The 71196-nt window shown below is 43.1% G+C and overlaps 1 long non-coding RNA gene across 1 annotated transcript; it reads left to right on the top strand.

The window, feature by feature from the left end:
- Positions 1-16152: 16152 nt before the first annotated feature.
- On the top strand, positions 16153-45476 carry LOC116528954. Its single transcript, XR_004259303.1, has 4 exons — positions 16153-18029; positions 26624-26733; positions 39749-39830; positions 45219-45476. It is a non-coding gene; the product is annotated as an uncharacterized LOC116528954 (long non-coding RNA).
- Positions 45477-71196: the final 25720 nt, after the last annotated feature.

Here is a 71196-nt window from a genome sequence, read left to right as displayed (position 1 = left end):
TTCCAAGTGCTTGGGAGTTGATCCTGGATGCCCATAGCAGTCCCACTATGGAGGAGAGGGGCCAGGTCTCCTTCAGACCCAACAGTCTGTTTTGTTCTGGAGAGAGGCCACCGTCTGTGCCTAGTTGGTGAAGAGGTTTGCTGCATACCATCTTTGGGCAGAAGATGAGATGTTTAGTGGATACAAAAAAAGGTCCAGTCATAACCATTTCACAAGACACAGGAAGTCGTGTTGTTGAGAGAGCACTGCCCTTGGCAATAGCCTGGTGCCTGGTTTACAATATCAGTGGATTGGCTCCCCTCTGCAACGTGTGGTGGGAGGTCAGAGCAAGACACCAGGGGCACCCAATGGTTTACAGTAAGAGGGTAATCATCCCCTTGCACAAGGAAGGACCAGGACTCACCATCCCAGAAGAACAAGAGGGAATAGGGTGCAAAATAGGTGCAACCCATATATCCTGTTCCAGGCCCTTCCCCCATGGAGTGGGAAAAGTGAACCATCGTGGGCTCATTTGCCATTTCCAGAGGCACATAATGATGTGCTCCCTGGTGGGTAGGCCCTGAGGCAAGGGCAATAGCAGGTTGCCTCCAATCCCAGGCTGGTGCAAAGCCATGTCAGGAATGGGGCCCTGTCCCTCCTGAATGAGGGAGGGAATCCATGGAGGTCTGGCAGCAGCCTCTGTCAAAGACTGTGCTTCAGCTCTCACATAGGTGCAGGGTAAAGCACCGAATGGAGCTCTGTGCTCAAGGGGCTAACAGTTAGTGTGCTCCTCTGTTGGAGGCATACATGCCATCTGGCCACAGTCTGCATCTGAGAGTTCCCAGACCTCCGTCTCTGGAAGGTATCATTTAGCCAACCTGCCATGAGGTACTGGGCATACACCAGCACTGGGACCCCCTCTGCAATATCCTCCACATGTTGCAAGGCACAATATGCAGTACAGAGTCATTGCTCCATGACACTATCATCCACCTTCAGCACCCTGCCATAACTGGGACCAGAATCCTAAAGGCACATGTTCATGTCCTTGCCCTTGCCACAGGCCCCACCTAAACCCCTCAGGGTAACCAGCTATGTCCAATTCACAAGGCTGTACCTGCACAAGATCCCTTCCCCCATCCTTGTGTTTTGCTGCAACTTTAGCTTATTCAAAGGCCTCTTCCTCCCTTGTGGACCTATCCCAGTGGAGTCCTTTTTTGACTAAGAGGTATGGGGACCTAAGAAGTTGGGCCAAATGGGGAATAAAAGAATGCCCATACCATAGAAGGCCTAGGAAGGTTTGCAGCTGCTTTGGTGTGGTATGACATGGGTAGAACTGCAGCCTATCCATAATGGCAGATGGAATGACTTCAGTCTTATCCAACAAGATGCCGCTCAAGTATTTGACTGACAAGCCTAGACCCTGGACTTTGTCTGCACCAACCCAATTGAGACAGCAGAGTTTGAGCTGTAGTTTGGAAACTGGAGAAAGACTCAGAAGTTAAATATCCCTGTGGCAGGTGGCAAAGGTCCATTATTCTTCTTTCCAGGTGAATGTAAATTGGCCTTGACTCTCTGGGGCAATAGGAATGCTTAAGAAGGCATTGGCTAAATCGATAGCAAAATGGCACGTGCCAAGTGCCTCTCCTACCCTCATCGATTGGTAGGGAGATGATGCAAACACTCCCTGCCGATGAGGAGTTCCTACTCCACACTGGGAGGAGGAACAGCTGCCTACACTCTGGGGGGACCACCTTATTTATTTCCCAGTAATCCACTACCATTCTCCATGTCCATCAGGCTTCCACACAAGCCATACAGGGCTGTTGCATGGGCTGTACACTGGCCTTGTAAGTCCTACCCGGGCCAGCTCCTCATCAGTCCTGTGATTTCATCATGTCCCCCAAGGTGGGTCATATTGCTTCAGGGCTACCTCTTGCCATGGGACTGGCAACTGGACTGGTGCCCATTTCAAGTTCTCCTGATCACATGCTTTACCACGCCAACTTTTAGTTGGAGTTCTGTTGAGATTCACTCAGAGTGGCTGGCAAAATATTCAAGAAAATATTAGGGAAGTTATAAGATTATAGTCTCAAACCTTTTGGAAGGCTGAAAGGCTTTTATTAACTTATGGAATGGGCTGAAGGCAGCCAGTTCTTACATTACAGCTCTAGGTTATAGAGTGAAGATTAAGGATAACAAAAGCTTCCCCAGTTAAGTCTGTTTACCGCACATCCCTTTGTCCCTATTCTAATTTGTTTACTCATGTAAACTTTGTGCTGGGTGATCCTCTCAGGGGGAGGTGGAAGGGGAATACCTGTTAATGGTGTTTACTCTGGGCCACGGAGCCAAAGGCAGCTTTCATCATTCGTAAAACCACTCTTTCAACCATGTTAATTATCCACAAACATGTTGACTTAGAACCTCTGTTATTAAATCTATACTGAATAAATGCTAGGAGGAACAGGGAGTGGTGGTCAGATAACTGCAATCACCTTCCGAAAGCAGCTGACCATACCTAGCCCAACTCTTACACTGTACTCTGGTGTGTGAGAGTGTATTTATTCATCCATTGCTGAGTCAGAGTCTGCAGGACAGATCTCTGCAGGTGGTGATCAATGTCTGGGTTCCCCAGCAGTTGTTTGGGGGCTCAGGCCTGGTAAGATATCATTCCCAAGATGTATTCTGGGATGGGAGCTATGTATACCAAATAGGGTTTTAGTGACAGTCTCTCAACTGGTGATAGTAGTTCAACCTGTCTGACTTTCATGACCCCTCCTACCCCATAACCACCTATTGCTGTCACAGCCCCTTGGAACACGTGAATGGTACAATATGTGATAGTCCATTCTCACATTGCTATAAATAAATAATTGGGTAATACATAAGGAAAAGAGGTTTAACTGGCTCATGGTTCTGCAAGCAGTATGGGAAGCATAGAGGCTTCTGCTTCTGCGGAGGCCTCAGGAAACTTCCAGTCATGGTGGAAGACAAATGGGGAGTGAGATGTCTCACATGGCAGGAGCAGGAGCAAGAGGAGGGACAGGTGCCACACACTTTTAAACAACTAGATCTCACGAGAACTCATGATCGCAAGGACAGTACAAACAGGATGGTGCTAAGCCATTCATGAGAAATCCACTCCCATGATCCAATAACCTCCCCCCAGGCCCCACCTACCACAATGGGGATTACATTTCAACATGAGATTTGGTGGGGACATAGATCCCAACTATGTCACCATATATGAGAATGCATCTGGCTTCAGTATCCACGAGGCATGCACAGTCTGTTATTCTTAGGTGACCAATATGTAGTTCTACATGTGGCCTCTTGTCCCTGGACACCCTGATCATCATTGCTTTTATTGGGATTCTGGGCCCTTCATCTACATCCCAGTTAAAGAGGTTGGTGCCTGCCATCTCTCTGCAGGAGGGGCAGTGGGATGTACCTGAGGCTCCTTAGTAGGGCTGTTCCAGATTGAGCTTCTGCCCTAGTCCAACCAGAACAGCATTAAGCTTTTTATCCATTTTCATGGTAGGTGTCCCTGCCACTAACAGGTCATGCCAAATTTGTTGGTGGGTCACCCTCATGGGCTCCATGGCTGTCTCCTTTCTTTTCATTCCAGCAGTGTGTACTCTTCACCCATGCATCAAGCCTGCTCCATATTCTCCAAGTCAGCGTCTGCTTGGGCCACCAGAAGCAGTGGTTCTCCTACCAAGGGGCTGAGGATAGACACCAGTGCACTGTACCGTTGGCTGGGTGCCAACTATAAGATGGTGTCTTTCAAGCAAGCACCGAAAAGCTCATCATCAGGACCTTGGTAATGCCCAGCATAGGTAGCATGCTTCATCCCTAATTCCTGGAGGATGTCCTGCAATTCTTCCACAGTCCGTCATTACCAAGGAGATGTGGGGACATCTCCTTCACATGGCAAGGCTTCCTTGTAGCCTACAACCACCCAGCTGAGGGGCATGGCCTGATCCCCATTACCAGCATCACAGAGGTGCTGCATCGAGGCCCAGGGTTCTATAATGGATGCCGTTTCACTCAAGGAGAGTACAACACCCTCTGTACCCATGTCCCAGAGACAGAGAAGCCAGTCCACAGTCAATTATCTCCCCTTCTGCCTGAACCTATTTTCCAGCTCCACGAATTCCACAGCTGTGTGGTCCCACATGTGGTCTTCCAGGTAGAAGCAAGTCTTTCATGACTACCTGCTATGGGCACACTCGGTCTGCTTTTATCTTGGTGGTGACCAGCAGACGCACAGAGGGAATGGGAACCTCTAAAAGCTCATTCCAGTTTTCACTCTCCTCCCCACTAGACCACGGGGTCTCAGGACTTAGGGCCTCAGGAGGATTTAGTCACGATAGCTTTGACTCATTGATGTGGCAGCTGGTGACCATTCAAATGGACTATCTGACAATCTGGGGCATCCATCTTGTGCCTGCAGGCAGGACAGTAAGATCTCCAATGTTTCAGCCTGAGCTAATCTGGCATCTCTTTCTAATTGCAGTTCACCCTGTAACTGACAAACACTTGCCTGCAACATGAGCTTGGCTTCAGTGGCTACTCAGAGGAGAAGTCAGCCAATTGCAGCTGCCACCACCCGGGCATCTGACCTTTGCTCAGTCAGATCCATCTCCTGCAACAAGTCTTCTAGATCCTTTAGCATTTTGGGTGCATCCCTGTACTCGCATGTTGCACCCCATCCATCAAGAATAGTGGCTTTTTGGCCCCACACATGTGGACAGCCAGCTCATAATTTCCCCTTCCCTGAACCCATCATCTTGGTGCTCAGAGGATTTTCTCCACCCTTCTGGATAGCTCACCAATTGTTGTGCTAAATCCCTATCGACTCCAGTGGGGATGGTATCACGTTCAAGAGGCCAAAGAGACCCAGAGACAGCAACTGAGATATGGGGTTAGTGGGGTTTACATACAGGGGAGAGAGTCCAGTGGTGGCCGGCTGGGCAGGAGAACTGCTGGTCCAGTGGTGGTGGGCTGGACAGAAGAATCACACAGCCTAGTGGCAGCGGGCTGGGCAAGAGAACTGCATGGCCCAGAGGCAGTAGGCTGGGTAGGAGAAACACAACCACTTGCAAAAAGTGTGCAGTTTATATAGCATTTTCACTTAGCACCCTTCCCCTAACAGCCTCCACCTTGCAGTCTTCATCCAACCCGAAACCCAGAGCCTGGTTCCCCTGTACAGCCCATGTTCCACAGGATGGGCTGGGGAATCAGATGTTCCTCATAGATAAGGAATGAATGCCCTCAAGCGCACATTCAGGTATGTCAGCCATGCAGTGTCATTCTCATGGTATGCACAAGGCATTGCTGTCAGGGTCATTCACCACACGTGTCTGGCCACATTATAGGTGTTTTGGCAATACTTCCTGACTGAATAAAAATGAAAAAAAAATAGATGGATAGAATATTTCTGAAAGCCCAGGCATATATAATATTATCTCAAATGCCTCAGGTTTAGTGATTCTCTAAAATCCCATGCCTAGAAATGGATCCATTTCCCAGCATGCATGGCACAAATAGGCATTCTTCTCTCTTCTGCTCTTGTCAATGAATCAACAAATATTTATCAAGGATCAACCACATGTCTAGCACTATTCTTGTGCAGGAAATAACACAAAGTTCTCCCTGCCTTTGAGGAGCTTATAGTGTATTTTTTATTTTTAATTGACAAAAAACAATTGTTCATATTTATGGGATAAAATATGATGATGTGATATTTTGATCGATGTATACATTATATTAGAAAGATTCAATCACGCCAATTAATATATCCCTTTTCTCACCAACTTATTTTTTGTGGTGAGAAGGTTGAAAATCTATTCTTTTAGCAATTTTGAAACATGTAATACATTACTATTAACTGTGGTCACCATGCAGTGAAATAGATCACTAGAACTTGTTACTCCAGCCTGAGACTTTATGCCCTTTGATCAACATCTTTTTCCATTTCTACCCCTCTCCCCCAGCCTCTGGTAGTCATCTTTCTATTCTCTCTTCTCATTTTCATGGAATATCTTTTTCTATCCCTTCACTTTAAGTTTATTTGTGTCCTTAGAGGTGAAGTGAGTTTTTCTAGGCAGCATATAATTGGGTCTTAAATTTTTATCCATTCAGCCACTCAATATCTTTTGATTGCAGAATTTAATCCATTTACATTCAAAGTAGTTATTGACATGAGAACTTATGATTGCCGTTTTGTTAAATTTTGTTCTGGTTAATTTGTAGAGCTTTTATTTTTCTCTTACTGTCTTCCTTTGTGATTTGATGATTTTCTGTAGTGGTAAGCCTTAAATTCTTTTTATCTTTTGTGTATTTACTAAAGGTTTTTGCTTTGTGGTTACCGTGAGACTTACATAAAACATCTTATGCTAATTATAGGCTATTTTAAACTGATAATAACTTTGATCACTTGCACAAATTTTACACTTTTACTTCCTCCTAATTTGTTCTTGGTCACACATTTTGTATCTTTTATAATTTGTGTCCCTTAAGAAATTACTATAGCTATAGTTGTTTTTAATAGTTTTACCTTTTAACCTTCATCCTAGAGATATAATTTGTTTTCAGACAACAATCACAGTATGAGTGTTCTGAGTTTAACTATATATTTACTTTTACCAATGAGTTTTATATTTTTATATGCTTTTATGTTGCTACTTAGCAACCCTCCCTGCTTTTTAAGTCTGAGAAAGTGATTATCTCCTTTTCATTTTTTAGGAGTAGGATTTCCAAGTATAGTATTCTTGGTTGACAGGTTTATTTTCCTTTTTAATCTTTCAGCTTTTTGAATATATCATCCCATTACCTTCTGGCCTACAGGATTTCTGCTGAAAATCCTCAGAGAGTCTTATTAGAGTCCCCTTATATGTAACTGTCACTTTTCTTTTGCAGTTTTTAGTATTCTCTCTTTGTCTTTAATGTTTGACAATTCTATTGTAAAGTATCTTGCTGTGAGTCCCTTTGGACTCATCCTGTTAGGTGTATGTGGAGTTTACTGGATTTAGGTTTTAATTTCCTTCCTCAGAAGTGGGAAGTCTTTGCCATTATTTTTTTTGAATATGTGTTCTGTCCCTTTCTCTTTGTCTTCATCTTCTGATACTCTGATGATATATTTATTATTCCACTTGATGATGTCCCACAGTCCCTTAGGCTGTCTTTACTTGTTTTCATTCTTTATTCTCCTCATATTGTTTGATTTTCTTTAATCCATCTTTATGTTCACTACTCCTTTTTTCTGTTTGATCTAGTCATTGTTAAAGCATTCTATGGAATTTTATTTTTGAGTTCAGTTATTCTTCAGCTTGATGTTTTAGATTTATGTTTGTTTCCTTTTTTTTTTTTTTTTTTTTACATTTTCTACATCTCTGTTGAAGCTGTCAGTTTTTCCAAGCATCTTTCTCTTTACCTTGGTGAACATCTTTACCATTGCCCTTTTGAATTTCCTGTCAGGTAAATCACATATCTCTATTCCATTGAGTCAGTTTCTGATGATTTATCTTGTTCTTTTATTTGGAACATGTTTTCTTCATTTTCCAGTTTTTTCATTTTCCTTCACTCTCTGTGTTGGTTTCTGTACATTAGATTAAAAAAAAACTGCCTTCCCCAATCTTGTTATACCGCTGTGTGGGACATGCTCCTGCCCAGTTAGACTGGCCAGACATTCCAGGTGCCTCTAAACTATTTGTGTTTGTCCAGCCTACTGTTTTTGTTCTTATTGGTCTCCAAGAAATTAAAGCATCAGTTGGGTGTAGTGGCACACACTTGTAATCTAGCTACTTAAGGGGCTTAGACAGGAGGATCACCTGAGCCTGCGAGGTTGAGGCTGCAGTGAGCCATGATCATGCCACTGCACTGCAGCTTGGGCAGCAGCAGAAGACTCTGTCTCAAAAGTGTCAAGTCACGCTATTGTCTTAAGAGAGGTGGGATAGAAGCCAGTCCCTTGGTATGTAGATGGAAACATTTGGGTGTTAGATGTGTGTTCCAGTTCCTTCTTTCTTTACAGAGAAGCTAAGAGCTAGAGTTTATCTTCACTCATTCTGCTCTACATCAAGGAAAAGGTCTGAAACACATGGCTGTACTGTTCATCAGAGTACTGACTTTGAAACTGCGGAGATGGCTGCTGAACATTTACAAGTTTAAAAGTCACCTTTTTTGTTTTCAGTGATCTAGGAGACTCAGGAGTGCAGTCTGTCAACTCCCATAGTGAGGAGATTTAAGAGCTAGTCCTTCAGGTGAAAGTTGTAAAAGTTGGGGCATGCAGAAACTACTTCCAGGGAGAGTCTGCAGATTTGAATTTATTTCTGGAGCAAGCCAGGGAAGAAGGCGTGGGGAGTTCCCACTCTCCTGTTTGAGCAAGCAGAAGTTTCACACCTTCCTAGCAAGGGGAGACTTCTGGTCCGGGGTTATCACTGAAGCGAGCCAGCGAGGAAGGTGCAGGGAGTGCTCTTTCTCTTTCAGGAATGGAGACGTCTCCCAGCATTCTCCTAGTGAAAGATTCCAAGACTTTATCTCTAGAGCAAGCCAGGGAAGATGGCACAGGGAGTGCTGTCTTTTCATTCTTGCCAGCATAGTTCTTCAACCTCTTCTATGGAGAGATAACAGGGCTGGAATTATTGTCAGGCCTCCGTGTGCAAGCCTGGACCCAGAAAGTGTGAAGTCCTGCCGGCCTCAGCTGATTGACCCCCACCCCCTGCCTGCTTTCACCATTATCCCTGATCACCCAGCGAAGCTTCCCCGAACATTAAGCTTCTCTCCCCACCCTGCCATCTTAACTGTGAATATGATAATGTGAATACTCCTCACCCCACCCTGCCATCTTAACTGTTCTTGCTCTGTGAATATCCCTCTGCCCACTCTACCATCTTAACACTCTTAAACCTTACCCCACCTGCCATTGTAACTGAACTTATGGTAATGTATACACCTTGTCCCTACCCCTACCACTGTAACTAATCTCATTCTATAACACCACTGCCCACCCCAAACCTATAAAACCAACTGCTATCCCACCACCCTTTGCTGACACCGTTTTCGGCCTCAGCCCAACTGCACCCAGTTGAATAAACAGCCATGTTGCTCACACAAAGCATGTTTGGAAGATATCTTTATTAAATGCATTTAATATTCGGTACTATTAGACACAAATAACAATTATCCCTGGAGCAAGCTGGGGAAAAAAAGTGCAGAAAGTGCTCACTCTCCTGTTCAAGCAAGAAGTCTCAGATCCTCTTTGCAGTGGGAACATTCTGGTCTGTATTTATTGACGAAGCAAGCCAGGGAAGAAGCCTTCGGGAATGCTCACTTTCCCTCTTAGGCATGGAGAGGTCCACCATCCTCTCTTTAATAGAGATTGTAGAGATTTACAATTTATTTTTTTGAAGACAGACAATAGATACTCAAACAAATCCATGATTCTATGAGAAAATTAAAAGAGTTTAGCTTGACACACAATGACCGGGTTTAACCAAACTCAGGCCTGGCTGCTTGCCACTCGCTTGGAAGCCAAAAACGAGAAGCAAGATGGGGTGGAAGGAAAGCATTTTTATCCAAATGCTAGCTATTGAGAAGAATGACTGGACGTAGGTCTCAAAGAACTATCTCAGGTTTCTAGGCTGAGTGAAGGGGTTGAGAAGGGAAACTTGGTATAGGAAACCTGTGTGAGTGGGGCAGGATGGAGGTCAGCATATCTTGCTCCAGTGTCTATCTTGAGACGTCCACCTGGAATATGGGCTGGCATCATTTTGACAATGGTCGGGTTGTAGATTAACCACCTTGAGGCAATTTCTAGGTGGGGAGACTTCCGAAACTGGGTCTCTATGCCTGGTTTATTTCAAGATTAGCCCCTGGAGCTTCTGAGCAAGTGCCTCATTAGACAAGCACATATGGTGCAGGGAGTGTCTGGAATAGAAAGATGAAGAAAGCGTTTTCTTAAGATTAAGAAGAGAGAAAATAAAACTTCAAAATACATTTTGTGGTTAAGATACTGGGTTACATAGAGTGTGAAGAGGGTATGCTACTTTTGTCACTTTATACTTCTAGCTATAGCAATGGAGGCTTAGTGGGGGAGGGTAGATGACCTGTCTTAGATTCATTTGCAAACCAATGGTCCAGGCTCAGCATGATTTCAAATCATACGCAGCAGAGGATGTGGCGGGTCTGGATAGAGCTGTAGGGTTTATTTATTTCTGTTTTCTGATTTTTTAATTTTTTTTGAGATGGGGTCTCACTCTGTCGCCCAGCCTGGAGTGCAGTGGCGCAATCTCATCTCACTGAAGCCTCTACCTCCCGGGTTCGGGCGATTCTTCTGCCTCAGCCTCCTGAGTAGCAGGGACTACAGGCACTCGCCACTACGCCCAGCTAATTTTTGTATTTTTGGTAGAGATGGGGTTTTACCAAATTGGTCAGGCTGGTCTCGAACTCCTGACCTCATGGTCCACCCACCTTGGCCTCCCAAAGTGCTGGGATTACAGGCGTGAGCCACTGGGGTTATTTTTTAATTAAAAATATTTTTTTTTGAGACAGGGCTTTGCTCTGGAGTGCAGTGGTGCAGTTATGGTTCACTGCAGCCTTGACTTCCTGGACTCAAGTGATCCTCCTCTATCAGCCTCCCAAGTAGCTAGAACTACACGCAAGCAGCACCACACTTGGTTAATTTTTAACTTTTTTTTATAGAGATGAGATCTTGCTATGTTGCCAAAGCTGGTCTCAAACTCCTGGCCTCAAGCAATCCTCCTACCTTGGTCTCCCAAAGTGCTGGGATAACAGGAATGAGCCACTGAGCTCAGCCAGTTTTATGCCTTAAGAGGCTTCCTGTGTTAGTGTCTTGGTTCAAGTGGTGAGGGGTAACGGTTAGCAACTTGTCATGACTTGATTGGGAATGAAATAATATAGTAACTATATGGTAATCAATGTAATCAAGAACAGTTTCCTCAAAAATACCTGGCTGGAGTAGCAACTGGGTGCTTCTCCCATGCTGATTCTGGTGTAGGAAAGTTTAAATCTTTCCCCTGAAGTTTCAGCAATTTGAGCCTATGAAACAAATTGATAACAGATGAAAGAAAAAAGGCATACAAATTTATTGACATGCATATGGGCAAGAGAAATATGAGGCTCAAAGGTGGGGGTTGATGATTGAAGTTTTTATAACATCCTGAGGTTACAGAAAAAAAATAGGGGCTTGGAGCATGCCAAGACAGGTTACAAGAGGGAGAGAAGAGAAAAAGGCTAGCATGAGACCGCTAGCCTGGCTAGTGAGGATGATCTTGTTATGCAAATGAACCTCATAGGTAGCAACCCTGAAAGAATAGATAAATAGTGGCCTGTAATAACAGTTTCTCTGTCAGACTTTCAAAGGTGTCAGACTTTGAGTCAGTCTCTCTCTCTCTCTCTCTCTCTCTCATTCTCTCTCTCTCTCTCTCTCTCATTCTCTCTCTCTCCCTCCCAACCCCATCAGTTAATCTTTCCTAGATTTGGACAAGGGGTTGCCTCAGAAAAGGCCTGTTTGCAGCTCCTAGTTACTTCACTTTATTTCCTCCACAGATGCAAATCTCCCTTTCCCCCCTAGAAGGAGGAAATTGCAGGGCTATTCTTGTGCTTGCAGCCTCTCTGAATAGCCATATCAAATTATGCCAAAGAAGTATATTTGGCTGGGCTCAATGGCTTATGCCCGTAATCCCAGCACTTTGGGAGGCTGAGGCAGGTGGATCACTTAAGTTCAGGAGTTTGAGACCAGCCTGGGCAACATGGTGAAACCCCGTATCTACTAAAAATACAAAATTAGGGTGGTGTGGTGGCAGGCGCCTGTAATCCCAGCTACTCGGGAGGCTGAGGCAAGAGAATCGCTTGAACTCAGGAGGCAGAGGTTGCAGTGAGTCAAGAGCTCATCACTGCACTCCAGCCTGGCAGACAGCATGTGAGACTCTGTCTCAAAAAAAAACAAGAAGTATATTTTGGGGTAAAATATATTTTGTTTCCCTCACTGGTCACTTAGTAGAAGCTGTTTGGCATATTATCTTGAGAAGAATTCCCCAATGAGAATTCCAATTTCAGAACGAGTTAGAAGCAAGCTAAAGCAAAGAAGCAAAGTGAGTGATTATTCTCTTGACACCCTAGGAATCAAAAAAGAGTATGTTCTGTGACATATCATGCTTGTGTTTTCTGAGGACACACGGACTTAATCTAACTTCTTTTTTGACCTGATCCAAGCCATCAGCCAACGAGAAAGGTGATTGAATGGTGATGTCTTCCATGAGTCCAGTAATAAGTATGCTCATGCCCACCTGTGATGGTGCTTAGTCCTATCCAGGCCCAAATCCACAATGGGGCATAACTTTTCAGTAACTGCCCAAGGCTTAGGAAATTAACTATTATGCCAAGATGTCCAAAACACAGCATGAGCCTGTAGTGGATGGTACGGCCTTAGTGGCTTACAGACGCAGTGTAGTTTAAAAAGACTGCTGGACTACTTGATATTATAATCCCCAGAGTCTAGGTTAGTTGGAATACTCACAAACTGCATGAACTTGAGAAGGTCAGTTTCTTTCCTAAGCATCAGTTTCTCCATTTATTAAAAAAAATCAGCCCAATAATTCCTGTTCTTCCTACTTCACAGGGATTTTATGACACTCAAATGAACTCATGCTTGGAAGAGAATTTCACTTGGTTCTAGACAAGAACAAGCTATCATCATTAGTTTGCTGGTGACAGGGAAAGCTGCTATTTCCTTTCCCTACCTTATTTTTTCTTTTCTTTTCTTTTTTTTTGACAGAGGTAGTCATTTATGCACCAGAAAGAACAGTTAAATTTCTAGGCTGTGTGCTCCTCTTAGTGAAATGATTTAGAGCCATGTGTAAATAGCACATAAATTTATTATGACTTGGGTCCAAACCGGGGAATGTGTCTGTATATACACACACACACAATCACCTCTGAACAGCTAACAGTGAAAAATATTGCAGCCTTGTAAAAACCAAAGCCACCTTCTTCCCAACTCCTGACAGCTAAAATGTCCTTAAAATAAATGGAAAGGAAAGTTAACTCTACACACCAGTGCTATGGAGTTTTTATAAATCAGGCAAATTTTGAGTCTTGCAGGTAACGTCAGACCTGACGTTTACACTCCTGGTATTTCAAGCCTAATTACTTGCTGCTGAATCGCCCAGGTGGCTCTCCAGGCACAAGGATGCGGAACCGCTATTTATTTATTCTAAAGAAACAAACAAACAAAAAGTTGACCGTTGGGCCAAGTTAATCAAAAAGTTTTTAATAGAGTCATTGAAGGACCAGGGCAAATGCTTGGAGCCATAAGCAGGTGGCGCAAATCATTTTTAGTCTTGTTAGAGAATGCGCAGCGGGCTGCTGCAGGGAGATGATTTCCTGCCTAATTAATCTGCATGTTGCCACCCTGGAATTTATTCATTTTGGGGCATGAATCCCATCTGTAAGGCCAGTTGTTAGAACTGGTGAGAAAAGACTTTCTTTTTTCCTTATTTATTAGAGGAGAGAAGGGGGGAGAGGGAGAGAGAGAGAGAGAGCAGAGAGAGCCCATGTAGTTATATTTCAACTCGAAGCAAATCAAATACTCCTCTGAGTCTTCAGTATTTGAAAGCAGCCAAATGGCTGATGCAGGGTGGCCTGTTCTTTTTGTATTTATGAAGGAATTTATATGTATGTGTGTGTATACATATCACATTTCCTCCATAAATGTATATATCACAAAACCACATATATATTGCATTATATATATAAATATAGATACATATATAACTTTATATATATTACATTATATATGTAAATATATATACATATACATAGATATATATATAAAACTTTTTTGGTTTTAGTAGCAACATCTTAATTGGACAGAGCAGCCAGTCACTTAGGGTGATGTAAGATGTTTTGAGGCACCGATTGATTAGCCAATCAGGCATGCTGCACTAGTCTAAATAGCGTCTTTGTGAAACTTAAAAAATGCACCCCTTGCTCAAGACATTTTACTTCTGTTTGTTTGGAAATTGTCATACTATATTGAATATGTTAGAATAAGACGCTTTACTGCCACCTGCCAGAAAGCTGTCATCATACGAACTTCAATCTACAGTGTCTTCAATGCAAAGACCACCTCTTTAGATGCGTTGCTCTTGCGTACCACATGGCCTAAACAATTGTACATGTTGGCACCACCATCGATGCAGCATTTAGCAAGCTGCTGGGGAAGACTGGCTGCTCATATGGTCCCTGCCCTCAGGCAGCTCAGTCTAGCTATGACAGACATTAGTCAAAATAATCATCCAAATACATGTACGATGACAAAATCGGGAAGTGCTTTGAAGAAAAATTTCGGGGTGCTACGGGACTTCTTTAATGTGATGATAAATGTGTATCTAGTGTTTAAAATAGTTCTTGGCAACACAGTAATGCTCAACTGATAATCACAAGGATGAAGAATTCGCAAATTACAACAATCCACAAAACAGAAGTGTGTGGCAATAAAGCTTTCTTTGTAGAACTGATTTTAATATCTGATTGGGAAACCTACCAAGCAGACAATGTCAAACAGTGATGTTTGGGTAATTCAGTTCAATCTAGTGACTTCTAGTCAAGTTCAATCCCCCTGTCCTTCTAAGCTCTGTCTGTGGTCAGTGTAAGTCTTCAGAGAGAGACAGCTGGGTCACAGGCCACCCGTGGATGCTCCTTTCCTCACCCTTCCAGGCAGCCTATTCAAACTGGGATGTCAACATCCCTGCTTATGTGGGCCTCTTTCCGAATGCTGAAAGCCCCGTTGGTCCCCTCCAAGCCACTTTTAAGGTAGGGCCCATCACAACCAAGGGCAGCCAGCTGCTGATCCTATGTGTGGGGTGGGTCTTCGGCGCTTCCCCTCGCAAGCTGCAGCCAGAGGCCAGATGGCACATCGGGCATCTTTTCTGATGCTCAGAAGGTCTGGTGCTTGGCTTAATTGTCTACAGTCACCATCTTGAAATTCACAATCATTTTGTCTTTGCACTTGTCTTTTGTGAAATAGTGCACGCACCTGAGCAGAGCAAGGTGTGCAAAATGCATGTCGCCATTTCTTCCTGTCCCATTTGCACATAGCATTTGAGTTAATTCCTCGTATTGACCAACCACTTAAGTGAAAATGGTGACACAGAAAGAGAAAGAGAGCACAACCCATAGTTTCTTTTGTCTTCAGTCCTTCCTTAACTCATCAGTAAGCCAAAGGTAGAGAATGTCAGTAGAATGTGCGAATGTCACAAAGGGAGATAAAGACAGCATCTCCCCTGTTCTGGAAAGGACAGAATGTGTATGCACGTACAAGCTATGAAATACAAATTGTGTAATGCCAGGGCTTCTGCATATGAGTTAAATGCTTTTAAATTTGCATTTAAAGCTGGCATTGCACGATTTAAAGTAGAACGGTAAAATTCGGGCTAATAATTTTACATTCTAATTTTTCTTTACTCAGAACAACATTAAGTAGCAAATAAAAAACTCCATGACAAGTTGAGAGAGAGACAGACTGCAGAAGAAAGTGAAAAGCTTTGAATTTTAGCACTTTGCCCTGCTTTCTGAACAAGAAGCCTTACATTTCATTGCACTATGTCCTGCAAATGATGTAGCTGGCCTCGCTCAAGCTCCACACGCTGCACAGAGCTCCTTCGCTGCTTTTCCCACCCCCGGCAAAAAGCTAGGAGGTGGGGAGGGAGGGCAAAAGGTACACAGCTTTGTGCACTTAATTTTCTTTTTCCTAAAACTCCAACCCTTTTTTATTTTCCCAGCACGTGTTTCTAGCTTTTCCAAGGGCAAAGCATTGACAGCCAGGTTTAATTGTCTCTCTACACTTCTGGGAAAATGGCTGTGGCATCTAGCTGGGAGCTGTGTCTTCTGAACGTAGTAAGAGACTGGTCTTAGCTTTTGGGTTGGCCTGTCTCCATGGCTATTCATTACAGTTCACACTTAGTTGGGACTTTTGGGAGAGAGGGAGAAGCCAGAGCCAGCAAGAACAGAGGGGAGACAGGCAGGGTCAGGGCACCGTGCTTCCACATCTCTCCTGATGTGGACTGTAGAAGCTTCGTAAGCACCTGCTGCATAGGGCCTGGCTCTGTTGGGCCTCAGAAAACAGAACCCAAAAAGGAAGGTCTCAGCAGCAGCCCCAGAAGCAAAAGTTTCTCTCTGGCCTTCTCCTTCCCTCTTCTGAGTCCCATTCTCTCCCAAGACCAGCCATTGAGACTAGAATCCCTCTTCCCCAAGGCAGGTTGCAGAAACCGGAACCCCTTTTCCAAAGCCAGCCATAAAATCTAAATATATTATCTGTGAAATCTGACCATAAAGAATGTATCTGACCTACCTGGTTTGACTGTAGGTCACAAGACCCCCATTCCAGAGAGGGCCTGCCCTATACCCAGAAGGAAGTGATGCTTCAGAGAGGCCAAGAAGAATCTAGACAGACAGGCCTTGCTGGATTTTCTGACTCAGTCTATTAACATTAAATCATCCCCCCTTTTGTCAAATCAGACTTCTACCTGGCTGCCCACACTTCGTTAAGCTAAAACATAAAAACAGATAGCTCCTCCCCGCCTTCGGGTCTTCATCCTGAAGCCTCCGTGGATACACGTTGAATGAATTAGGATGCTTTCTCTCCTATTACTCGGTTGGCCTCATGTCAGTGATTTTTCAGTGAACCGCAGTTCCCTCGTCGGTGGGCTGCCATGTGGGACAGGCAGGGAAGCACAGTGGACTCCAGGAAGGAAGAGGCAAGGCCCTTTGGGGAAGGAGCATCACTCAGTGGCAGATACAGGAAGCCCCACAGCCAGGATTTTTGGTCCTCTGCTCCACAGCGCACAGGCTTCAGAATCCTTCCTGAGGATTCTCCATTACCACCACACTTTTTAATTTTAGGAAATCAGCATGTTTTATTCATTAAAAAGATAAAATATCTTTGCGCCAGGAACGCCCCAGAGGAGAGCAGTGCTCAGGGTGGCTAATGGATTTCTTTATAATGCAATTTAATGCAACAAGGCAACTAATGTATTTATGGTTGGGAGAGTTTTCTGCTCCGATTCGGGATGAGGGGCTGACAGCCTTAGACTGGGGATACTGCAGAATCCACACCCAGTCCCTGGCCTCACAGAGGCAGCTACTTTTTGCCTGAGCTACAGCCCTGAGGCTGAGCCATTACCCTGAGTGACCCATCCCCAGGAGACCAAGAGGCAGCAGGGCTGGGCCACTCTCTAGCCATCACCTCTCAGGCCCAGGAGGGAGACCCTGCAGGTAACCAAACAAGGGTTGAATTATCCTCCGTGAAAAAGTCAACCTCTTGAGCATGAAAAAGCCCCAGCTCTGGTATTAGAAACCAACTGAAGCAGGGATGGGTAAGCCTTCTGTGAGGAGGGAATTCTTTTTGTTTTCTAGAATCTGAGATTCCTGAGAAGACCGTGGAGGGGAGGCTCCTCTTCTGAGAGTCAGGTGGTGACCTAGGAGCCTGTGAAGCCGAGGACCTTCTCACTGGGAGCTCTGACTAATCAAGAACAGCCAGGGCAACAGCCACATCTGTGGCCAGCAGAAATCTTTCTGATGCCCCCTGGCTTAAAGAAAAGAGACACTGTGGGATTACAGCTATCCTATAAAAAAAGCAAAATTCATCTTTTTCACATTCACCTGTGGGGCAGAAAATAGACACTGAGGGCTGAAAGCCCTTCCTCCATGGGTCGGCCAGGATGGCATCTGGTGTCTCAAAGGCCAGAGGCAGGTGAGGTAGTGGAGGCTGAGAGAGGCTTTGGAGGAGGAGGGCTCCACTGTTGGCAGCTGCTTCTCCTCCTCGGATTTTCCCCCTCTTCTCTCTGTTTTGATCTACTAGTACTTCTGCGTTTCTGTTTCTCCTCCTAGCCTGGCTTTTCTAGCCTTGGAGAGGCACTCAAAGAAGGCTCAGAGCAGGTGAGCAAAAGGCAAGAGACAGGAGAGGAAGCCAGGCAGTGAGGTCATCAGGAGGCCACGTTGTGGAGCAGAGGTCAGAGCACTTTGACGTCAGTGTTTCTGGTATGGGAGTCCTACCTCTGCCAGAGCATACAGACGCAAAACACATTTTCTGAAATCGTTCTTTCCTCTGAAGCTTTCTGGTTTGGTTGAGAACAAACAAACGAACAGGCTCCTAGAAGAGAAAATAATTTCACCTTCTATAGTTTTTTGTTTTTGCTTACCTTTTAGAAAACAATTCCAACTTTTATTTTAGATTCAGGGGTCCATGTGCAGGTTTGTTACAAGGGTACACTGCATGATACTGAGGTTTGGGATATGATTGATCCCATCACTCAGGTAGTGAGTATAGTACCCAATAGTTTGTTTTCTAACCCTTTCTCCTCTCCCTCCCTCCCACCTCTAGTAGTCCCCAGTATCCATTTTTGCCATCTTTATGTTCATGAGTACCCCATGTTTAGCTCCTACTTGTAAGTGAGAACATGCAATATCTGGCTTTCTGTTTTTGCGTTAGGTTGGTGGCCTTCAGCTGCTCCCATTGGGTTTCTTAGGTTTTCTTCTAGGATTCGTATAGGACATGATTTTGTTCTTTTTATGGCTGCATAGCATTCCGTGGCGTATATGTACCAATTCTTTATCCAATTCACCATTGACGGACGCCTAGGTTAATTCCATGCCTTTGTTATTATGAAAAGTGCTGCAATGAACATACAAGCGCATGTGTGTTTTTGGAAGAAAGATTTATTTTCTTTTGGATATATAACTAGTAATGAGATTTTTGGGTCAAATGGTAGTTCTATTTTATGTTTTTTGAAAATCTTCAAGCTGTCTTGCACAGTGGCTGAACCAATTTGCTTTCCCACAGCAGTGTCTGTGGTCCCCTTCTCTGCAGCCTCACCAGCGTCTGTTGTTCTTTCGACTTTTTAATAACAGCCATTCTGACTGGTGTGAAATGATACGTCCTTGTGGTTTTGATTCACACTTCTCTGATTGTTAGTGCTACTGAATATTTTTTTTCATATGTTTGTTGGCTGCCTGTATGTCTTCTTTGGAGAAGTGTCTGCTCATGTCTTTTGCCCTTTTTTAATGGGGTTTTTGTTTTTTGTTTGTTCAACTGTTTAAGTTTCTTATAGATTCTGAATATTAGATCTTTGTTGGATGCATAGTTTGCAAATATTTTCTTGCATCCTGTGGGTTATCTGTCTTTAGTTTAATTAGGTCCCACTTGTTAACTCTTTGTCGACTTAGTCTACATTATTCCCAAGGTCAATTTCCAAAATGGGGTTGCCCAGGTTTTCTTCTAGGATTCTTACAGTTTGAGGTCTCACATTTGAATCTTTAGTCCATCTTGAGTTACTTTTTGTATATAGTGAAAGGTGGAGGTCTGGTTTCATTCTTTTGCATATGGCTAGCCAGCTATCCCAGCACCATTTATTGAATAGTGAGTCCTTCTCACATTGCTTATTTCTGTCAACTTTGTCAAAGATCAGATGGTGATAGGTGTATGGCTTTATTTCTGGGTTCTCTATTCTGTTTCACTGGTTTTTGTAGCAGTATGATGCTGTTTTGGTTACTATCGCCTTATAATATAGTTGGAAGTTGGATAATGGAAAGCCTCCAGCTTTTTTCTTTTAGCTTAGGATTGCTTTAGCTATTCAGGTTCTTTTTTGGTTCCATATGAAGGTATAGTTTTTCTAGTTCTGTGAAAAATGATGTTGATAGTTTGATAGGAATAACATTGAATCTGTAGGTTGCTTTGGGCAACCATAAAAGTATGGCCATTTTAACAATATGGATTCTTTGGGCAACCATAAAAGTATGGCCATTTTAACAATATGGATTCTTCCAACCCATGAGCATGGAGCATTTTTCCATTTGTTTGTGTCATCTCTGATTTCTTTCAGCAGTGTTTTATAGTTCTTCTCATAGAGATCTTTAATCTCCTTGGTTAAATATATTCCTGGGTATTTTTTTATGTGTATGGCTATTGTAAATGGGATTGCATTCTTGATTTGGCTCTCAGCTTGAACATTATTAATGTATAGAAATGATACTGACTTTTTTTACATTAATTTTGTATCCTAAAACTTTACTGAATTTGTTTATCAGTTCCAGGAGGCTTCTGACAGAGTCTTTAGAAATTTCTAGGTATGGACTCATATCATCAAACTTTTTTCTTTCTCTGAGTGCTCGCTCAGAGTCCTTGCTCTGGCTAGGACTTCCTGTCTTTGCTTTATCCTTTGCACAGTTTTCTGCTTTTTATTCTCTACCTTATCTTCTTTTTTAAGTGTAGATGGTCGTTGGGGCTGGAAAAGTAGACTTGGGAGCCAAGGTAGTGGCTAAGTTGCATAAATAAAAGACACAGACATCTAATGAAGTAAATCTACAAAGACAATAGAAAACTGAGGATGATAATACTGGTTGCTATTGATTCAGTATCCAACATATTCAAGGAGCTTTCTATATATCACTTCATTTAGTCCTCTCAATAATTTAGACCTCATTAGGGATCAAGAAGAAATCAAGTGTCTAAATAGAGAGAGAGAAAAAAAAGGAGAAACCAAAGAGAAATAAGAGAAATCAATATGTGTGATATAAGACGGTGAATGGCTAGAACATGTGCCACTTCTCTCTTTTTCAGGCCGGTGACAGGCATATTAATCAATCACAGTGTCCTGGATGTAACTTGAATTTTTCTCTCCATATAACACTCCAAGCAACCATTAGTAACTGGAAGAAACAAGTGCTCAATTTTAAATGTATTGGCAATGGTTAGTGTTATAAGAAAATCAGACAGAGTTCTAAAAGGGGATTGGTTGGGAGATGCCAGCTGCTTCAGAGGGGCCATGCTGAAAAGCACTGATTGTCCAGGAGCACCCTAGTGGTACCTGCAATGAGGGTAGTTTCTGTCGAGGGGTGGTGGTGGGATCCATGCTGCAAGAGGTTAAGAAGGTGATGGAAGGAGAAGTAGAGGCTGTGGGTACAGGTCACCTGTTCCTTGAATTTGCAAGCACCAAGTTCAAAAGTTGTTTGGACAGATAGTAGGATCCAGCAACACAGAGGAACTGGGTATTCATAACAGAGGCCATAAGGAGAGAGAAGCTGAGAAGCCTAGAGGCCACAAATGTGAAAATGCTTCGAAGACTATGGAGTGCTTTACAAACACGCAGAAAAGAACATGAAATAGTAAAACATTTGACTCTCATGTTTTCCTAATTAAAAAGAATAGGAGGATAAACAATTTTCTCCAAATGTTATACACATCAGGTACTTAGCCTCCATTGAACTGATAGGATCAATGGCATTAAGCAGTCAGGATGTGGGTTGGGATACATGTTCCAAAGGCCTGTTTCTCATTGTCTCAGTTGTCATTTTTATATTTTAGGAACAGATCTAGCTGTGAGTAATTGGAAAGCGTAGGTTGTCTTATAACCACAGTTCCATCACTGTGCCTCTCAACTTGACCATGAAGTCCACACAGGCCCCTCTCCGCCTTGGCTCCTGCAGAGCTCAGCTTCGATGGGCTCCCAAATTGCTGCAACCACCTCTTCCCTGTCCTGCTGCTAAATGACATCCACCCACCCACCTACCCGAGGCATTTGTTCACAAACACTATCACTACAAAATATTTCTACTAAATGCTCACAAAACGAACAAAATCCATCTGCTATTACTTTCAGAAAATCGTGCCACAAAACAGGCCTCCCACATCACTCTCTGTGGCTGTGTTACACTTTGTAGTTAACATGAGCCTCATGGACTCATGGACAGCCATGGACAGGAGGGGAGAAATTGTTTTAACGTCCAACCAACGTGGATGACGTTTTCCTTGAGACATGCTCCAAGAGTTTCCACGACATTTTTCCTACCCAGGCTCTGTGCTGAATAACAAAAGCTACAATTTATTGAGCAGCTAATTCGAGCCAAGTACTTTGCAAAAGTTGTTTCTCATCCTTCTAAGTTTAGCATGGGGGGATCCTGTGGTAGACACAGAATGATGTCACTCAGGTTTTGTTTACCAGCAGTAGGGGTGCAGCCAGCAAATGACCTCAAGCTGTGAACTCCTTTAGGATCTTCCTCCGCTGCAGAGAACTGCCTTGCTAGAGGTTATGTCTTTCTCAGGGCAGCCTGCATCCACGTAAATGCCCAGCCATTTTAGCCCAAAGTGGAACATTCATTCCATCAGGCACTTCCCATGCTCCAAAGAGGTCAAGGCTTTGTTTGGTCTTCATCAAAGTTCAGCTTCTTCCTCTGCCCAGTCTTCCTCCGCCCTCCTTTTTTTCACAGGTGCTGATCGCTAGTAAACATCTTGTACTGCAAACTCAGTGTTAGCTTTGAATTCTGTTTCCCAGTCTATGAAAAGGAGATAGCACCTCCTATGGTTATTAAAAAGGTAAAACAAGATCATGCAGAGTAGAGTGCTTTCTGCCATGTCTGGCATACAGAACATGGTCAGTAAATGTTTGGCCATGTCAAAAGTCACACAGCTAGAAACTGTTGGATCCAGGACTCCAGCCCATCTGCCTAACCCTACCTCTTGGCCCCAAAATTGGTTTAGAACTTTCTCATGATACTTCTCTTATAATGCTTTGTTTCATGGTTATTTGCCTGTTATTATATCCCTGCCATCTAGCTGCTAAGTTCTTGGAACAGAGATTATGCTATATCCATCCGTGACCCCAAGGCCTAGCAGGGGCCTTATACATGGGGTGGTGCTCCATTGTTGTTTACTGATGGAATGGCTGTATGCCTGACTAAACTGCCAACTCTTTTAAACTTCCTGTGGGGCTTGGAAAACGAATTAGATCATTTCGGATGCCCAGGTTTTACTTGGCATTTCTAGGTTTCCCAGTCTTCTCTCTACCTATTTTATGGGAATCTCTAAACTAATAAACCTAAACACCAATCTGAACAGGACAAGGAAGTGACTGTGTTGGACCAGGTTGCAGGGTTTTGAGTGAGAGGCTAGAGCTGGAATCTCATCAGGGAGCTGCCCTGGGCACAGCCCAGACTCTTCTAAAGCTGCTGGCCGGGCAGGGGGCACTGAGCTGGTCCTGCTGTTGCTCTCAGCGTGGGCCCCTGCTCTGGGGTGAGGGGTAGGCAGAGAAGCCTCCCTACCCTGGCAACTTCTGTCTATCAAAAGAGGCTTCCTGGTGGGTTTTCTCACTCGCTTTCATGAGCCAAGTACTTGGATGTAAGACTAAAAGGATTTGTCCAAATTCTGAAAACTTGGATTGTAATAGTTTCTACAGCACGCTCTGGCAGAATAATCTGAAACAGTCTTTCTTAGTAGAAAGTAACACCAGCATATCATGAAACAAGTCCGCTTGGGTGAGCCAATCTCCTTTCTGATCTCCTCAGGATCCTTCCTTGCCACAAGAAGAGCTGGGAATTCACTGTAAGGCAGGCCTAGTCCAAATTTGGACTATATAAAACTGTTTTTCCTTTGTATACCTCCTCCACTCCTTTCCACTATGAGGCAGATTTTAAACAGGAGAATTATTTGATGTTTAATTCCTTCCAGCAGAATCAAACTTTTAAAGAGGAATGCAGAGACGGCAATGATCGATGTAAAAGTTTTAATGATGAAATTTTAGACCCTATGACACTGTCCCATCTCTCAGCACCTGCCTACACTGTGTGTTAAAGTCAGGTCTTGCTTACAGTGTCTCTGCCATGCTATCTGCCAAGGGCTGTGGCAGTGTGAGATACTGTATGTTTAAATAAAGGTATTATTATAATCTAGGTTCTACTGGGCCAAAACATCACATGATTTGATGATATAGTTGGAGGATACAGAGCCGGAGAAATTAAGGCATACACTAAGAAGAAATGGAGAAAAATATTTTTTTCAAATGAGAATTGAAATAAGATGGAACTAATGAGGCAGAAAGCAGTTTGGACTGGCAAGAACTCTCAGGCTAGTTAGCATACCTCCTCAGGGAGGTGGAAGGTAAGACAGAGATGCTGGATGGACTTGGCCCCAATGCTTCTTTTTAGTTTTATTTTTTAAAGCATTTTCCCCCTAATTATAAGTAGTACATGCCTATTGTAGAAATTTCATAGAAGAGACAGTTACAGAGATGAAAGTTAAAAGCCATATCAGAAGACTCTACTGCCTAGTCAGTCATTCTTGACATTCTGGAATGTTCTCGAATGGCCTTTAGAAATTATACACATATGTATTAACATGTTTTCCCAGAAACATTTTGGTTTAATAGACTGTCCATGTTAGTATGTAAATAATAGTAAATTTCGTATCTACTATCTTTTGACTTCCAGGCCTGTTTTAACAATGTGACATGATGTGTCCTTCTAAACATGGACAATATTAATGATGACACATGAGTCTGCATTTGTATGGTGGCTGTATCTAGCATAGTTGCTAAAATCTTTCCTAATTCTAATAGTCCATATGGACATTTTCAAGGATTTTTTACATCAAGAAATCGTATTACTTGTGCATAATGACAATGTTATCTCTTCCTTTTTAGTCCATTTACCTCCAATTTCCTTTTCCTTGATTTACTCTGTTGGATAAGATCTCCTGTAGAACAATGTTGAATAGAACCTGGGACAAAGGACAGGGTATCCTGTAACGCTTCTAATATTTTAAAAGTGTAAAATTGAAGACTTATTCATAATAAAAACTGTTCACCAACTATAAATGAAAAATATTTTTCAAAACTTGATGACAAGCATCCACCAAAAATCTAATGAGAATATTCTACTTTCGACACATATTGCCCCTGTCTAGGAGGATAAATGCATGTTAATAATTGAATATGCATGTGAATGCATAGGAAGCCTAGAAATCAAAAGGTAATGAATAAATATCATGCACATATTATATTATGAATATACTATTATGCACGTATTAAAATGGGCATCCTTCTAAATCAAAGCCTTTCTGGAAAAAATGTGACATATTTACGTAATTTCTTTAAGGTCATTAGGGAACATTCTAACATGTTAAAAATGGTTGACTCAAGACACTGGAATTTATATTTATAAAAGACAAACAAGTTTTAAGACAAAAATAATTTGTAGGGGTAAAGATAAAGCATGAAATAATGATAAAAAGAAAAATTCACTAGGAAGATAAGGCATATTTTTAAAAAACAGTTTCATAATGTCTGTTTCTGGTGGATGAATTTAATATAATTTTATTTATTTTGAATATTTATATTTTTAGAAGTACGTATTCAATTGTTATTCTTTTAGTGGTTACCCTTGAATTTTTTAGCCTACATACTTGATTTAAGAAATCTAACATTAAATCAACACATCTACCCTCTGTGGAACAATACCAGGGCCTTAGAATGTTTTAATACTGGTGACTCTCACTCATGATCTATGTCATTATCTAAAATTTTGGTTCTGTTTTTAAATGCCCTAAAATTAGTCATTTTATTATGCATAGAGTTTTAGTTTTGTTTTTCCTTCTTTTCTACAGTTGATACTTATTTGGACTTCCCCTGGTGTTTACCGATTTATTTGTTCCACAGTGTTTTATGTGTTCCACTTCTGTTTTCTAGGTTCAATTTATTTCTAAATAAATAACTCTTCAGTAGTTCTTTTGGCAATGATTTGTGAGTGATAAACTCTCTTTGCTTTATGTTGCCCTCACTCTTGAATCGTGATTTCTCTAGGTATACAATTCCTTGTTGACAATTATATTCCTGCTTACCTTGAGGATAGCATTCCACTGTATCTAGGCTCTGTTTTTTCTGATGAGACATCAGTCCATTTATTGTTTTTTTTTTTTTTTAGATATCTGCTTTCCCGATCTTCCAAATTCTTAAAATTTCTGTATCACTTTTCATCTCTTCTTCAGTGCTGTAAACATGATTCTTAATGGCAATGTCTTTAATTTTACGAATATGCATAATTTACTCAATTGTCTCCTTAACTGAACATTTATATCTGTTTGCTTTTAAAAATTAACTATTAATGCTGGGATTGACATTGAGTATACATATATTTTTCCATACATTGCATATTAAGATACATGCAATACAAAGTAATGACTTAGGAGGAAGGGAAGTTATTAACAGGAAAATAATAAAACAAAGTACAGGGTAAGCACAGAAAAATTAATTCTACCTTTTCCTTAAAGTAAGCTATGAACATAAGGTGCCCAAGGGGAGATGAAAATATGGTTTAAATATGTTTTACATTGTCTATAAAATAAAATTGAATGAATTACTCAAGAGAAGCAAACTTGTTTCCTAACACTATTATGGGTGAAGAAGAGACCCATGGCATGATACTGACATGCAGTTCAGTCATGGTGATTCTAAGAGGGGTTGGAACAATGTATTTCACATATACAACTTCCTAAGAGTCTGACTTCTTCTATGGGTAATGTTTGAAATATCTTCTACAGGGTCTTAATCTGCAGACTGTGAAACTTCTGGAATTGTCTGCCAAGTTTGTATGTTGCATTTTGGGGTACAGAGATTTGAGGCTGTTGCTGTTCTTCCTGTCTGATTTTGTATAGGGATCCACTCCAGCTCCAGCTCCAAAAACAGCTCTTGATGGCATATCCCTGGTAACTTCCAGAGGCCCATTGGTGGGCATAACACACGAGTTGGCTCAACTATTGTACGGTGAAGCTTGTTTATGCTCTGTCTCTTTCTAGATCTGCACAGGAAGCACACAGCTCTGGTTACCACTGGAAGCCGTCTTGCCCCCACAAGCCAGCCTTAAGATGCTGCTGATGCTGGGATTGCAGAATGGAGTAACAGAGAAGTAAGTTGTTGATGACACCATTCACTGCTGATTGTAGCATGTCTGGAGTCTGCTGTACATCTAGATTTCAGTTATTTCCAGATATTTTAATGGAACTTAAGCCAATGTGAATCATGTTTTCCTGACTTGCATCAGAAAGTATTGTCACTGATACAGAGATGCATAACTTGACTTTGAAGAATCTGTGACTAAAAGGATGTAAGAGTCAGCTATAAAAATGGATGACAGACTAGGTGTGGTGGCTCATGCTTGTAATCTTAATGCTTTTGGAGGCTGAGGTGGGAGGATCGCTGGAGCCCCAGAGTTCAAGGTTACAGTGAATTATGATCGTGCCACTGGCCCTCCAGCCTGGACCACAGAGCAAGACCCTGTCTCTAAAAAGAAAAAGAAAAGAAAGAAAGAAAAAGGAAAAAAGAAAGAAAAGGATGACAAGTCTTAAGAATTGTCACATTCATAATGTTTTCTAAGCACTAGGCAGTGGTCTTAGTACTCTATGTACATTAATTTATCATCATAAGAACTCAGTAAAATTGGTCTTATCATCCCTGTCATTATCTAATTATCATTTCCATTTACAGAAGTAGAAAGTGAGTCATGAAGGTTAAGTAACTTGGCTAAGTTCGCTCAGCTGCTGAGGTCAAGCAGCCTGGCCCCAGAGCCTGGGTGCTTAACCACTGCCTCTCGGTGAAGTGCACCTACCTCCTGCAGAGGTCACGTGTCTTCCAACCTGGGGTTTTGTGTAAACATAGGACAACATAGAGGTCATGATTTCAATCCTTGGCAAGAATCTAGAGGACAGCTATTCTGAGTTGCCAAGAAGTTGGCAGATGTACGACTTCAATAGTCAGTGGGGAAGGGAGGACAGCATACGGGTTAAGAGAGCAGGAACTGGTATTCGGCCTGAGTTGAGTCTGGATTTGCTGCTTACCAGCATTATGCTCTAATCTGTGGGAGTTTTATTTTCTGCAGCTATAAAGTGGGGGATAGTAATCTTTAGCTCGCAACGTTATAAGGCTTAAATAAGATAGTGGGCACAGACAGTGGTCTTCCTGCTGAGAGACCACGACTTAGAATGGCTGGTCTCTGGCCTCTGTATGAGTGTGGGGAAGCCTGGTGGTCAGTCTGCACGGCACGGTATCAAGGCACAGTGCCTGATTGGGAGAGTGGAATAAACAGTAGATGCTTTATTAGTATAAGGCACCTAGAATAGGCAAATTCATACAGACTCAAAGTAGAATAGGGGTTACCAGGTGCTGGGGGAAGAGGGAAAGGGAGTTTGTGTTTAACGGATACGGTGTTTCTGTTTGGGGGGATGGATGGGGTGATGGTTGCACAACAGTGTGAATGTATTTAATGCCACCCAAGTATACACTTAAAAAATAAAATCGCCGGGCGTGGTGGCTCACACCTGTAATCCCAGCACTAAAGGAGGCCGAGGCGGACAGATCACGAGATCAGGAGTTCGAGACCAGCCTGGCCAATGTGGTGAAACCTTGTCTCTACTAAAAACACAAAAATTAGCCAGGTGTGGTGAGGTACATCTGTAATCGCAGCTACTCGGGAGACTGAAGCATGAGAATCACTTGAACCCAGGAGGCAGAGGTTGCAGTGAGCCAAGATTGCGCCACTGCACTCCAGCCTGGGAAAGAGTGAAACTCCATCTCAAAAACAAATAAATAAAAAATAAACTGATAAATTTTATGCTATGCATATTTTACCACAATAAAAGCATGAGAAAGGAAAAGCAAGAGCTCATGATAGTTATTGGTTAAGTGACAGTAGGGATGATGGTGACTGGTTGGGAACACCATGAACAGAAACTCTGGTATGAAAATTTAAAACCCATAAAAGTAATTAGATTATATTTTTAGAGCGCTTTTTATACGTCATATCTATCTGATCATAATCATTAGTCTGCATAATTTTTAAAAAGTCAAAAAAAATCATGAGGTAGAAAGGCTAGCAAAAGGTCATTTTTTCATTGCCTTGCTGTTTGGAAACAGTATATTTCAACCCCTGCCATGGGCTTGCTCTGTGGTGAAAGGGCTGTGACCCGCACATACTACCAGGAGGCACGGAGCTCATAATGTGTGTCCCCTCAGCCCCATAGATGGAGGTGAGACTTTCCTCGGGGGCCCCGTTCAGTTCCAATAGTCCTTACTGAGCATGCTGTTAAGACTCAGCCTTAAAAATAAGAAGTATCTAATAAAAAAAAAAGTGCATGACCTCCTGTGACTAAAAGAAGGAAAAAAATCCAGCTCTAAACTTTTAAAAGAAAGTGCATCTTTATAATAACAATAAAATCCTCCCAATCAAGACTTTAAGAGGCAGACTGCATCCCTATCTTTGCCTGGGGCCCATAACTATCCTTAGCTAATCTTTCTCTGACAGATAAAGAGCTGCTATATCTGTTCTTATAGCTCAATTTTAAACTTTATTCAGAGAAGTGGGGAGAGGAAGCCCTGGATGAGAATAAAGAATGAGTGTTTGAGAGTGGGCAAGGGGAAGAGAAAGATGGGATTACTTATTTGCAGAATAGATGCTTGTAGAAAAAGCAAATCTAAGATCCAAAGCCTTGTGGTTCGTTCAGGGATACTTTAGACAATCTTTGAGACTGCAGGGTCACATCGAGGTCAGTTAGCTACAGAATTCCATATTTACTCCAGTCCAGCCTTGCCGGAGGTGTACCACCAGGGAGGGTTATTCTGACAGATCGAATGGGTGCCCAGATGGCCCCCTTCTGAATGAGGAGAGAACAAGAGGAGCTTTTCAAATGCTGTGGCAAGTGCAAAGGTGACAAACAGGAAGAGTTTGTGAGAATTCTGTGTCCCCGCCAATCATCCCCATGGAAAGCTATGAAATCTTCCGTGCAAGATATCTCTGAAAATTAGAAAGATATTTATCAGCTCAAGATGGTTTCCATTTAACTCTGTACTAGAGATAGATCATTCTAAAGGGCCATTTGAATCCTACGGTGCTGTATCTTCATGAAATTGATATTCTTAGTCAATATGGACCTTGTTAGACGCCTGGGGTGGGGGTGTCCGCCCAGCTCACACAGACACCTTTCTCCGTGACCTTTACTGGTAGATGGGCAGAGGCAGCCATGTTTGTACTATTTGGTTGCATCCTCCTGGCTATAGCTGATTGGATCCTGACCCAAGAAAAGCTGGTTAAATTCCTCCTCCCAGGGGGTTAAGGGTGTCTAGATTGGTATAGCTTGTTTGCCAGAAGTAAAATAAACTCAGAATCCTTGAAGATACCATCACTCGTCATCTCTGTGGAAAAGTGAAAAAAGTGTTCTGTTCAGAGACAAGGAGCTAAGAGTATTGGTGGTTCCTGTCATCTTTTTGGTCCTCGGTTCTAGTTCTTTTTAAAGATCTGGCTGTACTTGGGGTCTATGAGCTGTGTCAATCCTTCCAGCAAATTATTTTTATGTCTTAAACTAGTCAGAGTTGGTTTCTATTACACGCATCTAAAAAGAATGTAAGTATTTTCGACTCAAATGTGGGGCATGAGATCTGTGCCCATACAGAAGACAATTAGTCTGATGATTACAGAATGTATCACCTCTGAGTCTGCCATCCCATAGGTAGCTTATTATGTGAGAGATGTCCCAACCTCCAACCGTGGAGTCCACCTCCTATTGTCTTCAGATCCCATCTAGATGTCTGGGGAAATCACCAAAGGATCCCAAACTAGGAATTATCTTAATTATTCTTTTCTCAACCTCTCTCCCAAGCATCCAATCCCTCCTCAAAACCTTTTGGTTCTACCTCCAAAATTGATCCTAAATGGATTCACTTCTCTTTACTTTCAGAGTGGCTACCCTAAGCCATCAGTCCATTTAGTTTGGTTTACTGCAATGGCTTCTGAGCTAGCCTCTGGCCTCCTTGTATCTACTTTGTTCTCTCTCCCCTCCCAATACATTATCTACATGGCAGCTAGATTGATCTCTTTGAAATGTAAATTAGATCATGTCACCTTCCTACCTGAAACATCCTGTATCAGTTAGGATGCAGGCTGAGTTGATATAACAAAGAAACCTAAAATGCAACAGCTTAGGCAAAGGAAAGCAGATGATTCAGGGCAGGCAGGTGGTCAAGTTGTATACAGCCATGAAGGGACTCAGATTCCTTCTGTTTTGGTGCTCACCATATCATAAGGTGCTAGTCTATGCTACTGACTCTCCAAAGTCAAAGCTGGCTCTGTAGTCAGATGCATGCAGCAAGCACCAAGAGGAGGAAAAGAGTGTAGAGCAGATGCCCAAACATTAATTGACCTTCTAATTGTGTGGGCATTTGCTTGCTAAAACTCAAAAATTCTAGAATGGAAAAAAAAGGAGAGACTGGATGGGTGGGGGCAGGGAGAGACAACAAGTAGTCTTTCCACGCTCCTAATGGTTGCCCATCCTTGCACAATGAAGTCTAAACAGTTCATGATGGCCCCTAAGGGCATCTGGCCTCCTCTCTGTCCTACTGCTGCTCTTTTCTTTGCTCATAGAGTGGCACAACGACTCTCTTCTTTCTGCTCCTGGAACACGCCAAGCCTGCTCTTGACCTGGGGTATTTGCACTTGCTGTGCCTTCTGCCTAGAAAGCTCTGAAGTCATGTCAGCCCACATCTAGCTCCTTCTCATTTTTCAGATTTCAGCTCAAAGATACCTTCCTTCGAGGACTTCCCTGCTCTTTCTGTCTGCCTTATCCAGGCTCCCGAGGCTTACCCTTCCCCATCACTTTCTGTCATTGTTTTTTGTTTTGTTGACTTTGTATCATTTTTAAAATTATCTGAATTTACCTTGAGTGTTTGTTTGTATGTTTGCTTATTTATCTGTTACCCCACCCCTCACCTTAGAATTTGAGCTTCCAGAGAGCAAGGACTTTGTTTGTCCTCTTTACCACCCTAGACCAGCACAGGGGACAGTTCCTGGCTCACGGTACAGACTCAAGTGTTGGCTAAGTGAATCAGTGGTCAGCTTGGATCTGGCACCAGCATTCCTAGCTAGAAGCTCTTCTCTTAAATTTTGGGAATAATCTTCCATCCCTATCTTCTAGCAAGATAAGAAGAGGTGTCTTATCTTGCTAGAGACATGGTCCCCCTTTGATGGGTCCTGGTTCCTTGTTCTGGGGCCAAGTCAGTGTCATTTGTTTTATAACCTCATCACCCACAGGGCCAATTCAATCTGCTTTCCATTCCTGAGATGGCCATAAAACCTGCCTGCTGCTTACATTCCTGGAAACTTGGGGAATAACTCAGTTACGTGAAATAAGGGAATAATTTTTTATAACTGATTTAATCATGTGCAGGATGACTTTCAAGCTGACTTTGATTAATGGATCTTCCAAACAACACCATCTCCTGGCCTCCACGCAGCCCTCTGCTACCTCACCCCCCGTGCACTTGGAGGAAGGTGAAGGATGTAGTATTTATAACAAGCAAGTCTGAGCATTAGAACTCCCAGAGAGTTACACAGGATGAGAACCTGGCCCAATAATAATAATCCTAAACATTATTTATATGTCATTTCTCTGCCAAAGTCATCTAGGTACCTCCCACAAGGACCATGCAGGAAAAATTCCACTGTCAGCATGTGCCAAAAGTCTTAATAAGGAAGGTTCAGGGGTTTTAATTAAAAAGGGCTCATTCAGTGGCCTTTCCCCAGTCAGAATAAAGTCTGTTCCCAACATGTGTGCTATGGCAGTCAATCCTGGGAAGATGATCTTGCCATCTTTAGGTCCATTTATCTAAGGAAGGCAGACTCCCAAGACTATCCTGAGACATTGCTCTGCCCAAAATGAAATTCCATCCTCAAGAGCCGGCTTTGCTGAAACATTGTCAGCCTCCGTGGAGGGAGGGTACCAAAGGTCCTGAAGTCCTGAACACATGGAGAAAGCCATCCGAGGGCTGCCCCTTCTCAAACAGTGCTTAATGTAGTATTAAGCAAAGATTTCTCTGGGTCATGAATAAGTGTGGCTGTCAGTATAACTGCCACTGTTGAGTTAAAGAAAAATTGGAACATCAGAAAGAGCATTTTAAAAAACTCCAGTAATCATTTTACCCATTACTTTACAAATAGGTTTCTACTTACTGATTCCTATGAGAATCAAAATGCCATAAGGAAAAAAAAAGGAAAGCTCTTCTTTTTAAGTCAAGCTGGAGAATGAGTGTGTCAGAATACCCAGGAGAGATATTCAAGCTTCTTAGATTTGCAGTCTGATGTCTGACAGGACCTGGGTCTACCGGCAAGACATGGCAGGTCCTTTTCAGCTGTTTTCTGATGGGAAGCCGAGCTGCGGAGCCGGGAGAGGAAGCCATGTGAACCTGCAAGTTCTGGTGGATGAGACCATAGGCGTTTGCAGATCCTGCATGTTAAGCTGTTGACCTAGAGACCTGCAAAGTTCCAAGGAGCTCGTTTCCATTCAGAGAAAACAGCTCTGATTGGCAATAGCAGCTAATAAATTCTTACTTGGAGGCAAACATTGACTTCACCTTTGAACCCCAAAGAGCCTCTGGGAAGCTCAGAGCTTTTTAAGGAATTTTACCTTCGAGCCGAGGATTTAGGCCAGATAATGTCAGTGGGAGGATGAAAGGTCTGGATCCTAGCATCCTACAGACAGAGGACTTGAGGAGTGTGGGGTCAGCAACCTGCCGCTCAAATGGGTCCGTGCTCAAGCCAGCTGCTAATCCCATTTAAAGACATTGCTAGCACTGAAGTTTCACATGACCTCATAGATGCCCTCGATGTTAGAATCAGAGGGGCTTGTGACCATTTCCTCTTGTTTTACTGAGGAAGAGGATGAGGATCAGGGAGGTGCCCAAGGTCATGATCTTGTTTACAACACAACTCAAATATTTTCTGGTCAGAAATTTCCAGGACTAGCTTTGGTGATGTGACAGATAAATAGAATCTAACATTTTATAGTGAAAATGATCAGAAGCTCTGAAAACGAGGAGCAGATGCAAGTCCACATGAAGCATGATTAGAATGCGCCTGGCGCACCTGCTGTGGAACACAAGGTGGGAGAGACTCAGGCGGGAGCATTCCTCACCTCCCACTAGGAGCATCTGCCCCAAGGACTGACGCCTGCCTGGCCAAAATGTCTTGACATGAACTTTTAAGCACTGAAGGGAAGGCTGATGGTCCTGCAAGAAATGAGAAGGAATGCCAGTTATAGATTGCAGGCTCATCAGTGAGCGCAGGACTGTCGCCACTCAAGCACCACCACCACCATGGCCAGACATTGAGAAGTAAGAAGGCAGAAATAAAGAGGCAGAAAGAAGGACATGAAAACCCACCTGTCACAGCAATAGGGAAAAGCCTAAAGTTGCCTGCTGAGAACTCTAGCCTTCGTCACTTTGCAGGTTGGTAGTTCTTCCTTTGTGAGAGTTAAACAAACATTGGTTAAATAAAATTTTTTTTGTGTGCATATGTATATCACCAATGAATATGATAATTGAGCAAGCATTTCCTGGGTGTCAATTTTGTCTAAGGCACTATGCTGGAGCAGTGAATATGACACAATCAATCCCAGCCTGGAGAATCTCTAGAAAATGCCATGTGAAAAATGCTGTAGGAGGGGTCTGGGGTGCTGTAGAATGACAATTAACAATGTCTAACTGCAAGAACTGAGCACTGCTTTAAAGAGAGTGACATAGGTATTCAATCTTCTACTTCGTAGGGTGAAAGAGTGGGGCTTTGTGTTCTAAGCCATGAGTCAATAGGCAAATCTTTTTCCTAAAGAGCCAGATAGTAAATATTTCAGGCTTTTCAGATCATAAGATCTGTTTCAACTACTAGAGTAGTGCAAAAGCCACTGTAGCCAATACATTAATGAACGGGTGTGCCTGGGTTCCAATAAAACTTTATTTACAAAAAACAGGTGTCAGGTCAGATTAACCTGAAAGTTACAGTTTGTCAACAGGCATTCTAACCCCTTGGTGAGCCAAATCCCATTTAATGCTGACAACAACCCACTAGGGTATGTACAGATGAAAGAGAACTTAGGCAACTTGCCCAGAGCAATATACCAGGAAAGGGCAGAGGCAGGATTTGAACTCAGGCCACCTGCTTTCAGAGTCAAACCCCCAAGCCCTCATTTAAGATAAGATTACAAATCATCTTCGACATCCCCCAACCCCATTTCTTCCTCCCCTCTCTGTCCCCTCTGTCATTTCTTTGCTTCTGTGTTTTTTGTCCTTTATTTTTCAAAAAGAAATGTGGTTTTTTAACGTCTACAATTTGCCCAGCACAGTGCCGGGTACTTTGAAGAAAAACCAACAGACAATAACACAGAATCCCTGGATTCCCTTGATTTATCATCCCATCAAGGATATAAGGCACGTAGAAAAGAATAAGAAAGTGGTGGGGGAGGCAGGAAGCTTCCTTCCTGCTCTGGGGGTGGCGATGGAGGTGTCCCCGGTGGAGGGGGTTCACCTGTGTGACTCAGCTGGCCACCCAGCATCCAGCGCTCCCCAGAAAAGAGGGGCACTGTGTTTTAACTGGAGAGCCATGAAGAGGAACAGGGCACACAGGGCCAAGCCCCCTTCCTTCCTTTTCCTGTTAGGAGCCAGGCTGCCTGAAGAAGTGCTTGCTTTTGTCTCTCCTGTGATTGGTTGTTGCAAGGGTGGGATCTGTGCTCCGGGGAAGAGCTGTCTCCAGTGCTGCCCATGACAGGGTGACTCAGCTGTAAATTCTGCTAGTCTAATAGCACATTTATCAACAATAAGGATGTTATTTTGGTCTCCACATGCCCTATTCTTTTGTCTTGTGTCTCAATTAGTTTATGACTTGCTGGGGATGCCTGGCATTATCAGCCAGGCCTGTTGAATCCTCTAACAGCTGATACAAAACAGCACATGAGAAGTGCCCTTTGCCTCCCTCTTCCCCTGAAAAAAGGACACAGATTGCTGGTCAGAGTTTGGAGGAGGGAGAAGAGGTCTCTGTGGCCTTGGCGGGAGGTTAGGAGGCTTAGATAGCTTCACTGAGGAAACAGACAAGTCTTCAGGGAGAAATACTGTTCAGAAAGGAAAATCTTTGAGCACATGTTTGTTGCTGTTTGGAATCAGGACCTTGAGGTCCCCACACTTTGAAGAATTTTCCTTGGGGCCTCTTCTCTGGGAAGAAGAAAGTCTGACATGAAGGATAATCTCAAACATCCAGGGTGTGCATTGAATGATGGAAACTTGGAACTGTAGAGATAATTGAGTGTCATTCTACAGCAGTGAATCCCAAATCGGGCTGCCTCCGAATTACCTGGGGGTTTGAAAAAATATGGATATTCAGTTGCCACCCCTGGAGATTCTGATTCAGTAGTTCTGGGGCCACAGTGGTGATATTTTAACAAGCTTCCCAGCTGATTAGGCAGTGAGGTTTGGTATACCTGGCAGGTGTTCACCCAACATTCATTTCAACCCACCCAATGATTGGACTCACTGAAGCGGCGTCGTCTGGAGTAAATACTGGAGGTTCGTTGTCTCACACTGAGGAAATCAAGTACACAGACACACAAGAAGTAGGTTTAGGAGTGAAGGTTCAACAGGCAAAAGAAAGAGAAAGGAGAATAGCTCTCTCCTGTGAGAGAGGGGTGCCTGAGTGGGACTGCTGGCCTGCTGTGGAGTGCACAGGATTTTATAGACTGGCTTGAGGAGGCAGTATCTGATTTACACAGGGCCCAAAGATTGGTTGGACCAGGTGTGACATTTTCATAGCATGCAAGGAAGCTAGACGCCCCACCCTAATCTTCTGTTATGCAAATGGAGTCTTTCCTGGCTGTAGCCATGTTGCCTGCTCCTTACTGTACACATGGATGACAAGGAAAAGAACGATATAGCCGCCATTTTTAACATACCTAGTCCCCAGCTAGCCCCTTACTATTGGCACAGCTGCTGGTATTTATTCACCTGTGCAAGCTTCTAGCTTGTCTTTCTATGTCTGCAGCTTGATTTTTACACACTGCTCTTTGTTGAAAAGAAAATGATTTTGGGGTGGCTTTCTATTAAAAGGAAAACCTTACTTTACATTTTTTTTTTTTGAGACAGAATCTCACTCTGTTGCCCAGGCTGGAGTGCAATGGCACAATCTTGGCTCACTGTAAACTCTGCCTTCTGGGTTCAAGCGATTCTCCTGCCTCAGCCTACCAAGTAGCTGGGATTATAGACATGCACCACCACACTCAGCTAATTTTTGTATTTTTAGTAGAGAAGGGGTTTTGTCATGTTGGCCAGGGTGGTCTTGAACTCCTGACCTCAAGTGATCCACCTGCCTTGGCCTCCCAAAGTGCTGGGATTACAGATGTGAGTCATTCACGGGGCCCAGCCAGTAATAGCTTTTTAAAAAGGCTGTTGTTGGAAGATTCCACAAAGAGACTCATAAACTGTTATATACGATACACAAAGAGGGCTTCATGTCATGTTAGTTACACCAGTGATACCAACGTCCAGTCTGTGTGCACGTGGCCTCTCTCTCTCTCCTTAGACTCTTTCTTTTTTCATTCTTTCACTTTCTTTCCTTCTTCTCTCCCTCCCTCCTTTCCTTTATTATATCTCTTCTCTGTTGTCTCTTTTTTCATTTTTTTTCCTTTCTTCTTCCCTCCCTCCCTTTTTCTCTTTTCCTTTATTCTCTCTCTCTCCTTTCCTCCCTGCTGTTTCTTTTGTGTGTGCGTGTGTGTGTGTGTGTGTGTGTACGTGCAGAAAGAAGAACCTTGGAGACAGAGTTTTGTTTTGAAGAGTATTACTCTCCACATGTATATGTACTATGTTTTGGAGAGTCTTGCCTCTACCGTGAATAACAGGATGTCAAATGCAGCTTCTATTTTGTTCTTTTTGAGTTTTGAGTTTTGGTAAATGACTCAAAGTCTGAGAACAGGAGATGTCCAATCACCCATAGAAGAAATGTCAAGGGATTGTGAGGCAGATTTTGCACCCCTGAGCTTATGGCCCACCTTGGCGTATATAAGAAATCCTTAAAAGATACAAAAATAGAAGGGAGAGGATTTCTTTGAATGGGTTGTCAGGGTACTAGGAGATTCGCTCACCTAAAAGCCAAGGAAAAAATGGCTTCAGGTTACCTCTAAAGGGGCTGACAGGAGTTCTTGGACATTTGGGGTCTCCTGGCATGTTCTGGCTCCTCATGTGTGTCTGAAAATTAGAAGCTAGAGGCTGGCCGGGTAGCTGGCCAGTGGCAGAGTGGAAAGAAGGCTTCTGGGCAAAGAGCTCGCCACTCAGAGTTGTGTTTCCTGAGCACCAGTGTTGACCACACTGAAGAGGTCTGACTGTCAGTCATCTTGAGGGACTCTGGCCAAGATGACCCTTGGATGGCAGCATGCCCCAGCAGAAGTGTGGGGGACAGAGTGGGGGACTACCTGATGCTGGGGATGTTACAATGAGCAACATTGCTTAAGTCAAGGGGAATAGAATATCCTTGCTGTTGGCTCCAGAATCCATGATCTGCCTCTTTCTTCCCTCCCTTCCTCTTTCCCTGCACCCTCCTTTCCTCCCTCCCTCCCTTCCTGCACCCTCCCTCCCTTCCTTCCTTCTTTCCTTCCTTCCCTTTTGAGATAGGGTCTCCAGAATCCATGCTCTGCCTCTTCTCCCTCCCTCCCTTTCTGTTCCTCCCTCCCTCTCTTCCTTCCTTCCTTCTTTTTTTTTTTTTTTTTTTTTGAGATAGGGTCTCCACAATCCATGCTCTGCCTCCTCCCTCCCTCCCTTCTCTCTCCTCCTTCCTTCCTTCCTTCCTTCCTTCCTTCCTTCCTTCCTTCCTCTCTCTCTTTCTTTTCTTTTCTTTTTTTCTTTTTTTTTTCTTTTCTTTCTTTCTCTCCAGATAAGGTCTCACTCTGCTGCCCAGGTTGGAGTGCAGTGGTGCCATCTCAGTTTGCTGCAACCTCTGCCTCCCAGGTTCAAGCGATTTTCATACCTCAGCCTCCAGAGTAGCGAATTTGCTGCCACGCCCGGCTAATTTTTGTGTTTTTAGTAGAGATGAGGCTTCTTTATGTTGGCCAGATGGTCTCAAACTCCTAGCTTCAAGAGACCCATCCAACTCAGCCTCCCACAGTACTGGAATTACAAGCATAAGCCACTGCACCCAGCCATCCTCTGCCACTTTCTAACTGGGCAAGTTACATACCACCTTGTGCTTTAAAACCCCCACCTACACTATACAAGTCTATGTCCAGGGAGCATCAGCCCTAGATTACACCCGTGTATGTCTTTCCAATGTTTCCTTCTAATCCATTCTACTCTGGGCTGAAAACTGAGGGCCTTGAACTAAACCCTGTGAGTTAGAGGGAAGTTAGGAAGAAAGGGGGCTTCCTCCTCACTGCGATGTTCCAGGCTCCTCCTTCTTCCCCCAGCCCTGCCCCAATGAATTCCCAAACTAAAGCAGGCCAGAGCTAGGGGGAAGCAGGAAACATTAAATAAATACAATAGAAATCAAAAGTTGAAATACAGGTAAGAGATTGCGTTGGTCTGGCCTGGAGTTGGCATCTGGGTGACTGGAGGAGCTGTAAGATCTGCTTGGATGTTACTGGAGTGGAGAGAACCAGGGCCACAGGGAGCTCAGGCATTCAATAAATGCAAGCGTAGAGATTGTTTTGAAACTGGCTTTTCTGGCAATTGCTTTTAATTTTGCCCAGAGGTCTTTGAAGCAGAGAAATATCTTTTAACTCTTTTACTTCATGGATTGGGTAAGCAGTGGTATTTCTGGGGGTAGTCACTTCCCCTCCATGACATCCAAATATTGCTAGAAATATTGGAGTTTCTGATTTCTCTAGGAGAAACCTGGGCATTTTCTGGAATGAGGAAAGATGAGACATACTGGCCTCAAGGCAAATTATCTTTGAGGCTGACTTTCAGAATCCTTTTAGTAGCTCTGATTTTTCACAAAAATCTATGGCTAGGTTATTCTGCACGTTATGGGAATCTTTCTGGGTTTTTCTAAGTGTTTGGGCACTTCCTTATTCTTGGGCAATTTTCTAATTTTATTTATTACTATTTTGTTGTGATCATTCCTATTTTTCTAGGAGATCTTCCTGTGGCTTGAAACTTCTAGCTAATATTTAAAGTTGCCCCAGAATCACATGCCTTCCTTTCCTAACTGTTCAGGTATCTTTCATTTTGGCAAATGACAGTTACCAGCTGTGATTAAAATATGGAGCCAATGCTTTAGGACTGACACAGAAGATGGTCTTCCTGCAGGACAGATGGCACCTCCGGCATTACTCAGACCGGCCATCTAGGCCCATGTTGCTTTGGATGTGTGCCTGAGGTCAAGGGTCCAACCAACTTGTGAGTAGGCCCCAGGCCAGTTTACCAGATGGATGAAGATGAAAACAGCCGAAAGACCACGCAGGGCCTAGAGTGAGTCTCTGCACAGGGAGTGGTTGCAGCATTTTACTATCTCCCCAAAGAGGCCCTCGTATTTAATGCAAAAATTACCGTTCACCTTAAGAGTTAGACATTTAAAGAGAAACTTCTGCCCATTAGGACTGACACAGAAGGTGTTCTTCCTGCCGTGTCTTCCTGAAGATGGTCTCACTTCGTTCTCTCACATGGAATCAAGTGAGAAAACTCTGAATCTCAGCCTTCATCTGAATTGACCAAAAAGGCTCTTTGGGGACAGAAAACTGGAAGTTTGAATAGTCTGATAACTTTCTCTGTCCTGGAAAATCCTGAGGTAGAATGTGCCTGCAGAATGTGTGGACCTGGGCCGCTGGGACACTGGAGTGATGGCCCCAGATGGCTCTGTGGACAGATTGGGGTCTGGGGGGTGCGGGCGGGCATCCCAGGGCCAACAGAAGAAATGGGTCTTTAGGACAATGCTTCTTCCTCTTTTAGGGCATTTTCCCCTGTCTCTTCTGCAAAGTGTTTGTGCCATAAATACCCTGTCTTCTGTACAGCTGATCTGGAGTTGTCTCTATGTGTGGCAATTAGGCTGGCTCTAGATCCTGCCAACCCAGTACCATGGGGGCCCTTGCAAGGGACAGGGCTGGGGTAATAAGAACATCGTGTGCCGATCTGCAGATCTAAATTTATTTTTGTTGAACAGGCAACATGTTTACCTGGCCAGGAAAGCTGGACACGCAAGGCTAACGATATGTGCATCCCAGACACCTATATGACTTTCTGGGGAAAACTGTAGGCAGCCTTCAGGGTTTTGTAGATGGGGGAAGAAGGGAAAGGGACCCTGTGCAGACAAGGGAGCTAGCACAGGAACCTACTGATGGCAAAGGAAATGTACCATGAAAGGCACCTATTCTTCCCCATTCCAGGTGGCAGGGAAAGAGGACAAGAAGGAGAGCTGAGGAAACTGATAGCTACGCTTTTCAGACCTCGTTCTGCCTTAGGCTGTGTATCTGAGTTTGAAAGGCGTGACTTCCTCCACCCAGAGAAGGTATCTTATGACAGTGTGAACCATGCAATAGGATAATCAAAGAACCATTTGATAGAAAAGTTGGGAAACAGGTGATCCCCAGCATCACAAGTGTTCCCTTGCTGGGCGTCTGAAAGCGTAAATGTATGGAAAGGTACGTATGCCACATTCAACGCTGCGCTCATAGCCCTGATTCTTTAGATCCTATGCAGAACCTATTGAACAGATCTTACTATTTGCTAGACATTATCCTCAGCACTTTACCATTGTCAGCTCGTTTGGGTCTCATAGCAACCCTATGACATAGGGACTATGATCATTCACATTTTACGAATGAGAGATTAAGTAACTCCCTCAAGATGCAGTTATCCCAGAGCACACAGCTGGTGTGATGCAGGCCGGGATTTGTACCTGGCTCCATAGTCCAAACTCTCAATAATTAGGTTTTGTTTTATACCCCGTGACTATAGCTAATCAGCAATGCCCATGTCTGTAAGCCTTTCTTCCCTACTAGATGAAGAGCTGCTACAGACAAGAATCATGTCTGGTTTAACCTTTGTGCCTCCTAGCGTGTAATGCCTGGTACCCAGTTGGCAGTCAATGAATGTGTTTTCAAACCACAACCCTAGGCACCACTGGCTGTGCCATTATCTCCTCCAGGGCACGAGCTGTAGAATGAACAGCTTCCGTTCTTATTTTGCACCCCAGCTACTGCTCAGATGGTTTGCTGCATTGCTCAAGTTCTGTACCCTTGACTTCTCCCGACTGTTTATTATTGCAGGAAGCAGCTCCGGGCAAACAGCCGGCTGCCAACTAGGTGACCCACCTCTCGGGCCCGTCCGTTCTGGCCACAGATAGCTGCCCATGGCAAGCCGCAGCGCTTCCAAAAGCACCTCCTCCCTCAGGATTTCTCTCCCCTGCCCCTGGGAGGTTGCCTAGCAACCTCCTCCTTCATCCCCCCTCCCTGTGTGCAGCTCCACTCTCATTTTCCTCACCCCATCACCAGCCCTCAAGCTCTCTTCAGTGTCATTAACCCCTGCATCTCTCTGCTTCATCATCCTATTATCAAACTTTGCAGGGACTCCATTTTCACAACAAGCTCAGCCTGACCCAGAAAGCATCCCGTCATTTTCTTGTCTGTTACAGTTTTGTAGGATTCTTCATAGCATCCTTTTAATATTAACCTCAATATCAAACTGCCAAAGAGAGAGGCAAAAACAACATGTAAACGAAAACAAAAAGAAAACAATACAAAACAAATTATGTTTGGAATTTCCTAAGGAGTTTATTCAAGCTTCAGATAATGCTTTCCACCCTAAAAGAGTGTTATATCGTACTGTCATGTGTACCATATGATATGACATAAACGTGGGATGGCATACAATACGATTAATTAACATAATATAATATAATATGATATAATATAGAATAGTATAAAAAAGTAACATGCAACATTTTTGCCTATGCTGGCGCCATGACGTATGTTTCCCCTGTTGCCCTGCTTCAGAGCCTGGAGGAAAGGAAAGCTCCTGATTTTCTTTCTCTCTTGAAGGCCATCCACCTTCAAGTGGCCATCCATACAAGTAGCATGGTGTTGCTGGCACATTTGCCACGGTTTTGCCTGCTGTTGGCTAAGGGCATAGTTATTCCAGACAGGCAACAGGCGATGCATTGCCAACCCCACCTCCTGTACAGAGAAACACAAGTTACCTGAAAAATAGAGAGAGTCACCCCTTTTTAAGATTGGGCCAGGACATCTAGTTGACATCAGCCATGAGTTTTTACTAGCAATTGTGCATCTCTCATTTCTGGCTTTAGGCTGTATTTCATCTACTAAACAGAGAAAAATGCAGGGTGACACCACGGCCATGCTGTCAGGAGGAGTGAGTGTGCAGGGTCCAGGGATTTATTTCACCAAAAACACACAACCTGTGACCCTCTGCTATTTATAGGTCGTAACCGGCAACCCCAGAGTGCCAAGTTGCTATAGAGCAGGACTCAAAGGAACACCAGTACTATAATGGTCCCCAGTGGTGCCTGATATCTAGAATGATCCTCAAACTTAGGAGTCCCTCTGAGGTTTTCCAACCCCGTGGGTCCTCAGGCTGGACCTTGTAATCTGATCAGAGCAGCCTGGGAGGGAGGCATGGATACTTTGAGATAGCACAACTGGTGTGCCTTTGACATTTGTGGAAGTAAGCATATGAAATGGATTTCAGACTCATTTAGGATTATCATGTGCAGTTGTTTAGGTTGCATACCACACAGCCTCTACAATCCAATTGGGGTAGCTCTGGACCTTTTAAAGATCACTGCTCTTCAGTTACAGGGAGTGTCTTTTACTCCTCCACTTCATCCTATCATTTTTTCTTTCAGATCTGTTCTACCTGAACAAACAGCCATTTGTATAACTACATTTGCATCGTATTGGAATTTAAAATCAATTCAGAAACTTTCCAATCTGTATCTCCTCTATTTACTGAGGACTAGTAGAGAAGAGATAAAGCGGGATGGAAGCAGGAGGCACTCACACCTGAGCCCAGCCTCATCTTTCCCTGGCTCAATCTAGACATTCCAGTTCTCTTTCTCTATGGGCACATTGTCCCATGTCTAAATCCAGGTCAGATAGCAGAAGTGTAGGAGCAGGCAGCTGGAGAACCTGAATCCCAGGTCTAAAGAGACCACCACAATTTACTAATAAGAGTCTTTATCCAAACTCCCCCTCCTCATGGTAGTTCATTTCAGTGGACTTGTTATTCTTTCTCTCTCAGGCTCAGAAGACTGTAGTCTGTAAAATTGCTACCATAATCCATGCCAGGAAAGTTGGAGGGCGTGGATATGGGAAATAGTGATTTTTGTATACAAATTTTATATCACATGTTATAGAATTAATTCTTCACTACAGCCGTTCATTCCTGCAGAATTTCTTTCAAGGTGTAAATGTTGAGTTTTGAGAGAAATTTTGCTAAATGCCGTAAGATAAGTGGGGAGAAATGTTTTATCACAGTTGGGGAAGGTAGGTTTAATATTAGTTTTATATTATTATTATATTAATAGTATAACTACTATTTACTGGTGCCTGCTAAATGAAAGGGGCTTAGATAAATGGTTGATATTAATTTTCTCACTTCGTTTTCACAACAACACTATGAAGTAGGTACCCCCTTTCTCATTACACAGATGAGAAAACCGAGGTTCACAGAGGCTAAGTAACCTCTGGTGGCTGGTGGCCATCCAGATGTCAGAGCTCAAATGCTCTTTCCAAGATGGCTTAAAGTTAACTTTAATAATTCATTCTGCTCTGAAGCAAGTCTTTTCCTGAAGCAGAAAAATCCACGTCCAATTTTATTTTCTAGATTAAAAACCTAGAAACACTGCTAATTATGAATATGGGCAGCAGCCACTGGGAATTATACCTCCCTAAACCTTTCAAGTTCCCTGGTTACTATATTGTTTTTTTTCCCCTATAACATTCTTTTTTTCTTTTTTCTTTTTTTTTTTTGAGATGGAGTTTTGCTCTTGTTACCCAGGCTGGAGTGCAATGGCGCGATCTCGGCTCACTGCAACCTCCATCTCCTGGGTTCAAGCAATTCTCCTGCCTCAGCCTCCCGAGTAGCTGGGACTACAGGCGTGCGCCACCATGCCCAGCTAATTTTTGTATTATTAGTAGAGACGGGGTTTCACCATGTTGACCAGGATGGTCTCGATCTCTTGACCTCGTGATCCACCCGTCTCGGCCTCCCAAAGTGCTGGGATTATAGGCGTGAGCCACCGCGCCCGAACAACATTCTTTTTATTTTACTTTTTAAATTGACAAATAATAATTGTCAAATAATTCATGGGATATGTAGTGATATTTTAATACATATAATATATTGATCAAGGTAATTGGCATATCTACCGTCTCAAACATTTATTATTTCTTTGTGTTGGAAACATTCAATATCCATCTTGCTCTTTGAAACAATGTATTATTGTTAACTATTAGTTTTTAACACATCTCATCTTCTTTCTTCTCAGGTTCCACTTAATACACTGCCTTGGTGAACAAATATATCTTTGATGCATTTAAAGATACGCCAGTGAACCCATTTTCCCTCATTTCTCTTTGCAGTTTGCAGAATAAAGAAGGGACAATGTGGTCACCAGGTCAACATTAAGGGAAGGTTTGGCGGCATCATCTGCCACTCTGCTGTTGCTGACTCTGCCACTGGGGACAGCACGTGCTTCCTTCTACGCTGGCCTGAAGTTTGTGACTTCAGGGCCCCAGAGCATTTCTGGAAGGAGTAAAATGAGTACATGGCCTGGGTAGCTACTCCTAAGTAGAGTTGACAGTCAAAGGAATACAAGCTGGGGAAACAATAAAGCAGCCTTCTTGAGTCATCTGTGACAGTTTAAAAAAAATTTTTTTAAATTTTTATTAGAATAGGGAGACATAGAACCACAAAACTCCTACAGAAAATGAGTCTTCTCAGCACCAGTAACCTCACTATAGATCAATCATATTAAAACCTGGTCAGAACCTACATGATCATTCCCCCCACCCCTGGACAGCCCCACACAGTTGTGTGGGTTGAACACTGCACAACTTAAGGAGTGCTACCATGTATATTATAGATATAGAAAACTTGTGTATTTGTTGCAACAAATTCCTGGCAGATAACATCAAAGTATCTTGATGTCGGGGCGCCTTGTTCTAATTCCTACAAAGGTGCCATATGGGCTTGCAGTGACTGTGTTACTCATTCTGGTGAAGAAAGCAGATGGCTCAGTGGTAGAGAAACCTTGAAGTGGAAACAGCAGTAGACAGGAAGTCTGTATAGAGAGATGAAAGAGCACCTGGGTCTGAGGGCTTTTTCACCACCTCCTGACACTGCATAAATTCCTCAACTTCTGAGCCTTGGTTCTTATGTACATCATAAGAATAATGATAATAATACCAACATTACAGGTTTTTTGCTATACGGATGAAAAGTGTGTGTGTTTGTGTGTGTGTGTGTGTGTGTGTGTGTGTGTGTGTGTGTGTGTGTATAGCCTGTCCTATTTTAGGCATTTGATAAATGATAGTTATTATTATTATAAACCAGAAGAGTTCAAGTTGAAACCAGGGTGCCTGGCAACCTGCCACAGCAGCTCTTAGCCCCTAGATAGGAAAACAACTTACAGGTGATGAAATTGGTCAAGAAATCTAATGTAACATCAAGGGGATCTATGATCAATACCCAGAACATTCAATGCTGACATTAAAGGTTTTAATAGAGCATTTATTGTTTGCTATATGAAATTCTATTGAGGTGCTAGAAGAAAATGAATAGAATACAGTAGGATTCTCAGACAGACAAATATCTACTGATTCATTCTTTGACCAGTTGGCTTACTCTGTGATGAGCACTGGGTTAGGAGGTAAGGAGGCACAAGTGAACGTGTTAGTGCACATTAGGCTGAGGTCACAAACAGACCATTTAGGCAACACCTGAACACCATAGAAGACTGTATGTCTCATGTTTCTGTTCTGAGAGGAGGCTCAGGTTGGAGGATCAACTTTTCTCCCACGTTCCTTCTGTCTGTGGCTTCTTCATCCCCAAGACCTCACCAATATTTGCAGCTAGCCAAAGCAAGGGGAGAGAACTTTAAAGAGTAAGTGTAGAGAGCTTTTATGGGCCAGAGCAGGAAGCAGCCCACATTACCTCATCTCCATTGCAGAGGACCTAGCCATGTGGCTAAACCTCACTGCAATAGAGGCTAGGAAATATACTTTAGCTTTGTGCCCAAGGAAGGAGAGAACAAATATTGCTGGGCAGCTAGTGATGACCTCAATGGAGGGACAATTCCAGGTGATGGGACAATGTCATAAGGTGACTGAGAATTGCTGGACATGGAAAAAGATTCTCTGAACAAATTATGATTGGAAATTGGGGAAGAGGGGAAGGTGGTGCTATATTTTGAATAAAGCCACTGGGAAGACTATTGATATGGTTTGGCTGTGTCCCCACCCAAATCTCATCTTGAACGGTAGCTCCCATAACTCCCACATGTCATGGGAGGGACCCGGTAGGAGGTAATTGAATCATGGAGGTGGGTTTCTCGTGGTAGTGAATAAGTCTCATGAGATCTGATGGTTTTACAAAGGGGGGTTCCCCTACACATGCTGTCTTGCCTGCCACCACGTAAGATGTGACTTTGCTCCTCACTCATCTTCCAACGTGATTGTGAGGCCTCCCCAGCCATGTGGAACTGTGAGTCAATTAAATTTCTTTTCTTTATAAGTTATCTAGTCTCGGGTATGTCTTTATTAGAGGCATGAGAACAGACTAATATAACTATGAAGTGAAGAAGCAAAGGATGGCAGCTCCTCAAAGGGAATTGACAGCCACAACAGACTGGCCGGTCTATTTGCATACTGGGTGAAATAATGCTGTTGGCCACTCAGGGAGAGTGCCACCATCAGTGGTGCTGTTTTCTGGCACTCAGGATACCTACCTGAGCCACCTCAGACTGGTCCATACTAAGATCAAGTAGTCCAATCCAGATCCTACTGAATATGCTTCAACAGTGTTCTCTACTGGGGGGACTGGGGACTCACTGATTTTGACAAGGAGCTCTACAGGGGAAATGGATGTGATAAAGGATGTGTATGTAGGGGCACAAGGCCTCTTGATGACCCGTCTCTTAAACTCCCATGGAAAACTGTTGGATCACCTGGATCACCTAGACTTGCACTCTGATCCTTACAATTTATTATCTGCAGATCTGTGAAGGGCAGGATTCTAAGATGGATCCCAAGATTCCGGCTTCCTGGTGTATACACCCTGTATAATCTCCTCTCCTTGAGAGTGAGTGGGGCCCACCATTAATATGATGGGATAGTGGCTCCCTTGATTAGTTTCTGTTAAATGGCAAAGATGCTGGGATAGTCAATCGCATTACCTTACATTAAGTAAGACTCCATCATAGCTGACTGGAGAGTCTCCTGCCGGGTTTGAAGAAATAATCTACCGTGTTATGCGAAAGTCATGTGACTGGGACTCAAGGACAGCCTCTAGGAGCTGAGACTGGTCTTAGCGGACAGCCAGCAAGAAAACTTGCAACTCAAGTTCTAAGACAAAACAGCAACTACAAGGAACTGAATTCCGCTAGCAAGCATGTGAGCTTGCTTGAGAAATCTAAGCCTTATGTGAAGTTGCAGCCTCTGCCTTGATTTTTGAGCAGAGGACCTAGCTAATTCATGCCTGGATTCCTGACTCTTGGACGCTTTGATATAATAAATTACTGTTCTTTTAAATTGCTAAGTGTCTTAATCTGGTTTCTGTTCCTGTAACTAAATACCCAAGACTAGATAAATTATTTTTAAAAAGAGGTTTATTTAGCAGTTTTGGAGGGTAAGAAGTTCCAGATCAGGCAGCTACATCCAGTAGTGGCAGCACACTGAGAGCCAACCTGGCTTTTATAACAGAACCACTCTCATGGTAACCTATTAATCTGTTAACTCATTAATCCACCCATGAGGGCAGAGCAGCATGACCCAAACACCTCTTCATTTTTTTAAATTGTATTTGGGCTCTGGGGCACATGTGCACGTCCTGCATCCTGCAGAATGGTTGCATAGGTACATAAATGCCATGGTGGTTTGCTGTCTCCACACCCCCAGCCCATCGCCTACATCAGGCATTTCTCCCAGTGTTATCCCTCTCCATCCTCTCTGCCCGCCCCCTGCTGTCCCCCCGCTCCCCTCCACCCCGCTACCTAACCCTGTGAGTGTTGTTCCCTTCTCTGTGCCCAAGTGTTTTCATTGTTCATCACCCGCCTATGAGTGAAATCATTTGGTGATGACCCAAACACCTCTTAAACGCCCTATCTCGTACATTAGGGATTATACGTCAACGGAAGTTTTGGTGGGAAGAAACATTCAAACCATAGAGCTAACTTGGAGGTAATTTTTCACACAGCCATAGAAAATGAATAGGGGCTGCTTGGGTAAGTTACTTAACTTTTCTAAGACTCCCATTTTTTGTTTTTTATTAATCTTTTTAAATGGGCATTCCTTATAGATGTATTGAGATAATGCATCTAAAAGTGTTTTATAAATTATCATGTTGTTAACACTGGTAAAAAGGGTTTGTTAATAGCAGGCAGTAACATGATAAATTAACATTGATGGGAAAACAAGGAACTAAGCATTGTTTTTAAAAAGTCTAATTAGTGTTTATTTTTAGAAGTTGTTCTGGTCTTCCTTGCTATTTAATGTTCTATTTGTTTTTCCACCTTAGCAGAGTTAGCCAGGCCCTCTGTCTGGTACGAGATTGAGTGTGATTCTGGGGATGCAAATCAGAATGTTTCTGGAATGAATTGCATTGTGTAGGTTACTTCTATTTAAGAAGTAGCTGCTGGGCGTGGTGGCTCATGCCTGTAATCCCAACACTTTTGGAGGCTGAAGTGAGTGGATCACCTGAGATCAGGAGTTCGAGACCAGCCTGGCCAACATGGAGAAACCCCATCCCTACTAAAAATACAAGAAATTAGCCGGGTGTGGTGGCACATGCCTGTAATCCTAGCTACTCGGCAGGCTGAGGCAGGAGAATTGCTTGAACCTGGGAGGCAGAGGTTGCGGTGAGCCGAGATCATGCCACTGCACTCTAGCCTCAGCAAGAAGAGCAAAACTCCATCTCCCCCCCAAAAAAGAGAGAAGTAGCTGCGAGAAGATTCGAAACATATTTTGCCTCTAGTCACCTCGAGTTTCTAATTTGCCTGCTGCTGGAGCTGCCTTTGCCGTGAAAATAAGAACTGGCCTAATGATGCAAAGACAAAACCAACAGAAACTACCAGTGTCACTGGGACATATTAGTGGAATGGGCTTTTAATTTGTAAAATCCTCCAAGGCTATGTTTATTTGACTGGATGTAAATATAGACACGAAGTAGTTTGGAGAATTTGTTGGGGGGAGGATAGGAAAAAAATATTCTCACTGGGCAGTCAACAGTGTTTTTTAAAAAAATCAAAAAAATTAAAATCCCCATTATTGCTGTTGAAGAATTTATTAAGAATTCAAAATGCCTCAAAAACCTTGGAAAATATTTACAAAACAACTAACAAATGATTGGGAAGTGTGTGCAAGCTACATACACATGCTCTTAGATTACACAAAAAAGGTATTATTAATAAAACCTCATATTTGCACATAGTTTTTTTGGCATTCAAATAACTTTTTTTTTGAGACAGAGTTTTGCTCTTTTTGTCCAGGCTGGAGTGCAGTGGCACAATCTTGGCTCACTGCAACCTCTGCCTCCCAGGTTCAAGCAATTCTCCTGCCTCGGCCTCCTGAGTAGCTGGAATTACAGGTGCATGCCACCACGCCTGGCTAATTTTGTATTTTTATTAGATACAGGGTTTCACCATGTTGGCCAGGCTGGTCTCAAACTCCTGGTCTCAGGTGATCTGCCCACCTCAGCCTCCCAAAGTGCTAGGATTACAGGCATGAGCCATGGTGCCTGGCATCAAATCACTTTAGCACATACACACCTAATAGAATGACTAAACTTTAAAAGACTGATCATACCAAGTGGTGGGGAGGATGTGCAGGAACTGCAACACTATACGCTGCCAGTAGGAATGTCAAATAAGACAACCATTTTGGAAAAACAGCTTGGTGGTTTCCTAAAAAGCTAAATACATGCCTATTACATGATCTAGACATTCTATTCCTAAGTATTTACCCAAGTGAAATGGATAGGTATGTTCACACAAAAATCTGTACACAAATGTTCAAAGCAGCTTTATTTGTAATAACCAAAAACTAAAAGCAACCCAAATGTCCCTCAACAGGTGAATAGGTGAAGAAACTATAGTATACTAATACACTGGAATACTATTCAGGGGTAAAATGGAATAAGCAATTGGTACATATGACAACATGCATGAATCTCAAAATAATTATGTTGAGTGGAAAAAGCCAGTCAAAAAAAGAGTATCTATGATGTGATTTTCTTTAAATTCTAGAAAATGCAAAGTAATCTATGGTGACAGAAAGCAGCTTGATTGTTGCCTAGGCATCAGGGAGTGAACATAGGGGTAGGAGGAACGGGTTACAAAGGGACCAAGGGAAATGTCGGGCCTGATGGATGTGTTCATTGTATTGACTGTGGTGATAATTACACAGGAGTAACTACGTGTCAAAACCTCAAGGCATACTTTAAATATGTCCATTTATTTTATGTTGATTATACCCAATAAATATGTTAAGAAAAATTATTTTCATACACATAATTTAAGTTTTATTCTCATAATAAAATTCTGAAGTGGTTAGGAAAGATGATTTTCATCTTTAGATAGGAAAACTATGGTTCCAATGGGGAGGAAGAAAAACATAAATTACAAAGAATTTAAGTTAGGACTATAGCCTTGTCTCTTCCAGGAATATGTTTGCCATCTGGAGCTGCCTCTGTGGTCTCTAACAATTAAAAAGGATCCAGATCACCTCTACTTGAGTCCATGTCTCTTGGGGGTATTGGTTTCTCTATGGCAGCAGTTCTCAAAGTGTGGTCTGTAAACCTCCTGGGGAATCCCAAGACCTTTCAGAGAGTCCGTTGAGGTCAAAACTATTTTCATAATAATACTAAGAAGATATTTGCCTTTTTCATGTGTTGACACTTGCCCCAGTGGTACGAAGGCAGTAGTAGGTAAGCCTGCTAACTCCTTAGCACCAATCAGGGTAGCGGCACCAAACCATATGATATGGTATGCCTGTGTTCTCACCCAAATCTCATTTTGAATTGTAGTTCCCATAATCCCTAAGTGTTGTGGGAAAGACCCAGTAGGAGGTAATTGAATCACAAGGGCAGTTACCCCCATGCTGTTCTCATGACAGTGAGTGAGTTCTCATGAGATCTGATGGTTTTATGTGGGGCCTTCCCGCTTTGTTCAGCACATCTCTCTCCTGCTCCCATGTGATTAAGGACATGTTTGCTTCCCCCTTCTGCCATGATTTTAAGTTTCCTGAGGCCTCCCCAGCCATGCAGAGCTGTGTGTCAATTAAACCTGTTTCTTCTATAAATTACTCAGTCTCAGGTATTTCTTTACAGCAGCATGAAAATGAACTCATACAATAAATTTGTACCTTGGAGAGTGGGGCACTGCTGTAAAGATACCCCAAAATGGAGAAGCAACTTAGAAAGTGGATAACAGGCAGAAGCTGGAACAGTTTGGAGAGCTCAGTAGAAGACAGGAAGATGTGGGAAAGTTTGGAACTTCCTAGAGACTTGTCAAATGGCTTTGACCAAAATGCTGATAATGACTTGGACAATGAATTCCAGGCTAAGGTGGTCTCAGTTGGAGGTGTCAAACTTTTTGGGAACTATAGTAAAGGTCACTCTTGCTATGCAAAAAGACTGGCAGCATTTTGCCCCTGCCCTAGAGATCTGTGGAATTTTGAACTCGAGAGAGATGAATTAGGTTATCTGGAGGAAGAAATTTCTAAGTGGCAAAGCATTCAAGAGGAAGCAGAGCATAAAAGTTTAGAAAATTTGCAGCCTGATGATGTGATAGAAAAGAAAAACCCATTTTCTGGGGAGAAATTCAAGCCAGCTGCAGAAATTTGCATGAGTATTGAGCTAAATGTTAATTACCAAGACGATGGGGAAAACGTCTCCAGAACATGTCAGAGACCTTCATAGCAGTCCCACCCATCACAGGCCTGCAGGCCTAGGAGGAAAATATAGTTTTGTGGGTCAGGCCCAAGGTCTCCCTGCTGTGTGCCGCCTAAGGACTTGGTACTCTCCATCCCAGGCACTCCAGCTATAGCTAAAAAGGGCTAAGATACAGCTTGGGCCATGGTTTCAGAGGTTGAAGGCCCCAAGCCTTGGTAGCTTCCACATGGTCTTGAGCCTGTGGGTATACAGAAGACAAGAAGTGAGGGTTGGACACCTTTACCTAGATTTCAGAGGCTAGATGGAAATGCCTGGATGTCCAGGCAGAAGTTTGCTGCAGGGGTGGGGCCCTCATGGAGAACCTCTGCTAGGGCAGTGCAGAAGAGAAATGTGGAGTCGAAGCCTCCACACAGAGTCCCCACTGGGGCATTGCCTAGTGGAGCTGTAAGAAGAAGTCCACTATCCTCCAGACCCCAGAATGGTAGATCCACTGACAGCTTGCATAGTGCACCTGGAAAAACTGCAGACATTCAACACCAGCCTATCAAAGCAACTGGGTGTGGGGGCTATACCCTGGAAAACCACAGGGCAGAGCTTCCCAAGCCTGTGGGAGCCTACCTCTGGCATCAGCATGACCCGAATGTGAGACATGGAGTCAAAGGAGATTATTTCAGAGCTTTAAGATTTAATTACTGCCTCATTGGATTTCAGACTTGCACGGGGTCTGTAGCCCCTTCATTTTGGCCAATTTCTTCCATTTGTAATGGGTATATTTATGCAATTCCTATACCCCCATTGTATCTAGAAAGTAACTAACTTGCTTTTGATTTTACAGGCTCATAGATGGAAGGGACTTGCCTTATCTCAGATGAGACTTTGAACTTGGGCTTTTAGGTTAATGTTGGAATGAGTTAAGACTTTGGGGAACTGTTGGGAAGGCATGATTGGTTTTGAAATGTGAGGACATGAGGATTGAAATAAACTAGGGGTGGAATAATATGGTTTGGCTCTGTCCCTAGCTAAATCTCATCTTGAGTTATAGTTCCCATAATCCGCACTTGTTGTGGGAGGAACCTGGTGGGAGGTAATTGAATCATGGGGGCAGTTGCCCCCACGCTGTTCTGGTGATAGTGAGTGTGTTCTCATGAGATCTGATAGATTTATATGGGGCTTTTTCACTTTAAATGGCACTTCTCTCTCTAGCACCATGTGAAGGACATGTTTGCTTTCCCTTCCACCATGATTATAAGTTTCCTGAGGCCTCCTCAGCCATGCAGAAATGTAAGTCAATTAAACCTCTCTCCTTTATAAATTACCCCGTTTTCATATTAGTGTGAAAACAAACTAATACACCATACTAGTTGCCATTATATTCTTCACTGCCAGGAACTCATAGCAAAACAAATGATCACAAAAAAATGCTATGAAATCAAAGATATTTCCATTTAAGAACATTCTTGAAGAAGCAATAAAAATTATTGATTTGATTAATTCTTAACTCTTGGGAATCTCTGTTTTATATTCTGGGTGACAAAATGAAAAATGTGTTCTGTTACATGCCAAATTATAATTATTGTCTTAAGGAAAATCACTTGTGTGACTCTTCGAGTTACAAACTGAACTAGCCACTTTCCCCCCATGAATCACCACTTTTATTTAAAAGCATTGCTGACTAACTATGTTTATTTAGATTTAAGTATTTGGCAGACATCTTCTCAAAAATGAACTAGCTGAGTCTGTTACTTTGAGGGGAAAAAACTGCGTTAATTGCCAATGGAAACACACAAGTTTTCAAGCAAAAGTTAGAATTTTGGGAAATATGTTGACAGTTTCCCAATACTTAAAGACTTTTCTAATAAACTTTTGGTAATATTAGCGAGTATAATTTTAAAATTTTATATAATTAAATGTGTCAGTATGTAAAAGACCTGCATAACCTAGTGAGCCAATATTTTCCAAATGACCAATATTGTAACATGACATTATAAACTCATGCACACATGAAAGAGCCATTCAAAGTAGACCAATGGATTTTACTATGACAGAGTATGAAAAGCTCATGAATATGCTTTTAGATTCCATACTGTAACTAACCTTTAAGATATTATCACTTGTTGAGTTTTGGTGTAGTATCAAAGAAGAATATACACAATTGTACTGAGACAGTTACTTAAATATGATCTTCCTTTTCCAATTATGTGTCTGTGTGTGAGGCTGAATTTTCTTTATACATTTCAACCAAAAAAAACATATATATGCCCACAATATATGTGAGAATCCAGATGTCTTCTGTTAATCTGGATGTTAAAGAGATTTGTAAAAATGTGATGTAATGCCACTCTTACTACTTTTTGTTGTCATTTTGGAAAATACAGTGATTTTTTTCATTAAAATATTATTTATTTAACCTATAATAAATTTATTATTGTTTTTCAAAGTGAATTAATAAATACATAATGATTAAATCTCTCAGTTTTAATTTTGAACATGATAGACATTGATAAACATAAGCCACATAAACAAAACCTCTTTGGGATCTGTGATAGGCTGAGTACTGGCTTCCTAAAATCATCCACATCCTAATCTTCTAATGTGACTTGATATGGCAAAGGGACTTTACAGATGTGATTTAAGTTAAGGATCTCAGGATGGGGAGAGTATCCTGGGTGATCTGGATGGGGTTGATGTAATCACAGGAGCTCTAGATAAGAATAAGTGGTAGAAGTGATGCCAGAAGCAGAGGTTGTGGTGATGTGAGGAAGGGATCATGAGTCAAGGACTGCAAATGGCCTCCAGGAGCTGAAAAAGACAAGGGACAGACTCCCTTCAGAGCTTCCAGAAGGAACCAGTCCTGTTGACACATTTGCTGTAGCCCAGTGAGACTGGTTTTGGATGGCCTGCCTTCAGAATTGCACGGCACTAAATTTGCATTGTTTTGTACCACCAAGTTTGTGGCAATTTGTTATAACAGAAGTGAGAAAACTAATACAGGGGCCTCGATCATTTTTAAGTGTAAAGGAGTTCTGAAACCAAAAAAATTTCAAGCCATTCCTCCATTCCTCCATAACCATTCTGACAGTGGAAGCAGACTCTGGACAGAGTGGACTGGCCCCAGTACATGCCCACATTCCAGAAGGATCCAGTCTCCTCCAGAGTCCCAGGGTGATCCTAGAGAACCTCAGAACTCCTTCAGGACTTGCTATGTAGAAAGTGCTCTATAAATATGTATTAAATAAAGGATTAATAAATACACGGCCCTCTTACATTTCATTACTTAAACAGGCCACTTAAGATAATAATTTACGGAGCTCCTGCTCAATGCTACAACTGTTAGGTAAGCCCTTACTTTGATTCCATAAAACACTGTACGTTAAGTCCAGAGTGGCCCAGGGGTTGCCTGAGTTACGGAGTTGGCAGGTGACAGCCTGGTGTCAAATCTAAGTCTGGTCTTCAAGCCCATGTTCATTCCACCATGGCCTCTATAGATTTGCATGAACTCACCCAATGTCAAATAGGCACTAAGCTACAGTTGGTGTTTATGTATTAAATCAGATTCATTTTAAGTGTCCAGAAAATAAGGCTGAACCTAATTCTAAGAACAGAATTAGGGTGGGCTGGGGTAGGTAGGAAGGGTGAGTGGGTAACCACTATTTCCTCAGTGCCTGCTGTGATGACAACCTGCTTTGATTTCACCAGGCATCGCATTTTCTTCATTGGCAAAACTCTCAGGTAATTCGTCCAAAGAGTGATTTGTTTTCATGTGGATGAGTTTTTTTCTCTAAGATTTTAAGTGAAAGAAATAGATAAGTTATAGTATGGAAATGATGGTTCCCCTGCTTGTACCTCTGTGGCAAGCATTATATCTAATACAATTTACCAGAAATTGTCATCATTATCATTTGTCTGCTGGATGTGGCTTGGCACTCAGAATGGAGGGTTACCATGGTTCCTCTGATCTTTAGCAATTTTTCTTTTTGTTCTGTTTCACTTGGAAAATGTTTTTCTGCCTCATCCTTCACCTAAAATGAAACAGCAAAGGACTGACCAGTCCCTAAGTGACCGTTAGCAGTTTTTCCACCGTTGGATGGCTAATAAGTTAATTAAGCTTCCTGTTAATTAACTTTAATAATTACCTTCGATGTGGTCCTACCAAATGGTTATTGCCTTGGCTACGGACTGTTAACTCAGCCTGTCAATCAGAATGTGCTCCCACGTTGCCAAGGGGCAACCTGACCCCGTTGGGCAAGAAATCATAAAACTTTGCCAGATGCTTTTATCTTCAGGAAAGCAGAGTTCCAGAAATGGAAGAACAGTTCGTATCCAATCTCAATGTCCAAACTTCTGGCCTCCTTAAGGTATCTCTATTTTAATGAGGCATTGGCAGAGTGAGTCATCTTGTCTTAATTTAAATCCAGTTCCAAAAGACAGATCTGTTTTTTTTAAAAAAGTAGACAGATTTCAGAGGGTTTTTTTTTTTCTTTTAAAGAAAGCTTTCCTCTTTTAGAAAGACTGACTCACACAGAAGCCATCAATGGCAAATCATTGTCTATGCTAGGATTGCCTTTCAAGCAGAATATTTTCCGACCCCACATTCGCCTGCCTTGTCCATGTCTAGAGATTATAACTGCCCTGCAAGAGCCTGGGCAGAACAAGCCAATGAATAATGAATGTGGGCTTGAAAGCAGCACGGAGCTCTCTCTGGCCACAACGCCCTGCTAATAACTTTTAGCGCTGCTTGATGTCAGGTGGCACGTGGAGTGGAGATGATACTTGTCAGCTAATTTGGCTTTAATACTCAGAACGTTCTGACTGCTCTGAGGTTTTCCTGTAGCCAAATTGTCTCGCCTGTTAAATTTGTAATGTATTTAGGGAACTTCATTTTACATGTTTAGAAAAATGGCCTTGGAGACATGTGGTGCTTTGTCGGGAGGCCTGTGACCTTTGTCGGCAGCTGACACTGATGCAGGGTGTCAGCCTTGGTGCAGAAGCCAGACGCTACTCCCAAGCTCCCTCGGAGAATTTGGTGAGGTTCTGCTCAGGGCTTCAGAAGAAAAAAATATATAAATGCTGATATTTTTAGTTCCCACTCACTCTTTGACTATGAATAGGAATATGATTGAAATTTCCACCAGAATCTTCAAAGCTGACTTACCTTTAAAGCAAATGCCAAGGGTTTGAAAACTCATTCTAGATGGAATAATGTTGGCATGGACACAGAAGGCCATAAAAAAAGAACCAGAGAAAACAAAACTCCAGGGCTTCAGCAGAGAGGGGTTAAGGTCTTGCTCCCCCACCTCAACCCCTTCTCCCATCCCCACACCTGCAGGGCAAAGGGCAGCATTGCCTTCCAACCTTAAGGGCCTGCACTGTTTGATCGTGGGGAGAACCAGCCTAAGTGTGGCTGGCACAAATGCCCTGGGGGCATGTCCAGCTCTAGAGTACCTGGAGCACTTACTCAAGGAAATGACCTACAGGACACGCTGGGTTGGATTCAAGTATTTTCTTGTCACCTTATAGCAGCAGGGACTGGGGGAAGCAGGGATAGGGAAGAGGGAAGGAGAGGGGAAAAGGGAGGGGAGAAACTCAGAACATCAAAAACGAAACAGGGCAAAGGAGCAACCAATGCTAATGGAGTCCTGACCAGGGGAGAGGCTGCTGAAAGCCCTTTGGCTTTTGATGTCTGTTGTCATTTCTAGGACAGCTGAGTGCCAACCAGGAGAAGCAGAGCCATGATGTGCCTTGTGAACTTTCATGACCTCAGCCCCTTCTCAGGAAGGCACCCAGGAGCTCATTTCAGTTGTCTGTGAAGCCTGCTAGAAACCTCTAGCCAATGTGATTTTCAAAAAATAGATATACTTTCTGGCAATAAATAATGGCACCAACACTGGACACAATTTGCTTTCTCAGGTCACAGAGAAATCACCAAATTGCGTGTATTAATTTAAGAATCTGGAACATATGAAAAGGTTCCAAAAATCATCTAGAGCCCATTTCATAATTTGTCATATGGTCTAGGGTTTTACCTACTGTTAGTATCCTCACTTCCCTTGCTCTCTTGTCCTTTCAGACCTATCCAACAAAATCCCAAAGTTAGATCACATCTGCTGTCAACATGACTTGTTCCTGTATCCGGTCTGCAGAAAACGTCACCATCATGTGGCTGAGGGCCACTAGAAAGCACAGCCTCTCACTTCAGCTGAGCCCTCATTGGTGCTTTCATTCCCTTTCCGAAGCCTTGGTCTTCAGCTGCTCCTAGTCTCCTCCGTGACTCCTGCAACCCCCACCAGCCTTCTCAGGTCCCGCGCTCCTCCTCGGTTCCCAGTTCCACCCTCTGCCAGCCAGAGCAGAAGCCAGGAAGGCATCGGTAGTCAGCGCCTTCGTCTCCCTCTACCTCAGTCTGCACGATCCATCGATGCTGTCTCCTAAACAGCCCTCCCACACGCCGTCTGTAGAACCTTTGTCTGAATTCGGGTCCTTACCATCTTTTGCTAGGTGACTACAATGGCCTCCAAATTGTTATCTCTTCCCCCTGACTCATCACTGTACTGGTCACCCCTGGAACCCTGCCTCTCACCCTTGTTCCTCCTTTTACAGGAGCCATTACTGTAAAATGCGGCTCACACCAGCACCTCCCCTCAGCTGCCCTAAGGCTTCCCTCACCCAGGGTGTTTGGGGCCTGTAAGCCCTTCACTCAGGCACATCCACTGGACTGGGGAAAGTGAGGGATTTACTGCACCTCGACCAGTGAGGGGTGGAAGTGGTCAGTGCATGCTGCTTACACACTGGTGACCACCTCAAGCACACACCCCTCCTTTATTGATCTCCCTTCCTTTCCTGTGTCTCCCCCCGACACACACCCCTTCCCTATCACTGGGATTCCTCCCCAAAGCAAAATGTCCACACCAGCCACCAGCACTTGTCTCAGGCTTAGCGTCCTGTACAAATGTAATACGCATGCCTAAGTTCCTTCCCTCTAGGGCTCACGTTCTGTAAGTAGAAACAGACTCATCATTAAATAAATGTAAAACACCATGGTCCAGGCAGGCATTTAATATGCACAGAGCTCCTATGGAAGGCCTGGGGAGGACTGAACCCAGCCTCAGTGGGTCCGGGAAGTGGCATCTGCTGAGTCAGAAGCTGGATGTGGCGGTGGTGGTGGAAGTGTGACCCAAGGGGTGGGGAGGATGTGCAGTTAAATGTTATTGAATGAATAAATTTAATGTCCTTAGGCATCTGAATTTCTTAATAAAAAAACCTCCAAGCTGCATGCTTTATTCTATAATATACTCTCTGGCTTGCCCATATTTTAGGCTAGTTAATTCCCACATGACAAGAATGTTATACACCTCACAGAGCTGGTTACTTAGCTGGTGTGTACTGGAGTATTTTATGGCAATTTTGCAAGAGTGAAGATGACTTTAAGGAGAAGAAAAACCTGGCTATCTTGTGAATCAACCTTAGCATCAGGGTATTCACTAACAAAGGAAAGCAAAGTGGTGGCCTGTGAAGATGAATAAGAAAGCTTCCCCATTTTCTTGAGGCCTCTATCACTAGGAGGGGTCACTATCTAGATAAATGAGACGGTAAGGATCACTGCCACGTGGGTTCAGAGTCACAACAGGGAGATATCAGGCACCCAGCATCTGACCAGCTGGAGTGACAGGATTTCCCCTGGCAACATGGCTCTACAATAATCCGAGCTGGGACCAACGCCTGCTGCTCCCCTTCACCAACATCTGTAATCCCCTCCAGAGATGAACACAGTCCTTACCGGTAACCTTGTGCTGAGCCTCCTCTCATTTTTCTCACTTGGGGGCTAACTAGAAGGTTTGACAAAAGATGAGAGTAATTTATCAATACATTAGACCTTGCCACCTTAGTTTTAGTCTTCTATTCTGTCTCAAGTGGGGCTGACCTTTAAGATTGGCTAAAAACATACTTTCCTTTCTTCATTTTTGTCTTTTATTGTCACTCCATTTGGAGTCATGTTCTCTCTCTCACACACACATATGCCTTCTGTTCTATGGTTTAAATGTTTATGTCCCCCCGAGCTCTGTATGTTAAAACCTAACCCCCAAAGTTATGATATGAAAAGACGGAGCCTTTGGGAGGTGATCAGGCCGTGAAGGCTCTGCCCTCAAGAATGAGATTAGTGTCCTTATAAAACAGGCCTGGGGGAGCTCATTCATCCCTTCTGTTATATGACAACACAGCCAGAAGGCACCATAGATGAGGAATGGGTCCTCTCCAGACAGTGAATCTGCTGGTGCCTTGATTTTGGACTTCCCAGCCTCCAGAATTGTGAGCAATAATTCTCTGTTGTTTATTAATTACTTAGCCTTAAGTGTTTCATTACAGCACCCTGAACAGACCGAGACACTACATTTGGACTGTCATAGGTGTATGCAGTTTCAGCGTGCTGCCTGGCAGGATATCACTTGGGAAAAAACATTTTCTTTTTCATGCTTTTTTTTTTTTTTGAGATGGAATGTCACTCTGTCATCCTGGCTGGAGTGCATGTGGTAGCACCATCTTGGCTCACTGCAGCCTCTGCCTCCTGGGTTCAAATCAAATGATCCTCCTGCTTCAGCCTCCCAAGTAGTTGGGATTACAGATTCCCACCACCACGCCTAGCTAGCTTTTTTGCATTTGGTAGAGATGGGGTTTCACCATGTTGGCCAGGCTGATATCGAACTCCTTACCTCAAATGACCCACCCACCTCTGTCACCTAAGGTGTTGGGATTACAGGAGTGAGCCACCACGCCCAAATTTCATGTTTTTTTTCCCATCCCAGTTTGCCGCTAGGTAAAGAGAATGTTGTATACTAAGCTGTGCCCTGGCTATGCTTATTTTTCAAAAAATGAAAATAGTTTTATAATCTAGGTGGTGGTTTTAAAATAGGTCGACAAATTATTTGATACGCCTTCCTTCAAATGGGGTAGAGGCTAATTACCATACCTTTGGGTGTGGTCTGTGCTTAGTGACTCACTTCTTGTGGATACAATGTGGTGGAAATGACGATGTGCTACTCACTAGACTAGGTCATAAAAGGTACTGCAGCTTAGTCCTTGCTCTTTCCCTTGGGTCACTTGCTTGGGGGAAACCAGCTGCCATGTTGTGAGATGCTCAAGCCGTTGTATGGAGGAGCCCATGTGGAAAGAAACTGAACCCCCACCCCGCCCCACTGATATTCCCTTGCCAGGAGTGTGACAAGCCTCCCTGGAAACAGACTCTCTGTCATTGGTGAAGCTTTCAGATGCTGCAGCCATGGGCAACGCTTTTGCTGCAATCTTATGAGAGACTAAGCCAGAACCACCCAGCTAAGTGGCCCCCACATTCATGACTCACAAAAACTGTATGAGATAATCAATATTTATTGTTTTAAGCTGCTAAGCTTTGGGGTAATTTGTTATATAGCAACAGATAATATACTCTGCACTCAAATTATTTCCTGTAAGAACTAGAGGTGAAAGGTAAGGCATCTGTGTCATGTCAGAGTGTCTAAGGCTGTTAAAGCAATGACCAAGGACAGGAATTACTTCGGAGTTCTTAGTTTGAGAAGCTTGACCCAGGGGCAGATAGTAGAAATTGTTTGATTTTTGTTTACACTCTCTTCTCAAAGAATGTGCAGCAACCTACAACAAAATTATGTTCACGGAAGCCACGCTAAGTAGGGAAGAGAAAACCAGGACCAGATAAAAGAAACGGCAATTGTTAAGCATAATGGCTAACATACTTGCAACAGTTAAACTTCCCTCATGACTCTGAGCTTCCTAGTTGCCATGGTAAAAGGGAAAAGTTAGCAAGTTCTATAGCTTTTATTATTGGAAAGGAAGCAAAGCTTTTTCCAGCTTTAGATGTTTAAAAAAATTCTCTTATGGACTTCAGTAGAGATGCTGATCTAGGTAAAAGACAAGGCTCTCAATCATACTTTTGGCACTATCAGCTTAACAAAATTCATTTAGCTGTTACTTGTGTTCTTTAGTAGGGCAGGTGAAAGAATGACAGTGGTGAGCACTGTGATAGATTACAGAAAGCAGGAGGAATTCCTCTGACCTAAGTGCTACCAGGCCTTTTGAAAGTGGCAAGTAAATGTATGTTAAAATATTTTTGATCTGAGTTTTTCTCTCTTTTTCTGTTGGTATATATATAGCACAAAAGCACTTCTTGGGCAGCAATTTAAAATAGCCCAGTTTCTCTCTCTGCTTGTATTCCAGGTCTTGGTTTTGAGCTATAAATTCTTGCTGCTATCTTGGACTTTTCCTGAGAATCTGAATCCTGCAGCACATCCCATCACATTCCACCAATTCTTGACCTTCTGTTGTCCTCACCAGCCCCCCTGGGCTTTGTTCAAAGTCCTGCAGGGAGCCCGCAGAGGCAATGGAATGCACAGGCTGTGGGAGCTCAGCTGTGGGCACTGTCCAGGGGCATAACTGGTTGTGTGAGGTTTTCAGAGATCGCTGCTCCAGTGCCGTGCTTCAGAGAGAGGGCTTGCTACAGCACAGTGGGGTGGCCTCCCGCTGCTGGCTTAGGCCACAGGGATATGGAAACACGTGTCTAGTCTAGAGCTGCTGGGCCTGGGTGAGCTTGAGGCAAGGGAGGCCCCTGGGGGCTAAAATATAAGGAGGCATTCACCCTCCTCTCGTTCCTATGGAGCGGTTTCTTATTATGGCTGAAAGTATGAACTGAACCGTGTGAAGATGCCTAGCACATGGCCGGGAATGTAGTACGTTCAGTTAATGTTCGTTTCCCTCTCCCCTTTGACTTTCCTTCTTCTGCTCTTTTCTTCTTCTCCTTGACTTGCTTCCTTCCTCCTCTCCTTCCCTCCATTCTGCAGGGGTCTGAGAGGCAGGGCTGGTGTGTGTTGGGTTGGTTCCTTCAGGTCTTGGCCCTGCTGTCTTCTCTGCTGGACGTTCCCCTTGTCCGCTGTGTGTAATTAACTGCAGCCCACCCTCTCCATCTCCAGAGGCTCAAGCCTTTGCTGACCCCCACTTATGTGGCCAATTTCTCCTATTTTCTGCTTCCATTGCACGGTGTTTCTCTCCTTTTAAATTCTTATTACGTTGGTTATTTTATATTATTTGCAAGATTACTTGATTGAGATACATTTTACATTTATTTGTAGATTATTTCCCTGAGGCTGTAACACATTTCTGGTCACTTTTATAATCCCAGTACTCAGGACAGCGCCTGAGACATTGCGGGCCTGGAGTAACCTTGGTTCCATGAACCAATGACCTAATGAATGAAAAACTCTAGTTCCACGATTTGTATCAGGTGTAAGCCAGTGAATAAGAGTTTCTGAGTGATGAGGATGAATGTTTCTACCTAGTGGGGCACATGTAGCACTGAGGATAGCATGGGCATCTCCAGCTGCTGGATGCCAGATGCCTCGGACCCAGAGACGCCACCTCTGCACAGTAACACAGGAGAGACAGCTGGGCCAGACTGAGTGACCTCATAAATAAAACCATGCCTTCAGGTCTTTCTTAAACACTAGGTGCCTGCATTAATTTGCTAGGGCTGCCATAACGGAATACCACAGATTGAGTGAAGCCCCCCGGTTGGCTTAAGCAACAACAGAACTTTATTTTCTCCAGTCCTGGAGGCTGAAAGTCCAAGACCAAAGTGTCAGGAGGGTGGCTTCTTCCAAGGCCTTTTCTTGGCTTCCAGATGGCATCTTCTGTGCCTTCACAGGGTCTGCCTCTGTATCCGTCTGTGTCCAAATTTCCTCTTCTTGTAAGGCCACCACTCACAGTGGTTTAGGGGCCACACGAATGACCTCATTTTAACTTATACCTTTTGAAATACCCTCTCTCCGAACACAGTCACATTCTGAGGTAACAGGGCTCAGGACTTCAATAACAAGTTTGTGGGGCAGCAGGGACAGGACTCAGCCCGTAACATTACCACTAAAGCCGAACTGCCACTCCCTGGCTGAGTGGCTTCAGACAAGGCATTCACCTCTCCTTGCCTCCATTTCCTCGCCTGGAGATAATAAAGCTACCACTTCACTGAGGGGTGTGAGAGTGAAAAGCCCTAATCCCCATGAAGCACTTGGGACAGGGGCATGTGGCAACGCTCAGGAGGTGTTAGCTATCCTGATGATTACTTAGCCCTAAGGGAGTTATTGTGAGCATTAGAGTGTAAGCATTGGTCTCTGCCCTCAAGATGCTGACAGTCCCCTTATATGGAATATAAATCTAATAAATAAAAACAAGAGACCTTTTCCATGATGGATGCTTTTGGGGCCACCACTTTGAAAGGGAAAGCCAAGAGGCAGAAGGAACGATGACGGCAACCAAACTTGAGTCTCAGCTGTGCGTCTCCACCTCTCAGCACTGCAGGGTGCCAGCAGCGCCAGGTTCTGTGGTCTCCAGCAGGGCGCTGCCTGCAGGGGGCTCCATCCTCAGCATTCTCAGTCCTTGTAGTCACCACCCACCACTTTCGTGAGCCAGAGCTGCCAAGGGCTATTTACCCCTCTCCCCCAAAAGTGGTCAGAACCACTTTGCAGGGCTGTGCTTCCCACCCTAGAACTCCTTTGGAGATGCCCCCATGGAACTCTGATCACCACCTGCTGTCACCGCTGCTGCTGCTGCTGCCACCTGGGGCCTCTCAGTGACCCTGCTTGTCCCCACCATATCAGTAGGACATGTCTTTCTCTATCAGGACTGCCACTTCCTGGCTGAACGGCTTCAGACAAGGTATTTGCCTCTCTGCGCCTCCATTTCCTTGCCTGGAGATAGTGAAGCTACCACCTCACTGAGAGTTGTGAGAGTGAAAAGCCCTCATCTCTTCTGTCTGCCCTGGGGCTGGACAGGAGCTGAACCATCTTCTCTTCCCCTCCTGATCATGTGCTGTGCCTGCAGAAGCAGCTCATGCCTCTGTGCGTGCTAAGTTTCTATGGATCTAGAAAGAGAGGAACTCTTGAGGAGAGGGGATATTGGGAGGAAGTGGGATGACGTCATAGCTTTACTCAAACATCACCTTCTCATTAAGGTCATCCTGCCGTCCGATCTCAAATGGATGATACCAGCCTTGCACTGCCTATGCCTTTGGGATGCCATAGATTTTACCTTTATCCCTGTTTTCTCAGTTAAAGTGTAAGGTCCACAAGGACAGGGACTTTTATCAGCTTTGTTCATTGCTCCATATCCAGCTCCTAGGTGAGTACCCAGCACATATTAGCACAAACATTGATGGAATGAATGAATGAACTCTGGCCCTGTGAGCTCTTGACATCCAGGAACAGGCCAAGGGTCAGAGACAGTAAGTCTTCCTGCCCATCTGCAGGCTTTCGCTGATTCCAGCAGCCAGTCAGACATGAGTGGACCACCCAGAGCCTTTTCAATGTAGTTCCATCAGTCATGAAGTTAGTGGAGCTACCCTGAAGGACTGGCAATAGGTGGTCCCTCCCAGCCACGAGAGCAGTAGTTGCAGCAGCTAATGTATATACTATTTATATTAGACTGTTTAGAGTTACCATCAATTGATCTCAAAAAAAGTAGGCACCATTATTATTCCAAAACTGAAGCATGAAATGGTTATGTAAATACTCCCAAAACCGCATAACTAGTAAGTAGCAGATCTAGAAATTGAACTCAAATTTGTCTGACTCCCAAGTTCTTGCTTCTACAGTGAGCGCTCATCTCTTTTTGGTTCTGAGGGTATTTTAAGCTGTGTCAGAGCCTGCTCACCAGATGGCTTTTTAATCTCTCTCCTGTTGCTACCTTATTCATCTCTAAATTGTTTAGTGGAAAGGACTGGTACAGAAAGGAGGCATCTACATGAGAATGGCTTCCTAGAATTGCTGCTGACATTTCATGTGGGCCTTGGTGGGTGGCTTAGGTTTGGGTAGAGGGAGAAGAGGCGGACACACTGGAGCCGGGAACAACACTGGAATCTGTCTATATGGCAGCTGCCCTTATGAGGATGGAGCAGACATACCCGTGTTACCAGCAACACAAAACTGTGAACTGGATTTAGTCAAATATTTAGCTGGTGGTTGCTTCCTGCTTCTGTCTGCTCAGAAAGGGATTAAAAACTCCTTATAATCTTCCATTTTCTAAGAATCCATAATGCACTGAATTTCGGATACTCTTTTTAGAAAAAGGTTGATGCTTCAGGCAGAATTCTGCAAACAGCAACGTCCCACAGCCTGGAAGCTTTCCCTGGGCATGCTCACTCCTTAGAATGCGTCATGCTAAGCCCGGGGACAGACAGCTGCCACATGTCCTTTGAATAATAGGCTGTGTGTAGGAGGCTGTAGAGGTTGATGTGGCTCCTCTGGAAACTGAGAGCCAGGAAACTCTCTGGTCCTTGCATCCTTGCAGGATGGAGTAGACGCTGCTCTCAGATGAATAAAGTAGAGGCAGGCTGGAAATCGGAAAAGTTCATTTATTCTGCCAACCATAAAGCATTCTGAACTTGCTCCACCCTTCCTATTTTCCATCTGCCTCATTATTCAGCACAGTAATATTTGGGCACTTTGTAAAGAGTGATATTTTCACATAAAGCTATTCCAAGGAGAAGGAAAAATATCCTCATTTGGCGTAAACCACTCATGCAAATTAGCCTAAATAAAAATAAGACTAAAGGCAACTTAGAATATTATTGTACTTTTCCAGGCTCCTGCTAGTCACTGCTATCAGCTGTAGCATCTCTCCATCCTGGATGACAGTGTTGAGAAGTAGGGCTTTCCATTTTGGAGAAGTCGTTGGTAAAGAACCCACACAAAAAGAGTGGGCATCAAACATCCTGCACTCAGGTTGTGTTGGGACCACATCCTTAAAGGCAACACAATGTACCAATGATTGGACTTCCTCGAAGTACATTCCTCTGGGTTTCCATGTTTGGCTCATCACAGACCAGTTCACCAAGGACTTCACATTCACTCTGCTTATTTCTGGGAGACCATTTAAGTAGTGTGTGTTTGTGTGTGTGTGTGTGTGTGTGTGTGTGTGTGTGTGTGTGTGTGTGTATTAAAGGCTAGAGCTATGCAAACTGTACTCTGTGTGTGTGTGTGTGGTATGTGTGCCTGTGTGTGTGTGTGTGTGTGTGTGTGTGTGTATTAAGGGCCAGTGCTATGTAAACTCTAAATTGTATGGAAATGGTTTTTTCTTCTGGAGAAGAGACCAATATCTCAAGGCCTCTGGCACAGGAAGTCTTTAGAGCAGGATAAACAAATCATTATTCTCATGCCACTGATGGCAGTGAAGCAGTTTCTTTCCTTTCTCTTCATTTGCACGCCTTTCTTTTCTCTCTTTCTCTTCTGTTTGTTTTCTCCTATTCTCAGTCTCCTTCTGCCTTCTCTTGCTTCTTCTGTGGGTGTGCCGGATGCTTGCTCTGCATTCCAGGGTCATTCAGGCTTGAAGCAGTATGTGGGTCCAGAATGGAGGACATGTTCCATGGCTACCCAAGACAATGGATGTTAATTTTTTTATTAATTTCCTCAATTCATGGTTGAAATGGCATCATTGGATACAGTCTCAAAGTCCCTTCCACAGCCTAGTTGTATTTGTGAGCCATTCTGAAAGCAGAATCTCAGTCTGCTATATTTATTCCAAGGTTCTATTTCAATCAGATGTGAAGACAACTGGGACAACACTCTTACTGGACTAGTCACAAAGGAGACAAACATGCCACTATAGTCATCTCACAGCTCTAATTTCAAAGGTCATGAGAACGGTGGTTGTATACACCCTACTGCAGCTTTGATTTGTTGGGGTGGAATTTGCAATGCTACATGAAATCAACAATGCTGACTTTTGAATTTCCTTTTTTTTTTTTAATCCTCTCTCTCTCTGTCTTCTATTGAGACGATGATCTTGCAATCTGTTTTTCATCTGAGAAATGTTTCAGAGAGGAAACATGCCAAGAGATAAATGGGGAAGTGCTGAGGTGTCCATCTATAAAGTTAGTTTTTCAGTTGAGTTGGGGGGAGACCAAGATTTCTGGTGTTCTATGAACACCACTCCTCCAGATGTTTTGTTTATAAGTGAAGCTTCCAAATCTCTGATTTCTTTACCTGAATCGCTTGAGGCCCCCTTCATAATCATGTTCTTCCCATTCTTCCAAAACAGCCTCCTTTTCTTATTTTTCCCCTTACCTCAAATCCTCAATATTTCTAGCAGATCAGACTCCAAATCTCAGCCACATGGCTGATTTGTAAAGAAGTCCCCGCCATTTTGCATGCTCTTTGATACAGTAATTCCACCTAGAGCTATTTCTTTATATTGGCTTGTGCAAAAATTAGGCATAGAGGTGGCCATCAGAGCATCTGTACTGAGGTGCAAATCAGAACAATGAGGTCGTTGTTGAATAAACCATGACCATTGATAAAATGGAATCGGATGTAGTCATTTCAAATGATGTAAAAGATTGACATGGAAAATGTCTCCAATGTGTTATTTAGGAGGGATAAAAAGATGGTTATAAATAGTATTATTCTGTTTTATTAAAAAAGTACATATGGTTGTTTTAGAAAAGACTTTATATACATCAAAATGGAAACAATGGTTGTCTCTAAAGGAAATTTTTATCTTATTTTTTTGATGACCTATTTTGTGATTTTTAACTTTTTTCTTTATGTGTAACTTCATATATACAGTATAATTTAAGTTTTAGTTTCTCCTCTTATTAAAATATAATTTGTCACTTCTTCAAGAAGTCAGAACTAAACTCGGGAGGGAATTAGAGAACTCGTAGAGAGTTCAAAATTAAGCCACAAATGGTGGTTTGTAGCAGGTTCAAAGGTAAGCCACAAAAATGGTTTGGCTATGATGGGGAGTAGAAATGGGATGGGAAGAAGGGAAGAGGAGGATAAAAGCTAGACTAAAGAGACCACGTCATTAGTTCTACCAGAGGTTTTAGGGGGGGTTTGATCAATCCATGTGTCTACAAAGATCTTTCCCACAGCAGGGGGATCAGTCTTTCTACAGCAACTAAAAAATAGAAGTGACTTCAAAGTCTAGTATAGGGAATAGGAGGAGAAATTCTCTTTTAGAAACAGTAGAAGGGGAGGTTTAAAGAGTTGTGAAAGCTGGGAGATTTCCGTGTGCCTGCAATGATTTGTTACTTGGGAAAGAGAATAGAATCAGTGTCAAAAGCCAGATTTCTGAAAGGTGTAGACCACAGGAAATTACCAGAGGCCACTGCCAGGAAATCACCCTAGCAATAAACAAAGTTAACCAGGGAAACCCACATAAGCTGAGTTATAAGCCTCTTTTTAGGTGTGAAAGTCAGTGTTCTCTGATCAATCCACACCTGTGACAGAACTCTGGCCCAGACTGTCCTTAGAACACCAAAGGTGGCCAGGTCAATGGCCCTCAGTTTTTTTCAAGGTTATGAGAGGTTTGGAGGAGCTCGTCAAAGAGCCATCAAGCTGGTGACATTACTAGGGAACTTGGGTCATACAGAAAGTTTAAAAGAGAATTTAATTATTTCATCTACTATTTGGAAGAAGGAATAATTGTCTGACTCTCTTTAAAATAGGAAAAATACTAATAAAAAATATAGTCCAGAGACGATTTAAGTTATATTGTTTTGTGACATTAGAGAAACACCAGAAGAGAACTCAAATCTGACAGTGTTTGAAAAAAAAAAATTTTTTTTGGTGCAGAAGTAAAATCTCTACCCTTTGGAACCTAACTAATTCCAATCCTAAATTAATCAGAGTTCACACTTAAGGAAAAATTTGGAAGATATACCCCTAGCAGAGAATTCTTAACAGAATAAACCACCAGTCTGATCTGGTATGGCAATTCCCACATAGTTATTTACTTATTCTTAAAAACTGTGAATGTCTTGAAAATCAGCCCTATTGCCCACACCTACAATTTAGAATGACAGCCCCAACAGTTGCTAGATTCTAAGTCACCCAACAAATATTCCTTCATGCTTAGTGTAATCCTCCTACACTAAGAGGTAACATTGGGAGGAACAACCAATGTTATATTTTAGGGAGAATTTTCAAACATGGGGCTAGATGATCAAAGAGGTTTTCTGTTACTGTTTTTCTTTTTGGATAAAGCTTCCTTTGACAAGAAAATTAAATAAACCAGAATATACTTCATTCATTAATTTTTTCATGTTTATAATCACTCAACAGGTGGTTACTGAACACATGATACGTGCCAGGCACAGTGCTGGTTGTGAAGGATAAGGAATAAAGTCCACGTTCTGCCCTCAGGAAGTTTGCAGTCTAACCAAAGACACCTACCGATTGGGTGCTCTTATGAAATGTACTACCAATATTAAATATGCTGAAAAGTCCAATAGAGATGATTTCATCTATTTCTCCAAATTAATATTTTTATCCATTCTGCAATGTCTTTCCAGTATATATATTTTTTCTTTTTTAAAAGTTTTCTTCCTGGTGCCTGGTATGCAGCTAAACAGTATCAGTTTCTTAACATGGATTAGTTTCCCAGAGAGTTGTGTTGGCTTCCCTTTGTCCCT

Source organism: Sapajus apella, unplaced genomic scaffold, assembly GCF_009761245.1.
Source record: "Sapajus apella isolate SASKATOON/1434 unplaced genomic scaffold, GSC_monkey_1.0 scaffold61, whole genome shotgun sequence".
NCBI classification, from domain to species: domain Eukaryota; kingdom Metazoa; phylum Chordata; class Mammalia; order Primates; family Cebidae; genus Sapajus; species Sapajus apella.
This window is presented reverse-complemented; position numbering and strand designations above follow the sequence as displayed.